Source organism: Hoplias malabaricus, chromosome 11 (genome assembly GCF_029633855.1).
Source record: "Hoplias malabaricus isolate fHopMal1 chromosome 11, fHopMal1.hap1, whole genome shotgun sequence".
Lineage (NCBI taxonomy): Eukaryota > Metazoa > Chordata > Actinopteri > Characiformes > Erythrinidae > Hoplias > Hoplias malabaricus.
Window position 1 is genome coordinate 15,853,541 of NC_089810.1, and position 72,089 is coordinate 15,925,629.

At 39.0% G+C, this 72,089-nt stretch overlaps 1 protein-coding gene across 1 annotated transcript; it reads right to left on the reverse strand.

Annotated features, from left to right (window-relative positions):
• Nucleotides 1-19,691: 19,691 nt before the first annotated feature.
• Nucleotides 19,692-55,293, reverse strand: syt9a (synaptotagmin IXa). Its single transcript, XM_066684340.1, has 7 exons — nt 53,880-55,293; nt 42,292-42,751; nt 40,494-41,046; nt 25,398-25,518; nt 24,395-24,566; nt 24,126-24,255; nt 19,692-21,939 (listed from the first exon to the last, which is right to left on the reverse strand). Exons 1-7 carry the CDS (start codon nt 54,025-54,027, stop codon nt 21,871-21,873), a joined length of 1,653 nt encoding a protein of 550 aa, XP_066540437.1. The 5' UTR covers nt 54,028-55,293; the 3' UTR covers nt 19,692-21,870.
• Between the last annotated feature and the right edge of the window lie 16,796 nt (nt 55,294-72,089).

Below are 72,089 nucleotides of genomic sequence, written 5' to 3' on the forward strand. Positions count from 1 at the left end.
TTTCCTGAACAGAAAATAAGCAGTTCAAACATTATTCGTTTTGAGGAATAATGGCCCATATATTTGATCTAAAACTGTCTTTGATATACAGTATATTAATGTATAAAAATAATGTTCTTTTAGCAGTTTTTTAGTAAAGACACCTCACAAAGGACTTTTGCTTTTTTCCATCGCTAACAACCGGAACCTTGTTTGACTGCTGCTCACTGCTTGGCACACTTGGGCTGGTGGGATACCTTTTCCTTTTTTCTTTTTATTTGTTTATTTCCTGCAAAAACTTATCACTCGCTAAAATTAAAATGTGGTTGATTGATTCTGAGTCACTCATTCCTCATGTTGACGTATAAGGCCTTCAGTTCAGCTCCTGAAGTACTGCAGTGCTTGAAGAATTGCATGCATAATCACATTCAATAAAAAAATAAGTATAATAAAAATAAGTATAAATATCCCCTTTTGGGATCCTAAAATCATTAGGCCTTCAGTCTAGGCATGACGTTATTTTGAGAAGTGATGGCCTATTTCAATGACAAAAAGCACTTGTAGTTCTAAACACATTTAGGGTGTTTTTAACTCACTTTTTGTCTCCATCCCATGGCATTATTCCTCTTCTATAGCATCAATTCCAAATGGACTGTTATGCAGATTAGGTCATGACCTCATTTAGTAACTTTTAAGACAGCCTGTAGCTACTTTCCTTACTGAGGAGATGGCAACACTGCTTCTGTTTCAAAGTAATAGCTCCTTTAGCTTCTTTAACTCTCCTTAGTTCAATAAAGTAAATTAATGACTCTGGAAGTGCCTCTATAAAAGTATGAAGTGTTCTGTCAGGAGAGGTATCGCTGTGACCTTTGTGAAAGGTGAAAGGCCATTTTCATTTGCGTGGTAATTAGACACTATCAAAGGACAGTGTGTCTGGTTCAGTCACCCATTCAAACAAAATACAGACAATCTGGTTGCTACTGGCCTATTTATTTATTTATCTACTTATTTATTTATTTATTTATTTACAGAATTTTAATTGGACATCACTCTTCACAGAGTAATTTAACTAGGTTTAATCAGTGTCTGGACAGCTGGCCCAAAATGAGTCATACACTAAGTACGTTTGGTATTTTCACAAGCCAAAGATGCAGTCTCTGTCTGTACACTGTCTGCAGTTTTTAATGGCAGTTTTAATTAAGATTAATATGATAAATATAGACATTTTTGTTGATTATGTCCATGAATAATGGAGATGAGTCCTATAATTTTACAAGGGTGATGATAATTCTAATTATAACTAGGACATTGTAATAGCACAAACTCTTCAAATGTAGTCATTCCTAGGCTGAAAAGAGTTTACACACTCACATACACGTTGTTTTTAAGCCTTATCTAGACTTGGTAATTCAAACACGTTATATCCAGAAGTAATTGAAGACACATTCTAATCAGTAACTTTGTCTTTTTCAGCCCTACCTATTTCGAACAAGTGCATAAAATCAAGTGTATGTGCAATCAGCATGGAGGAAAACTGCCATTAGAATGCGTCACTGTCTTTAAACATTCTTCTTATAGGTTTCTACCTTTCCTACATATTCATGTCCTTATAGAGCTGTCCCATTCAGCCATAAATGCTATAATAACAATGTGCACTTTTTTGGCTTGGACAGAATTGCACCTGTTTAGAGTTGAGGAAGAATAATGGGCTATTTTTCATGACTTGGATTTGAAGCGAAATTAAGAAAATCTTGTTGTATATGATCACATTTTAGGAAACTGTATGCTTCTAATTTTGTGGCACCAGTTAAGGCCTTTACTGGTTTAAGCCTGTCACTGCCACTGCAAAATGTGAGTTCAATTTAACAAAAAAATTGCTGAGTTTGGAATGGAAGAACATGTAGCCTGTGTAGAATCCTGCCCCCAATCCCATCTAACACCTCTGGGAGACTTTTGGAATCCTCACTGCCTTATCGGTGAACATCAGAGTCCAGCGTAATGCCATGTTGGCTGAATGAACTGTTCCAAAATCCAATGGAAAATCTTCTCAGAATAGTGAATTTTTTACTGCAGTACAAGTTTGACTTTCTATTAATGTTTGCCATTATTAAATGCCATTATTAAATCAAGCATATATGGATTGGATGTTTTGCTTGGATGTTTATGCATCTCATGTAATATTAGTATTATTATAATGTACATTTGTATATAATAAGACCCACATGTTATATAGAACAGAACCAATGTCTTAGCCACATTTTTATCTATGCAATTATTTTGCTTTTGCTTTAAAAAGTACCATATGTCTTTAATATAAATGCTAATAAACATTTGTGCAGTAAACAGGAGAATTTCTTGGCTAATAAATGTAGTGCATTCCTCATGAGCAAGTGTAAACCATGTTCCTTACTGCTTCTCATCAGCAAACATAAGCCAACTTAATAAAGCATTAATGAGCCAAACCAGTCTTCACAATCTGTTCATTCTTATGAATGGAGTGTTCATCTGAACGTAGACCTCAGGAGGCTCCTTCCTATAGCTCCTGTGGGTCCATGCATTTCATCCCTTTATTGGGGTCAGATGAATATTTTACAGTGTTCGGGCATAGCAGAAGTGCTCAGTGGCATATTTATATCTCTCATTATTCCCTCATTGCTCTCATTTTAGCTTTAGTATGGGCTGAGCTCACAGCCTGGCATCCTGAGCATTCACTTGGGCTTTGGTCCTGTGCAAATAATAATGCTTCTCTGATAATAGTAGGACAGGGTGGGTGAGGTCGGGAGGAGTTTGCGGGTTAGTGAAGGCCATGAGATTATCCCTACAGAGGTAATAATGATATTACATGGTAAATATACTTAATATTAAATAGTATTCTTTAAAGACAATGAAATTAGGATTTTTATGATGATCATTTTTGATGCAGAGCAGCTTTTTGATGTAAATATGTCTGAATATTTTGGTGTATTGGAAAGGAAATCTCATTTATGAGGAGATAAAAATACTTTTCTCATCCTCCCCTTATAGTAAGGCTAGGCAGGGACCAATTGATAGCAGAGCGTGAGCAGAAAAAAAGATGATGAAATTAAATTCCCTTTATCATGCAAATTGGGCAGAATTAAGAAGCATTGCCTTGGTGAAGACAGGGTGACCCAGGCATATTAAATATAAATTTAATCTCTACTCATCCCTAGCATTCTGAGTTATGGGGAATTAAGCCCAATGTAACCACACAATCAAACTGATAAGGGAGAAAGTATCTCTGTGGGTCTCTAACTGAGTAATTCTGTTTGTCTCATTCTGTATATTTCACAAGTCTGTCATGTATGGTGGGCATATTACAACTTTTCAATTTAATAGCTGTATATATATGTGTGTGTGTGTGTGTGTGTGTGTGTGGGTACACACATCAATGTTCAGTCCTCATGTTTTATTCATGCTGAAACATCAGCTAGCATCTATGCAGCGGGCTGATACATGGTCTAAACACCAGTTTATTTCATAACTTTTGGATGTATACTGCTCAATAAAGTATTGATATTATCTTGGTTTTCATGCTTTAGTCATGTATGGTGCACAGCAGGTCGCTGTCAAGCCCCACTCCAGGTGACTGTCTGTGAGGGGTTTAGTGTGTTCTCCCCGTGTCCGCATGGGTTTCCTCTGGGTGCTCTTTTTCTTTTTTCCGGGTGCTCCAGTTTCCTCCCATGATCCAAAAACTCACGTTTCTACATGAATTGGCTACTCAAGTGTACATAGGGGTGTGTGTGTGTGTGTGTGTGTTGTCACCCTTTGAAGGACTGGCACCCCCTCCAGGGTATGTTCCAGACTTGCACCCAATGATTCAAGCTAGGCTTCGGACCCACAGCAATCCTGAATTGGATAAGCAGTTACAGATAATGAATGAATGAATTAATAGTCTCATGTTTTATTTTATTTTGAGTCCACATGCAGACTTATTATTCACTGAGTATGTAAACGATATAGTTGTGACAAACAAGCAGTTGACGTTAAGGGCCATAAACTAGTATCTGTAGTTAAAGGGGTTAAATTATGTACTGATTCAGAGCAGTTGTAATGTAGTTGTAATGTGTAATGCAGTTCTCTAGAGTGATGAAACCTCATCTAATACATTAGGGATGAGTTGGTGTTGTTAGACAGAGCTAAACATTCAGAATCAGTATTTGATTTTATGCTCGAATATTTTCTTTAGCTAACACTATATAATTGGATTTGCTATACATTGTATTTGCATCGCATATAAAAATGTAACATGTTTGTTAACTTGTCATTTTGGATAAGGAATACCATTTAAAAAATGTGGACTCTAGATGTTACAAATATGGTACAAGATTCTTAACAATTTATTATTTTGCATCAGAACATGACATTTTCTTCATATATCAACAACTGAACTGTGTGATCTGTCAGGATTGTGTTCAGCATGAAGGAGAGTTCAGTACTGGCCTAGGAGAGCTTCCTCTGCAACTCTAGCAATAATTATACTGGGGTAATCCATTACACATAATTAAGATAAGCATCTATTCATGTGGCAGTGCTTGTGAATTGTAACTTTTTACACAAATAAATCAAACTAAAATGTTAAATTCATTCAAATTAGTTCATTTCTGAATATAATTCAGAAGTGTGATCTGTTGAATTATGCGTGTATTAATTGTAGACCTAATTACATGTTTGCAATTGATTGAGCTAACCACAGTGATTTGCACAAACCACGATCATATTATATTTTATTTCAAACTCAAAAAACAGAATATCAAATAACAGAATTTTAAACTAATGGTGAGACAAATGAATAAGGAGATTTATGCTGTGCATATCTCCTTATACCTCCGTCAGCTGCATTTTTTAATACACTACATCTATCAGTATATGTGTTTTATTTAAGAAACTGTAAGTAGAAAAGTACAATATGTGGCACATTTTAACAAAGTAGCACATCTCGTCAGAACAGTCGGATTTGCGATTAAACGGTGGCTGTAAAAGATGCCAATATAAAAAACCTGAGAAATCATCTGCGGATCCACCACCGCAGCTGGCTATTCAAGAGGCTCGCTGGTGAGTATCTTAGGCTACATTCACACAGCAGGTAAAAGTGTATTAAATTAGATATCTTTGTTCTGCTGTTCATACCGTCTGTATAATATGACCAATATCTGATATCAGTCTGAACAGATCACGCTCCTAAACTGACAAAGAACGATGCTTCAGGCACTGACCAGAGGGAAATGTCCATCTGTTTCATACAAATCACTTTCGTTGTTTAAATGAAGGAATGGGACTGGTGTTTTACTGAGGCACTATATCACAAAACCTCCCTTTTCTTTATTCCAAATGAGTTGGAATAAAGTGTTAAAAAGAGAGTATTAATTAAAGACTGTGTAGAATATTAAAAAGTCCACTGATTTTTTTTTTTTTTTTTTCACTCTAAGCGCAAATTTCCCAGGTCTCTCATGAAAACAAGTCCTCCAAAGAGAATTAGACGAGCACAGACATAATGAGTTTAATATTTCCATGAGCCAGATTTATACAGCTCCATACCGATATGAACAATGTATAACTGATATAGAAGTACTAAAAAAGATGCTATTGTTTGTTTAAAAAACAAATTTATACAAATTTCCATGTTTTTTTCTCATAAATGAGAGATAGGAACCTGGTTTCAGGAGATTCACAGGTTTTTTGTTTCCCCAATATGTTTTACAAAACGGAAATTCTTTGACCTGGCCGTTTCCACGTCCTAAACACCTCAAATTAAAATGAAAAAAAAAATGCTTTGTACCATAAGAATAATTATTCTTAGCAACCAGAGTGACATAAAAGTCACATGAATTCCGACCTGGCCTTTCAGACAGAGGTGAATTTCAACAGATTGGACATGGATTGGAATTCAGTACCACATATGAAAGTGGCCCAAATCTGATATGAAAAAGTCAGATTCAGTGTGATTTGTGCTGTTCACACAGTCATATGAACGACAAATTTGTGTCACATATCAGATCGGATTTGGGCCTCTTTACCTGCTGTGTGTGTGTAGCCTATTCCTTGCCCAGAATATGCCAAGCCAGTAAATAACAGATGTTTAAGCCATGGTACATTTGATTTGATCTTTTGCTTATTTTGAGAATTAGAAAATGTATTTTTCAAGCATACACTTTTAATTTAAAGACAGGACAAGGGACAAATATATTTACATATCTTTATGAGTAAATGGTTCAATAAAATGATGTTTTTTGTCGTAATAGTGTGTGTACATTATTACACAGAATTAACAGAATTAAATCGTTAATCGCAATTACTTGTATGACAGTCGTCAGTTAAAATTTCATGATTGTGACAGCCCTAGTTGATTGTTACTAGTGTATTTTCAGTGTTTGTTAGTGTTTATATTTTATTTATCATTTACTTAGAATATTACAGTGACACCTTTGCAATAAGGCTCAAATCTATCCAATGTTTTGCTATACTCTGATAAAATCTTGAAAACAATGTACAAGATCCTGAGATTTTGACCTTCACTTAATGCACATATGTATAAATTATGGAGGGGGGACAGGTGAAAGGATGCTAACATATGCAGAGTAACAGCTAGACTGTTCTGTCATTGTAGAACTACAAAGTGGTGCTATATGATTAGTGGATATAATAAAATGGAAAATGTAGAAACAGGGATGTCAAAATGTTGTGTTGGCTGATCTGTGAATAGCCTGTGTTTCTGGTTGCATTGTAATATGCTTCAGTAGTTCCTCAGCTTCTACAGCACACAGCTTCACTGCTGCCTCACATTTAATTCCTACTGCACATGTTGTAAAGTTATATGATTAAACCATTTATCAATGCAAGTACTTCTGCTCGCTCATAAAGCGTTATTAAAGGATGCCTATCACAGAAAATCTAAAAAGCAATTTATGATACAAATATAAGTTGGAGCAAAATTAGCAACCGTTTTTTTTTCTCTTTCTCTTTTTATTTTTTCTTCTTCCAGGAATATCTTCAGCATTCCCATGGTCCTCTGTAACAGGAAAAACTAGTCATTTTGTTCTAGGGTCACTACAGAAGAAAGTTCAGGTTTAGAATTTGAATGATTCCAAGCTGACTTTAATGGGATTGAATTTGGCATGCACTGGATAAAGTCGTATATGTAACATTTATCCGTCATAGAAGTTGGATACTCTGTATTAAACTCTGGAGGTAGATACAGGCAAGCACATTCTCTTATTGATGAGGACTTTTAGAACAGAACTAAAAGCTGGATGGGTCTGGTTTAACTACCAATATAGTATATGAAAAAATACAGGAGGTCCTCGGGTTACGTCAGTCCCGATTTACGATGTTTTGTGGTTACGACACATCTCCCATTTACTGTATAAAGCCTTGTTTCGACTTAAGTGGTTTTGCGTCGTAAACGTCGTAATGCGAACTTCGTGTTTGGTGTGCGCGGCGGAAGAATACACGGTTACGCGGCTCGGAACCGAGGTGTTTTTGATAATTATTGTGTTAGGATAAGTGCTTACAGTATGTTATTTACGTACAGTATGTACGTATGTTCCGACTTACACTGAAAATCGGTTTACGACGCGACGTAGGAACGGATCAACGTCGTAAGTCGAGGACCCCCTGTATAATGGAATATACCTGGAATTATTCTTTTAATTTACAAATATCAAAAAGAAATTTTGTTATTTTAGAACAATATAAAATCTAAAATATTGCATGCTTCAGTTATTTTTATATATTCCGTAAAAAAAAATGTTTTTGTGTGTTGCTTACTTTTTTCCTCATTGTTTTTGACTTAAGACCTAATATTAACCTTGGGCATTGCATCTGAATCTTCACACGGTTTTACCCTTTTGACTTAAAGGTATGTTTCTCTTTTAATAGTAAAAAATTAACTTTGAGCTCCGGTTTCCTCCCACAGTCCAAAAACACACGTTGCAGGTGGATTGGCGACTCCAAAGTGTCCGTAGGTGTGAGTGTGTGAGTGAGTGAGTGTGTGTGTCTGTGTTGCCCTGTGAAGGACTGGCGTCCCCTCCAGGGTGTATTCCCGCCTTGCGCCAGATGATTCCAGGTAGGCTCTGGACCCCCCGCGACCCTAAAATTGGATAAGCGGTTACAGATAATGGATGGATGGATGGAAATTAACTTTGATCAACACAATAATTGTTCCTTGTCTCGGCTCTAGGCCTACAATGGAAGAAATAATAAACACTGCTCTTTTCAGATTTTTAGTATTCAAAGCATTTTCTGAGTCTTATTTTACCAAGAGCTACTTCACAGTACAAGAGTGTGAGGTTCATAACTGAGCCACTTAGCCTCTATAGCCCCTCCTTCACCACTATTTCTGCCAGAATTCAGGTTCCCCAGCAACCAAAAGGCAGAGTGCATGCAGAAACACATCAAAGATTATAACGATGAGAGACTGCAGGGAAGATAATGGATGTACAGTAGGTTCAGCAAGATTGTGTCAAAAGCTAGGCTCTACAGCCTGCAGCTTTGCATGTAGCTTACGTTCTACAAAATACATACAGAATGAGATCTTTCAGTGATTGCGGTATATTGCAGTATACTGCTCAGACTCAGTAACAGTTCAGTTTTTTTAACAACCATTCATATTTTGTAAAGAATATTGTAGAAATAACTCATAATCAACATACCTCATAAAACACTTCTTGATTGTCTTTCGTTGCTGCTCCTCTGCTTTGTGCTCCTCTTTTTCAAGCTTAGTTTACATTCTAAATTATATGATGTTATTAAAACTGATATTGATCCATCCATCCATCCATTATCTGTAACCGCTTATCCAATTTAGGGTTGCAGGGGGTCCAGAGCCTACCTGGAATCATCGGGGGCAAGGCGGGAATACACCCTGGAGGGGACGCCAGTCCTTCACAGGGCAACACAGACAAATTCACTCAGACCTACGGACACTTTCGAGTCGCCAATCCACCTGCAACGTGTGTTTTTGGACTGTGGGAGGAAACCGGAGCACCCGGAGGAAACCCACGCGGACAACACACCAACTCCTCACAGACAGTCACCCGGAGCGGGAATCGAACCCACATCCTCCAGGCCCCTGGAACTGTGTGACTGCGACACTACCTGCTGCGCCACCGTGCCACCCCACTGATATTGATAATTCAAAAAAAAATAGAACTAATCTGCTGAATCATTTTCTAACCGTTTTTGTGTTTATCTTGTCAGAGGAAATCTTGTACAAACTAACTGCAAAAAACCCATCTTTACATGGGTGTATGGTTAAAAAAAAAAAAACCAGATAAAAAAAAATCTTTTAATATAGTTGCCAAGATATGAACTCCTATTATTCATAACATCTTGCATGTATCATTATATTGTTTATTATTTTATTTCTGACTGTTGTCCTGAGGCAACCTCAGCTTATTATTATTTTATTTCTGCTTTCCTTCACATCCCACTTCACTAGACCACTGTTTAGTGGATTTTTCCCTTAATCTCTCACTTATCAAAATGGAGGCACATGCTGTGCAGCTGCCTCCTCTACAGATAAGCCTTCTCATATTGAGGGATTAGAAATGCTCAATATTGATTTGTGAACTTTAATTATGCATATTCTGCCTCTGTGGTCAGTTGTGCGTGTACAACTCGGTATGGAACCACAGCAGGATAATAGACAGCTTTTCTCATGAACTCTCGCCAGTGAAGGAACAGCAGTCTATTTATGACTGACTGTAACTGGACTGTCTTTATTAACAATTTAGTGTTGTTTGATATAGCATTCCATTAAGTTCACTTTTGATTGGACAGGAAAAGCACACGTATATGTTTCACAGACCGTGGCCTACCACTGTGACTCTTATATGCTCTTCGTTCTTTAATGAGTTCCTAATGAGCCCTTCATGCCCCTGCCTTCAGACCCTCACAGCTTTAAATGGCACTGTCACAATATTGTAATACCATGCTATTGACCAGCCAAACTGGTGCTGCCTCCACCAGCAAGTCATGGAGCAGCCTTAAAAGGAATGTCTCAGGCTGGTTCTGTAACACTGTGATATGCAATTTTACCCCTGTGTTACACCCTGTGAAATTGTTGCACAAGAATATATTTCACTTTGACAGACCTAGCTGTAAGTGTAAAGAGCTGGTGTAATTCTTGAGTAGAGCCAGTTCTGTTTCTCCAACCAGGTGTCAGCCATTCCTAATGACTAACCAAAACACTGGCTCTTAACAAAGCTTTTATAATGTTCTAACAACTTCAGAGATCATCGTGATATTTTAACTGTCAGCAGGATATGAAGAAAAATGCCAGAAAGAATTGTAAAAAAAAAACCACATATTAATACATGGTCTATCTGTATTAGTATAGCTGCTTACAGTGAACTTTAAACATTTTTGAATCTACCTGTTGAATTTTGTGGTGTTCCCTTAATGAATGACTGACCTTTAGGAACAGGTACACAAGAAGTAGTGCATTACATTTACTTAATTTAAATGTGCTTCATTTGCATATGAATAAAGTACATTACAACAGTTTTTTTTTTCTTTCAGTTCCCTTTAGAAAATGTATTGTTGACCCAACGTATCTTATTCAAATGGAAATGCTTTATCCATTTGAATTTAGCAAGGCTTGTGCCCTATGATAGTTAGAATGTTACCATGGTAACATCCCTCATGATTGTAAATCCTCATTTACCAATGAATGAAAAACATTAATAGTATAATATTAACTTAATTCAAGATACAGAAGGATGGTAGTATTTTCAAATGTGAACATAACATTTTCTATAAAAAATATTTATTATAAAATAAAGTTCAATATTAACATCAAATGTGCTGTACCTAACTCAAACTGATTGTTGAGCTGCTCTTGTTGAACTCATTCAGGGGAGATTTAGCAGGAATTTGTATGTTGTTGTTGCAGGCAGATACCTACAGAAGCCCCGAAGGGCACAATGGAAAAAATAAGAGTTTAAAATATGTTTCTGGGAGTAGGTTATATTATATTTTTTTGCTTTTTATTTACACATCAAAAGCAGTTGTAAAAAATACTTCTAGCACCATTTGTAAAATTCAAGGGCTTTTTTGTCCTCAATGTATTTTTCTGATAGGTAAGTGAGCCGGGCGACACGGTGGCGCAACAGGTAGTGTCGCAGTCACAAAGCTCCAGGGGCCTGGAGGTTGTGGGTTCGATTCCCGCTCCGGGTGACTGTCTGTGAGGAGTTGATGTGTTCTCCCCGTGTCCGCGTGGGTTTCCTCCGGGTGCTCCGGTTTCCTCCCACAGTCCAAAAACACACGTTGCAACTCGAAAGTGTCCGTGAGTGAATGTGTCTGTGTTGCCCTGTGAAGGACTGGCGTCCCCTCCAGGGTGTATTCCCGCCTTGCGCCCGATGATTCCAGGTAGGCTCTGGACCCCCCGCGACCCTAAATTGGATAAGCAGTTACAGATAATGGATGGATGGTAAGTGAGCCTGAGGGATATATATATATTTAATAACACTTGGCATGTTATACCTGTACTAATTTTGACCAGTAGATGGAGGCAGATATTTAATTAACCCCTTAGGGATTAATTTTAATGTGAGAAAAAAAATATATTAAAACAATGGGGGAGGGAAAGTCAGGGGTGCAAGGGTTACATAGTGCTGTTTCTGTGGTGTGGAGCAGAGAGTAACAACAACAGAGGCTTTGTTCTCCGTTACAAGTCTATGACCCATTACAATAAAGCTGTAAATTTCATGTAAAAAATATTATCTAGTGTTCCTATTAAATTGTATTGCAAGGTGATGGTAATATCAGTGCAATGCATGTTTACAGACAGCTTCATGGAATATTATGCTTTATTAAACACCCACATATTCTTGCAACTGCTCACAGGACGCAAGACTTACTGGTCACCAGTGTATGGCAGGCACTCAGTTGAGCAGCTGAGACATGAACATTGGCATATAAAATCAGAAGCTGTATTTCACCATGTTTTGGTAATTCATTTTATTGTATGCATTGCATTATTAGAGCGTTATTTTATCTTGTGGTGAATCTGTTTGGCCTTTGGGACTGCGTAGGGCAAATATGAATTTTATCCAGTATTACTCTGAGCTATGTAGCTGCTCTGATTTCCCTGGGCACCATTTTATCAGTGCTTACAATCAATGCCTGGTGAAACTCAGCCGATGTGCATGGGCAGAGATGTGATAGCTGAGGCAGAGGATAACTGTCTCTGCAGACAGAGCTGTCTCTCTGCGTAGAAACCAAGATAGGTCTCTAGCACTGTGTTCAGCAGCATTAGGAGAGCAGTTCATGTCTCATTTGTGGCCAGTAGGCAGATAATGGCCTTCTGCATCTGCTGGTTTAGAATGAAAAGCAAAAACGGAGCCGTCCTTGTCAAACAGAGCAGATTGATTTATCTTTGTCATTTAGCAGTTACGGGCAGACAACCGTGATCGCTGTGCAAACAGCAAGCATTGCATCATTTTGACCTGAGAGCTTACAAGAATAAATGGGATTACTGTCTGAACAAGTATTAAAAAGACAGGATTTCTTTGAGTTTTACAGCCATTCTTATGCTTTTCTGATGTCACGGTGTCATACTTGAGGCTAATAATTTTGGGTTTTTCATTATAATCATTCCTTGCGTGGACATGAAGTCGTTGCACTCTTGTGAGAATACATAACTAATACATTCAGCTTGATTGAATAATGTACACTCAGTTGCCAGTATAGCCCATCAGTTTGCAAGTCACCTCTGTCTAGAGGTCCGGAGACCAAATAATATTAGAGTATAGTATTGGAAGAAGTATGTCAGTGTGTGCTGTGCTTGGAGTAAAGCAAGATCTTTGTGGTTTTTAAACACCCCGGTGACACTTCTAGGTTGTAAACAGTCCATTATTCAGAAATTACCCAGTAATTGTTTCTTATGATCTGTGTGAACCACAGAGTAAGGGCAAGCTCAGGGATGTCCATTATCCGCTGAGGTCAGATGTAGCTGCAGGTTTCCATTCGAGTCACAGGCAGGATCACATTCTACTTAGACTCGGTTTTCAAGCAATTGATTATGTCTCTTCCTGCTTTGTTAGATTGAAAACCTGCAACCACGCTGGTCCTTTGTGGATAAAATTGGACACGTACTGGCAGGAAATGAGTATGTACTCAAAAGTGTTCACAAAATGTGTAGAAAAAACAAAGACCATCCACTGAGCAACTGTTCTTTGGGATGGAAATGCCTTGTTGATTTGAGAGGCCAGTGGATGTCCAGATGTCTTCAAGCTGACAGGAAAGGTACAAGCTAGAATAACCACCTTTTACCCCAGCAATGAGCAGAAAGCATCTCTGAACATGTCAAACCTTGAGGCAGATAGGCTGCAGTAGCAGAAGGAACATCAGGTTCTGCTCCTGTCAGCCCAGAATAGGAATCTGGACTTACAGTGGACACACTCATAGAAACTGGACAGTTGATAAATATGGCTAGAAATTAATATCGTAGGGCCAGTCAAGCATCACTGAAATGCCACAGCATATGAGTACTCCTGCTGACATTGTATAGCCATGATATATCTATCTTCTAATGCCGAAATTCAACATGGTATGTCTTGCCACAAAGCACAAGTCATCTCAAATATTTCCTGGGAGCCTGACACTGAGTTTAGTGTAATAGTCTCCTCTGTCACTAGATCTGAATCCAACAGGGCTCCACTGGGATTTGATGGAACAGGAGATTGACAACATGAATGTATGACTGAAAAATCTGCAGCAATTATGTGATGTAATCATTTCAGCATGGACTGGAAATATTCGGATTCTGGTTACTTTTGAATGTCAGTAATATGAAGAGTTCAGGCTGTCCAGAATAGTTTGTGCATCATTTTGGAAAAATGAGATTGAGTTCCATTTTGCAGCTTTCTGTGGTAACTTTTCATAAAGCAAAAGCATTCTTAAATTTTAATGTTTTTAATTTCTACTTACCTGAATCTTCTCAGTTCATCCATGCACTTAGATATCTGCACACAATGTAACAAGGTGCACTACACAGCACAAATGGCATTGTGAACATTAGTTTTGTATATTATATTTGTCAAATGCATTAATATAGATAAAGATGGTACATGCCCTTTATTGTTAGTGAATTCTTTATTGTGCAGTCATTGTGGACACATTCCAATTTGCATACACGCATCATGTTCTGTCATATCTCCATTTTCACAGTTCACTGGGTGTTTAATACAACATCTGTGACATATTTGGGGTCAAAATACCACAAGGTTTGAAAAACACTGCATTTTTCTTCATTTGTTTATACAGCCTATTTAGCGCGTGTCGACAATGAGCCTCTGTTTCTCTTCATTCTCAATACTCATTTTTACTCTAATTAATGAGTATAATTTTCACTTATTTTCTGTGCTCATTGTTTGTTTTGCTATGTTTACCCCCTTTCAGATAAACAAAGGTCCAGCATTGTGATTGAAGAGACCTCAGACAAAGAGGTGGGACAATTGGCAAGTGCCGGCTGTCTGCACAATTGACAATTGTCAGCACAAAATCAGGATAACTCATATATCTTATATATTTTAACATAAAAATATAGAAAAAATAGAGTTGTTGTCTTTCAGGGTTTGTGAGTTGGTAGAAGCTGCAGATGCCTAAATTAATGAGTTTATGCACTCAAGACTGAAATGTTTTAAAATAGATGGGACACTGGAGTAGCTGTACATGATCTTCAGATCACCATGCTCAGTGCTAAGTGTGTGCTGAAGGAGTACAAATCTTGTCAATATTGGGCTGTGGAGTTGTGAAACCACTGTGCGATGTTCTCCTAGATATTTTTTTTCTTTTTTTTTTTAATTCCTTTCTTCAGTATGACACTCTGATCAGAAATCTCATGAGTTAATAAGCAATGGGTGAAGTTAAGTGGTGTCAATTTGTTATTTGCGCAGTTACTCTGTGATGACTCTAAGTAAATCCTTGCTTTAATTGCAATGTAAGCTGTAATTGAAAACAAGCCCTGACAAAGGTTAATTTGAAAATGTTTTAATGAGGCAGGTTAATTGGCTTGTTCTCAAATCAATCTGCAGTAGTTCAAAAATATTTGCAGACAACCAATGCTTAAGACATGCTGGATATTTTGAAGAGATCATAATTGAACTCATCTTTCCATGTTTATTCTCTTCTCTTAAAAGGCAAAATGAATGATTATATATAAAAAAAACACTTTTTATAAAATTCCATCTGCTTTCATGCTCAAAACCGGTCTAATGGGTTTTTAGGACGCCTCAGTGTCTGCAAATGAATTAAAAAAAAATTGCTTGTACAGACAAGTTATATATCTTCCACCTATAAACACCTGTAATTTTTCCTAAAAAATACTCACTTGCTCACTGCCCAAGTGTGGTGATAAGGACTGTGTGAAATGTCTGTTGTGTGTTTCTTATGAACCGACCCTGCGAGATGTTAAGACGACTGCAGCTGTAGGAGGTGTCAAATTTGTTGTGGTGGTTGTTTGCACTGAGGGCACCAGCAGTGGCAGCTGGGTCTTTGTCAGTAGCTCAGAAGACATATGCAGGAGATTGGTTAATCTCCTTATTGGGTGTGTTTGGTTGTGGGCCAGTATGGGCAAGGGAAGATGTGGTTGCAGTTATCAGCTCTCCAAAATCATTAAGCCTTTCCTGCTTTCTATATTTCTCTGACATTTCTAAATAGGGTATTTGCAATCCCTACACCTAGCTTTCATTTTCTGTAGCCTAAAGGTATGTAATATTTCTTTACATACTTGAAGATTGCTGAGCCATAATGTGAACATAACACCAATATATCAGCTACAAAATGTTATGAGACACATTCCTCATTTGTAAAACAGCATTTTCATTGACCCATCCTGTGTTTACTGTAGTGTAGGAACCAATATTGTTTTTGGTTTACATGTGTCTCTTATTTTCCCTTATTTTCCCAGAGCAGGATGAGTTATTGTCGGCAAAACAGGATGCACTGGTTACACTGTGTGCCATTGTGATCCTCACAATAGATTCAATGTTCCTATTTTGCCTGTTCGTGGACCTGATTGCTCTTGGTGTTTTGTACTACAGACTAGTTAAATGTGCTGTATACCGTTTGGTCAAACCTGGTCTCCATTTTGGCCTTGAGTTCCCCCAGATGCAGGTTAGTTCACTGTTGATCTGGCCATCTTTATGGGTTAAAATTGTACTTGGGCTGTTCTTCTATTTTGTGTGTGTAATTCCCCCACCCCCAAAACTTGGGGCATATTGTTCAACCAGAACATACCACGTTCGTTTCATATATGAATACTGTAGTGTTAATGAGAATCTTACCTAGCTGGTTCTGTTTTTTACACAACATATTGTGTAAGCTGAGAAAATAAATCTGCATGTTTTTCTTAGACAGATACTGACCTCATCCTGTTTCTGTTTCTTGATCACTGTTTAGCATCAACCTGACAGTGGATCTGTTCATATGTGGTTTGTTATTTCAGTTTTATTCTTTTTAGCTTTTGTCTGCCTAAAGGGGACATATCATGCAAAACTCTCTTGTTGTGTGCTTTGGTATCTCTACTTGGGTCTCTACTGCTCCTATAAACACTCCAAGCATGAAAAAAACAACATTATCCATCCGTTTTCTAAGTCAGTTGAAAGATTTTGGTGTCAAGAATCATATGCTTCTACGGGCCGTTTGGATTTTCTTTTCGTCCTTGGGGTGTTTATTGCCTGATTGTCTATTGACTGGTCTTCTCTGGGTTGGATTGTTAATAAATAATAGTCTATGTACATAGCCACAGGAATATATTTAGATGTGGAATGCACTGTGCAGCTGCTCTCCACAACTTTTTGTCAGAATCTGACAAATGCTGACTTGGATGCTGAAGGGCTGATCACAAAGTTAATTTTGTTAAAACAGTTTATTCATATATTGTTTTTTTAAATGTGGTTTGTTTACACCTCATTTTGTTCTGTATATGGCTGGATATTTATTCTTAAACCAAAAAGGGAGAGTACAAGTGGAGAGCCAGGTGCAACTGTCAAAAAATGGTCTCATTTTGGCTCAGAGTTCAAAATTTTGCTTAGGGCCCCAGGGAAGTCAGGACCAGCTCTGTGTGCAGGTGGCTCCTCTTCTTCTAGCTCTGGGTCTGACTCAGGGTCGAAAATATGGGGTTGGATAGTGCCTCTGTTTTCTGTCATTTTCATGTGTGGTAAACGCTCAGCGCAAACATAGGATGGGTGGGGCATGGCCAGCAACAGCTTGTTTGCAAAAACATGACAGAGCCCTTAAACTGTTCGTTCTGAAAGGGACTGAAACTGGCAAGAATAGAGCAGGTGATATCTCTTTATGTGAGAGTGATTTTGTGCAAAGAACTTCATGAACATGTTTGTATAGCCCATAGACCTATTCTAACCTGTTTAAAAAGAGTTATAATATGTCCCCTTTAACCGTTACTCTACCTGATTGTCTGTTGTTAGTCTGTTGTTGTCTGTTGTTGTTTGGAACCATTCAGCGTTGACCAGAATTCCTCTTTTCCCTGGACAAGTACTCTTTTTGGGACATAAAAAATGCATGCTCAAGGGGTCAGAGAGTTGAGAGCTGAATTGGGACACACTCGTGCCACCTCAGTGCTGTAGGTCCACCCTCCACCACAGTGCAGCTCAGTGTTTTACTGGAGCCTCAAACAGAAATGTGTTGAACGTTGTTGAGGTAATATTTATCCATAGCCACTTCTTTATGTTTGGAGAATGTTTCTGTGACCCAGCCTTTTCTTTTCTTCTCTATATTTAACATACAAAGAGTAAATTACATCTGCACAGCTTTTTGTTTAACATTACATGAAAACAGACAAAATCTCAGGATTATTAAAACCAGAACACCAGAGAAAGGTGTTACTCAAAATAAACGAGTTGCTTTAATGTCATCTTGAGCACCAAAGCTTCCCCAGACCTTATAATGACAAGGGTATGTATTTTGGGCATTTCCTGTTTCTGAAATGCCAGAGACAGTTTTGTGACAATGGCTATATGGCTAATGGCAGTCCAGCTAACGAGACTTGCCTAGTTTCTCTTTGCTCTTGTTATTATGATATTGGAATACTAGCTGTTTACAGCCTACTAGTTGCAGGCTAAGCTAACACATATGGTCCACTGATTATTAACTTACAGGAACCTCTTTTCCTTCCTACACCTGTTTACATTTTTAAGTGTCAGCTCCATACTAACAACTCCAACCTGACTAGTTTGGCAGTGTGCTAAAGAGTAGTGCAGCCAAGCTGGTGGCCTTGGTGCCTAATTTTGGATTTTTTCCGTGTTTCTTGTAGTGTCATATGGTTTGTCAGTGATGTTTTTATCTTGCAAACCTGTGCAGATTATCATGACAGGCTAACATGAAGGTGTTTTGTCACAAAGACCCTCATGATTGTGTTCGTGGCTTGGGAGAGTATGGCATGACGACTGTTGTGCAGTTGCCCCAGCAAGTCCATTGCCATGATGAAGAAACACCTTTTTTTGATACCTTTTTTTAAACTCCTTCTTAGGTGTCATGTAGACCAAATAGCTAAATGGAACATTTAGTGGATAGTTCATACACATTTTTTTCCATATTTCAAACAATGGCAAACATTTTCTTGAGCATATTGGACATATGAGGATCGTGGAACCTGCTGCTATTTTGGATGATTGGAACTCCATATATTGCTGTAGATCTACATTTGATCAACAGGGAGCTTAATTGTCTGCTAGGACAACATAAGTGTCAGGATCTTGTTAGCTTTTACATTTACAAGATGTTTTTGTGTTGGATTTATGTTTCATTATTTTATCTTTGTACTCTATGAAGGTTACAGAACAAATGGTGACTGGGTGCTTGAGTTACCATACCCTGAGTTTTTCAGCAATCCTTCGTGTGATCAGTTTGATCAAAAGGAAACCATGTGAGAGGGTTGTCAAAGCTTCTGACTCCAATTTTCCTTTTTATTCTCTTTTCTTTATATGGATTGCTCTTTTAAGCAAAACATTTCCATGAGTCAGCCATAAGAAGAGTGTTGTTCTGATGTTAAAAATTTAGTTCTGACTCACAATAATGACTCCAAGTTGTAAATGTATTAAATGTATTAGATGGAACTTCTTCATCAGTGCAAAGAATGCAGTCCCACTGCTCTACAGTCCAGTCCTCAGGGAATAGACACCTCTAGCTTGCAGTAGCATTGAGTGTAGTCACCTTCAGCTCATGTAATACTCTAGAGTCTCCTAATGCTTTTCTATGACATTTGAACAGTGTTTGTATATTTGAATATTTGTGTCAGCATAGTAGCTGACACAAACAGAAATTTCCCCACAAACTATTTGGAGATTAGATGCAAATTCTGTTGCAGAAAATTTGCATTAATAGCACATCATTCATCCCATTTTGGTGAATTTAGCCAGATCCTAGGCAGTTTGTTATAAACACAAATATATCTCAGTGAACAACTGTCTCACACACTGCTTAATGTATCTCATTTTGTCTTTGTAGCTTCAAAGTAATTAGCTTCAATTATCATTTTAAGCTCCTGTAAGCTCCTTGGCATGAGGGAGGGTTTGAAATTTGATTAAGAATCATTGCTTACTGAAAGGCAAATATTGATAGTGCTTTGCACACATGGTATCTGAAATAAACATTTTAAAGACTTTTTCTAAATCAAATTTCACATCCATATTTTTTAAGAAACATGTTTAATAACATGAAATCACATTTTTACTTGCAAATCTCTTAATAAATCGTCAGCAAATGGCAGCAACAGTTTCATGACTGAATTCACACATTGTTTCTTGACAAAACTGCTTCAGACTTTACCCCACCAAAAACACATTCATGCACTTTTAAATGAAGGAAAAAAGGGAAAGATGTAATGGCGTCATATGACCTCAAGATCTACAGATGACACAATAACATACATTACAATATCCAGTCATAAACAGGAACCAAGACGCTTTAAAAAAAAAAAATTAAAAAGGGAGACGTTAAATCAAAGAAAGCCGATAGACACCCATATAAATGCTCTTGGTGACCCTTTTTTGTTTAGATGCTCATACTCTAAAAGCAGTAATTCCAATGCAGAAGTGAGCCAGTGGTTGGAGGCTGCATGAGTCTGTGTGAGATGTTATCCTTCACTTAACCTTAACAGTAGTTGTTTGTGTGATAGGTAATGGGCTAATTACCTTTGGGGATGGCTACTGCAGTGCCAGGAAAAAATATTTGCATCCTTTCAGATTTTTACACTTTAACCTTATCTCTATGTGAATGCGTTTACATCTTCATATATAATGAATATTAACGTGATGTATAATATATTAAATATGGGGAATCTTATTAAACAAGTGTTAAAAAGTGGAATAAAATAAAAATTCACCTGTGTAAAAACAGTTTTGCCATTTTAAAAGAATCACTTCATGACCTTTAGCAGCAATAATGGCAACCAACCTTTCCTGTAATTTAACATCTGGTGTGGAATCTATCCACACTTCTCAATTTCAAGCAGAACTAGTTGTTTAAGCCTCAGTTACAACATCCTCATGGTGTTCACAGTGAAGACTTTGACACCACTCAAACATAAATTGTTTCTAGCCACTTAAACGTGGATTGGCTTATTCAGTTTTGGAACAATGTCTTGGTACATAAACCAATTTATGTTTCTTCAGTCATGCACATGTAAACAGACAATTCCCTTAAAATTACTCTGATAAAAAAATCTGTACAAGTTGTCCAGATTCCAAGGCAGCAGACAAAACATCCCCACATCATCCTACAAATTTTTGCATGTTTTTGGTACGTTTTTTTTTTTATTATTAAATGCCAAAACTGTTTTTAGATATCATTCTGCTACTGTGTTTGCCACTTTTTTCTTGTCTCATTCTTAGGATTCATGAACACTGATCTTAGGAGAGGCAGAAATATACCTACAGCTCCACGGTAACTTGAGTTTTTAGGTAATTTGGCTCTAAGCCCTCTAAGACATTTTGGTAGACTGATCACTCCTGGAATGACTCAACATTGTTCATATGGTTCACAATTTGGAGATGATAGCTTTTGTTGTAGTTATCATGGGTGTTATCATGCGTAATGCACTTTTCAGACTTCAAAGGTTTTCTGATATTAACTATACTAGGATTAAAAATTCCATTCAGCGTGGTTGGCTGCATTCAAGTCTGACTGTGTTCAGTCAGCTACATCTTATTATCAGTTCATTTTTGCTTAATTTGTTGCTTGAGTGTCTAAGGGTCAATTATGTTTTTACATGGGTAGAAATATTAGGTAAATCTGCTCTTAATAGAAACAATAATTGGGAAATTTGTTTGTGGTTGTTAATATTTTCTGTTTAATATTAGGCTATTTTGTAGATATTAAATAATTTGCTTACAAAACATGAAATTATACAGAAAATCTGAGAGGAATTAATAATTTGTCATGTCACTGCACATAGAAAAATTCACATTTTAAGTACTACATTTTTCTGTAACAGTTTTTTTCCCCAAAAAGTGAAGAGTTATAAAGAGTCTGAGCTTGACTGCAACATTAAATCATTTTAGTCACATTTTTGGTCCAATTTGTTGTGAAATAGAGTAACAACTTAACTAAACACATTTATTTTAAAGTATTTGGGACACATTCAAAAAAGAAACCCTTGTACTCTTTTCTTTTCACCATATTTTGTGTTAAAACAACCATACAGTATGTGACCACTCAACATGCAGCTGAAACAATCAGTGTTCCCATGCAAGGAAGGGCTTCCAGAGGCACAGGTTGAAGAAAACGGTTTTCCAAGCCTTTTTCTTAGAAGTAAAACTTCTCTGGAGGTCAGCAACTCCCTGCTTGACCTGTCAGCTTACAGGGAGGAGCTGCTGCTCACTCAGACGTGGAGACTGAGGACGGTTCTCACTATGGAGAAGGAGGGGTCTTTAGGGAGTTGCAGGACCCTGTCTGACTTCCCCCACCAGAACCTTGGTACTGCAGGGGAAAAGAGGACAACACAAGTCAATATTTACAAATAAGATTAAGACCACTAGGTATGAATTCCTTTAGACATAGCTTTGTTTAAGGTAAATGTTGAACTGTATTTAAATGAATAACTTTCTGTTCAGTTCAATTTACCTAGTGTTTTTATTCTTTCTTTCCAAATGACAGTCATAAACAGTCCTTCTTTATAGACAGCCCTGAAAATACTATGGTGTACAATAACACACTGAACCAAGATGCTTGGATGCTCGAGGTGACACTTCTCATTCAACCTATTCTATTGGCAGTTCTCTTCTATGGGGATTTTACAAGGAAAGTGTGTACAGTGGAGTCAGCTGCAGCTGATTTAAAGAAGCTAGATTTGCGGATATCCAGAAGGAATGTCTGGATATTTTTGGAGCACAAGTGGCTCAAGCTATCAAGTCTGAGGTTGAAAGTGGGTTTTGAGCTGAGAGTGCATAACCGCGTCTGTGTTTAGAAGAAGCCAAAGCAGTGCTTGAATCACACAATGCACTTTTTGCCACCCCAGCCTGGAAAACCATCTGTTGTGAGAGAAACAATTTGTTCTTTCCCCGTGCAATGCAACATAAGAGCCCAGAATAGATTTATTAATATATAATGCTCCAGACATGTCCATTACTCAAACAGAAATGTTCACTGCCTCTGTGCTTGGGGTCAGCGAGGGTTGTTGCTATTGTTTTTTTTTCACCTCTCCCCCAAATGACTCTATCTGTTCTCAATAGTTCCCAGTTGTTTCCTGTGAGCCTAAAAGTGTGAGGGGTAATACTTGTACTTCAGTGGCACAGAGAGACAGAAAGAAAGGGGAAATGAATGCATGCAATGCAAACTGATGGCATTTTGAATATGAGTTTAGCAGGAGATGAATGGGGCCTGTGGAGGCATTATAACCTTGACTCAAATGGCATGGGCTGAAATCTCCTAAATAATAAATGTGCCCGCTTTACAGTTCAGATCGCGATTTGAAAACACATGAGCAATGAGCAACAAAGACACACACATCGCTGGTTCTTTTTTTTTCTGCACAAAGTTTTAACTACAGTAATATTTTTGGTGCTATTATTTTTAGTCCATATGCTTTCTCCACAAATACTACAAGCTGTTACTCTTGGCTAAGTGCAGAGGTCAGCCATATGTTTGTGCTTTTTATTTTAATGAATAGATGTACACAGCCTTGTGGGCAAATTGCCACAGTCTGATTTCTTGAAGCAGTAATTGGTGTGGCTGTGTTTGACATTCTTGTGCTGTTTTCAAATGGCTATGGTTGAATAAAAATAAAGGGGAAAAGGATAAAAAAAAAAAAAAACTCATCATTTTTGTCAGAAACTTAGAGGTCATGTATATATTTAGTCTGGATGGACATAATAGGTTTTCGAGTCTCAGACTCAAATGAATAAGTAGCTGCTTGTGTCACTACAAAGCCTATATTAACAGACTGGTACATCTCCATTTAAAGAACTTGAATGAATGAATGAATGATTGAAATTGGGTGAAAGGATATGCGAATCATATGAATCAAATACTACCCTGAAATTACTTTACTTTACTGTGGTGTTAGGTGCCAGAGAAAAAGGTATTGTCACTGTTTATAGAAGAAACACCAAATATTTGTTTTAAGTAATTTTAGAGCATTTCAACTGGCCAATGTATCTTAAAGTTTTCAAACAGTGTGAAGGGTTCAAATGTAAAAAATAAATAAATAAAAGAATCAAAAGCCTTTGTTCCAATGACAATACCCACAAGAAACTCTCCATCATACACTCTTAAAATGATTATGCTATAGAAGGTTCTTTGAATGATGCCATAAAAGAACCACTTTTGTTTCTATAAAGAACGGTACCAAAAGTGGTTCCTCTGTGGCACTGCTCAAAGAACTCTTTGTAGCACCTTGCTTTCTATGAGGGTAAAGGAAAACCATTGTAACACACTCTGACCCATTTAGATATTCAGATGGTTCTTTCAGTGCTCATGATTGCATGTAGAACAATCTTCACTATGGATATTAAATCTTTATTGCAGATAATGAATTAATGAACAAATTAATACAATTTTATATTAAAAGTCCTGATGATATTGGTGACTTTAGAATGAAGCAAGTTTCATTCATTTCAGGGTAAATGATAAATTGTTATTCTGACTTTGATTTCCCACATTCTTACCTCCATAAGTGGGTGCCAACGAGCGATAGGTTTGCGAGGGTATGTTAGCATCTCGTTCCAGTGATCTCTACCCAGACTCTCTGCGTCATTACCCACCCGACACACTCCTATAACCTCATTGTGACCTACACTGTGAAAGAAGCCACTCTTTACTGCACATGAACGAGTTTTTAAAATCACTCAAAAGCAATCAAACAAACCCACAATTTAAGAAAGAAATCTATAACTTTAAATTATTAGTGAGGAAGTGTTAAGGGAGCTTGACTCACCGATCATAATCCATCACAGCTATCAAAAGACTAATTTGATCAATGTTCTCGGGTGGCACGTCAAACACTATAGCCTCGTTATAGACTGGGTTTAGAGTGTTCCTCTTGGTGGAGGTTTTCCTTTTCTTTAATCTCCGCCCTTCACACATTAGAGAAACTTTCACATATGGGTCTGAAAAACAAGAAAAAGACAAGAACTGTTATTTTAATACAATATTAATAGAATGGTTGAAAGTGAATTTCACTGATTTGTTTTTACATATCTGTATAATTATATGGTTTAGGTACGAACAAAGTGACTCAATGTTTTGGTGTGAATTGCTCCTTTATGAAGAAATGCAAGTCAGAACTGTTGACATTGGTGATAATAAGAACATTTTATATTCATTTTTTAACAACTGTTTTATCATAATTAGCATTGTGTAGGTTCCCAAAAGGTGGTTTTGGAGTTGGTTTTCAAAAGTGAAACACCGTAGGACCTTGCAATTTAGTTAAATACTTGTCTTCATATAGGTTCACTTTACATATCGGATATTTAATAAAATGACCTGGTTTGCATTGTAGTAATCTTGAAACCCAGTTTGCTATCATAGGTGCTGTAAATAAATTTAAATCTCTAATTATCCAAGAATAATTGAATAAGAATAATGCTGAAATAATTAATTTCAACACAACTTGTTTACATCTTAACTATTTGTAATGTAATGTTAACTTATGTAAATGAAGTGCAGAAAGATGGTTTGGATGTTATAAAAATATTTTGGTCAGAGGAAAGCCCAGTCCAATTAATAAGACAATAAATATGTCAGAAAAGGAGATGGTGCCAGAAAAATAAAGGGTTGGTATCACATTAAACCATCATCAAATCTAAGTCTGCACATTGGCCTTTATAAATACACTTTAATTTATATCAACATATTGCATGTTCTAAAGTCAAAATCTAGATTTTCAATAAATATTTTCATTCTGATTTCTGCAAAATTAAAATTAATTGTGCATTTACCTGATGCTCCAGTGATGTCCATAGCTTTCAGATTGCGTGCTTTTATAACTGTTATGGTCAGTCGACCGGCAGTGGGCAAGTAACAGAGAGAAAACATCAAATCCCCCAGATCCACGTTGTCCTGAGAAGAGAGACAGAAATTGTACTGAGCATTTTGCTTAACTGATGCTGTTCTGGGACAGCTTTAGTATACAGCAAATAAAAAACACATTTTATTCATTTCTATCTTTTTTATGCTACATGAACATAAATCTTCAAATCATCCTGTCACTGAAACAAGAAATAAGTAGAGAACAAATGGAACTGAAGCCACCTTCTTTTTCAGGGTAGATTCCTATATCTCACTCCACCACCAGCGTCACATTCCATTTTAGAAATTAACAGCCACTTTAACACTTGCTCTCAAAATACCGTGTGTGAATCTAGGCGAGGTATTTTTCTAGCACCTATTCATCCACTTTTTACAATGAAAGCCATTTCATAAGGTACTTGGTATGCAGGTTTTAATTAAGCATTTGTAAGTTCTGTTCGTGTAAAAACATGGACATGCTTTAAAACAAGAACAGGACCAGCCATGGTAACAAACATGTATTAGTTATACTTTTTTTTTTAAAAGACGATGTAATTACCTATGTTTCACTCTCCAGTGTGCAATTTTAATCTTTGCTACACAATATTTTCAGTTTAAAACCTTGCTCTGTTGAGCTCTACTATTCTGTTTCTAAACAAAGCTCAAAGATTTATTTGACAATGGTTTAGCTACAATGCTGATGTTGGCTCAGTTACACAAAAACAACACCACCTATCATTGGGTGATTGCAAGTGCAATCACTGGTTATTCAGCAGCTTCAATTGGCCAGTAGTCAAAGAGGATTTAACTGTCTTGGCTGTCTGGGGGTGGACAGGACGCCTCTTCCTCTTCGTAAAATACTTATGTTGAATGATTAGTTTTGCATCACAAATCCCACTCCAGCTCATTGGTATTGGCTAGAGCTCAGTGCTGTGGGCTTTCTACCCCCTCAAACCCATGTTTGGCACTGTTCACAATGACTTTAGGCTCATGTACAGCTGCTTCGGAGCATCTGACTTTATTCTAATCTATAGTATGTGCTTTAAAATGAAAAGAATAACATGCATAGATTTGTGTTTTGAAACTAAATGAGATGTGTGCAACCAACTCTCAAGCCTCAACAGCTGTACAGCTGTTCCTATGAAAATAAAAATTCCTAGGTAATAACAGATTAGCTGGGATCAATTTGAGAACAGTATTATTTATGCAGTCTTACCCCAGCCTTCTGCTGTCTTTTGAATACAAGTTGGGAGGCTCCCCTCCTGATTTGTTTTCAAGGACATTAGGAGACAGACCAGAAAAGAGTGTGGGAGACCGAGAAAAGAATCCAAAAGTTTAAAGCGAATATTTGCATGCCTTGGCAACACTTCTTTCAGCCTGAGGGAACAAGATGATCCTCTGTCCCTGCTTGCATGTGTAAGCCAGACAGTCCATTCTCTTCTGACATTTACCGATCATATCCTAATGCTCCCACCCCTGGGGTGAAGGCAGACCCTGGGAGGTAATGGCTGGAAAAATAGGTGAGATTAGAAACCTGCACCCTGCTGTTCATTTGAGGTCAGACTCTGTAGGAAATGACACTTCTTCCATCGTTCGTGAGAAGAAAAAGGTCACCCCGGCCGTGTGCTAAGATCGGTACAGCACTGAAAGCAGCCTGTTTCAAAGTTTTAAAAGTGCTGAACAACTGTGAATGGGCATCTGCTACATGCAGTCTGACTTTGCTTGCCAGTGTACTGTTCTGAGCAAAAGTTTAACACCTCTCATCTTTTGGCTACTGCATTTAAAGTTAGTTCAAGTTAACATATGACATTTATGCATGTTTCAGCTCCCAGTGTATACAGGTGCTGGTTATAAAATTAGAATATCATAAAAAAAAGTTAATTTATTTTAGTTATTATTTTTATTATATAGTTTTATTTTAAAAAGTTTATTTATTTATTTTTATTGAAGACACCTGGTGCCACACTCTAATCAGCTAATTAACTCAAAACACCTGCCAAGGCCTTTAAATAGTCTCTCAGTCTAGTTCTGTAGGCTACACAACCGTCGGGAAGACTGTTGAGGGAGGAGATTCACAAAGACTGGACTGCAGCTGGAGTCAGTGCTTCACCAACCACTACGGACAGACATATGAAAGACATGGGTTTCAGCTGTTGCATTCCTTGTGTGAAGCCACTCTTCGCGTCAGAAGCATCTCGCTTCCAAAAAGGACTGGACTGCTGCTGAGTGTCCAAAGTTATGTTCTCTGATGAAAGTAAATTTTGCATTTCCTTTGGAAATCAAGGTCCCAGAGTCTGGAGGAAGAGAGGAGAGGCATAGAATTCACATTGCTTGAGGTCCAGTGTAAAGTTTCCACAGTCAGTGATGGTTTGGGGTGCCATGTCATCTGCTGGTGTTGGTCCACTGTGTTTTCTGAGGTCCAAGGTCAACACAGCCATCTACCAGGAAGTTTTAGAGCACATGCTTCCTGCTGCTGACCAACTTTATTTCATTTTCCAACAGGACTTGGCACCTGCACACAGTGCCAAAGCTATCAGTACCTGCTTTAAGGACAATGGAATCCCTGTTCTTAATCGGCCAGCAAACTCCCCTGACCTTAACCCCATAGATTTATTGTGAAGAGGAAGACGCTAGACCCAACAATGCAGAAGAGCTGAAGGCCAATTTCAGAGCAACCTGGGCTCTCATAACACCTGAGCAGTGCCACAGACTGATAAACTCCATGCCATGCCGCATTGCTGCAGTAATTCAGGCAAAAGGAGCCCCAACTAAGTATTGAGTGATGTACATGCTCATACTTTTCATGTTCATACTTTTCAGCTGGCCAGGATTTCTAAACAAAATCTTGTTTTGTATTGGTCTTAAGTAATAATCTAATTTTCTGAGATACTGAATTTGGGGTTTTCATTAGTTGTCAGTTATAATCATCAAATTAAAAGAAAAAAAACTTGAAAATATATCAGTATCAATATATAAATATAACTGAGGAACACTCGCTTCAGGACCATTTTAAGTCTTATTCCTGCCTCTGCTCGTGCAATTTGACCAAGTGTGCCCATACTTTTACATAACATTTGTGAAAGGATTTAAAGGAAATGCACTGCACCTGATTATTTTCCTCCTTCTTTGCATTTTGCTATGATGGTTTGCATGAAATCATCACTGTCGAGTGAAGCTTCTAATAGCTGGACCTCAGTGACAGTGTTGTGTGGCTAGAGGCTACAGGGGCCTCTCTAATGATGTCCTCCTAAGGATAGTGCGCTCCAGGAAAAATCGATATTTTCCCTGCCTCAAACAATCTGCATGTGAAGGTGGATAAAAATAGGTGTTGGCTTGTCTGCGAGCCCAGGCCCCTCTGCAACCATGCAATCTCATGGCAGCATTAGGCTTTGATTTGTTTTGATATGCTGGAAGCAAGGGCACAGATTGGCATTTAAGCTTCTATTTTACTTGGGGCGGGGTAGGGGGTGTTTGGAATGGAAACATACAAAAAGAAAGAGCTGAACAGTCAAGGCCACTTCGGTTACCTAACTTATGTGACTGGCATCAAGGTGAGCTCTGATCATACTGCCATGACAGAGTTTCAGAGTGTAGCTCCCAATTAAAGTTAGTTAAGATCAGTCACAATGGTAATTTTTGTCAAATGTATTATGTTTCAGTCATGTGCATATATTTGAGCACCCCTTGGTCATAATACATTAGTACAGATTAGTTAATGGATACTCTGTGGAAAAGTAAACATGATTTTTTTTATATATTGAGACCTTTTGATATTAAATACTGATATACAAAATATGATTTAATGTTTAATTATATTATTCCACCCAACCTGCCCAGCTTTGGAGAAGAGTATAGAGAATGTTCACCAATATTCCACTTTAAAATTAAACAAAACGTTATTTGAGCAAGAGCTTACAAATTTTAAAAAGTGGTTTTCTTTATCCTTCAGTGTATCTGCTTCATGCTCCACCTTGTATTAGCAGGTGTACTGTTCCTTTAGGAGGCTCTCATGTAGTGTGTGCATGTGGGCAGCTGTTTTGCTAAAGAGAGAAAAGTGATGTTCTCTCCAGTAGGTAGTAAGGGTATTTTAACACTTGGGGCATTTCAGCTTTTCACATGAACCCTTTCAAGTGGTCTGCTGAGTCATGGTTTCTTTTGTACATTTGAACACTAAATAATCTCTGACAACTATAAATGGAACAAAACTGAAACAAACTAAAACCCTCTCCTGAGGTGAGCTTAGCTGGTTACTTCATGGTTCTTATTATGGTTCACTTGATATGTGCATTGTAAACATAACGTTTTTATGTTTTGGTTTATGACCTCGAGGCTTGCCATATATGCAGAAGAAACCTTTGTGTCAAAACACCTAAATCTCCCCATGGAAGATACTGCAGAACAATGGCTGCAAATTGGATCGTGTTGTCTCAGTAAGATACTATATAACGTACAGCAGGGATGCACAACTCCAGTCCTGGAGGGCTAAAACCTAATTCAATTAATCTGTTAATTGTGATGTTTAGTGGGTGTGTTGAAGCAAGGGAAACTGGAGATGTACACATTTGATTTACAGCATAGCCAACAGCATGAAAAATATAAATCCTGATTTTGCTGCACATAATAAAATGTTACACAGCTGTGAGTTCTCAAGGAGCTGTGGTGTGAGTCCATTTTAAAGGTTTACAATGTGAGCACAGAACTGAGGCAGGTTGCAGTGAGTTGCTTTTCTGGTTCACTTTAACAAAATATTGGTGTATTATAAAAGAACTGTACATACTAACACCCTAAAATAGATTAATTTGTGCAGAAAAAATGTGCTGGCACTCCGGTTTACAGTTTTTAAACCATTAACCTAAAAAACTCTCTTTAAAGGACCTCTAAGTCATATATTTATTTATTGTTGCTTCTGTGGATCCCTCAAGTGTGATTCATTTTTACAGCACTGTACTTAAATCATTACAGAGGGGGTGGTTTCCTAACCTCCTCTAAAATATACATAGTGAAGTTTCTTCAGTGCTGAGTCCAGAGTAGAAATAACAGAGGACCTATTCTCCTTATTGCAGTTCAGTGGAGCAGCACAATGATTGTGAAACTGTAAATTTAAGTTTCTGACATAAAAAGTTGCTCAAGTTAAAATATAGCCTCATCTCCCAACATCCTCTCCTGATCCAAAAAAGCTCCAAAATGGACTATTCACTTTTTTTCATACATTTTCCTTTAAAAGTTATCATTTTGCAGATATGAGGTTTTGTTCTGACACCATCAATATGTAAAAGCAAAACCAATGCGTTATGATGTGGTCAGTACCTTAAAGCTTTTACCTGCTTTTTCAGGCGTGGGAATGTGCATGTTCTGCCTCTTGTGATTCTGAAGAGGCAGAGGGCTTCAGATATTTCAGAAGTAATACGCTTCAAATTCTGCTCATGTCAATCATTTTCTTCTGCAGAACTAAATAACTGTGGCCGAAGGGCCTGCGGCTGTCAGAGAAACCTTTTTCCAGACTTTTATAGTGAATACACTATGGGTCCAATATGAGCACATATACACTCTGTGAAAAAGGCAGCGTTCAGCCTGCTTTAAAAGAAAAGCAATGACATTTATTGTTTTGCATTAATTTAACTCCTTAAACACACTGACATTTTACATCCCAAGGCTTTATTACTTGATAATTTGAATTGGGAAAAAAAGGCAGACTGGCTGTAGTATAAAAAGATTCCTACAGGTCCCTATTAATTTATTGAACTTAATTTGTTAACAAAACAATTATAAATATGTCACTGGGTTAATGTATTAAACCTGGTTAAATTACTGTTTTTAGTTTAAAAATTAGTTTGGCATGTTACAAAAATGAGAGTTTCGTGCTCACATGCCTTAGCTGTTAATGGATTAATTATATGTTAATAAATAGCCTGAAAAAACAAACTCTCACTTTAAATACAATTAAAATGCTGTAGAGGAACCAGAAAAATGGTATGCAGTCAATTAGATCTAGTCATTTACAGAGCTCTCTTGTAAAAAATAAATAAATAAAAAGAGACGGTTTGACAGCACGGTGTGTTTGGGGTAGAAGAGCACATCTCCCTGAGAACAATAAAATTTTGTTATATTAGAAAACATCAGAATTAGGAATTGGCTGTCACATTGCATGTGAAGATGAAAAACACGTCCCAAGTTATTAGATTCCCTATATAATATGTATTTAGCTGCTATATGTTGCACCCATTGTGAATGCATATGTTTAATACCCTCAGAAAAACAAAATCAGTTTAGAAAATGTATATCAAATTAAGTTCACCATGCGCCATGCCAAGTGTTAGCTAGAATCTGAACATTTGCCTTTACATTTAAAATGAATTAATTAATGTTCTGGAAAGCCATTATATTTTAACTAAGAAGACTCTACTATCTCTTGGAAAGGCTGCTGAAGCACAATTAAAACCCCACCCTGAATTGTGCACTTGTCTTGATCCATATTATTGACTGACACAGACAATGGATTTGTTAGGATGTCATTAGGGGGTGGTTTGTTTATGGTGGTCTGGCTGTTTATCTGTGCTCCTTAATTGAGTCACTTGATGAATAATGTACTCAGAGTGCTAATTAGAGAAAGGTCATCAGTGGCAGATAAATCATGAATGCTTACTGCATATATCATCATCAGCATCATCATCTTAGACTGTGGAGGCACTGATTGCTTACAGGTTTAGGTCAGCATTCGCTTATATTACATGCATGATTAAACTTCCGCTTCCTCCACTTTGAAAGAAGGAGACAGAAGTGGGCTGCAGTGCAGTGAGAGAGTTTATTCATCCCTTGACACACACACACACACAGAGAGCAGTGTTGCCACCCTCATTCACAGTTCAGTGTGTTTGAGACTGTAGCCATATACCAGTATGAGGCCAACTGCAAAATCGTTCACTGTTTTATACCATATGAATCTTTATTTGTTGATGGTTATTGGAAATCATTTTGCATTTTTATCATGGGGTTGTCATTTGTTTCCTGCCATTACAGTAAAATTCAACATTCAATTCTCTTTGCCTTAGCTCACAATATACACAACTTAATTTAGCCTCTTTACTGAATCCTCTGTCCTCTGTCTCTTTCATGTGCAGTGTTTTCCCTGAGTTGTGAGGACTGTTGTCATGGGCAGTGTCTTTGGGGTTTTAAAAATAACTAAGTTTAAAGTGGTACTGGTGGTTGTAGTAGTAGTAGTGTTAGGCTCCCAGGTCCAGATGACATGGGAAAGAAAAAGTAAACGTTTTTGCCAATTTCAGTGCTTAATTTGTGTTTATGGGTCTAGTTTAGTATGTATGTATATATAATGTTTAGGTTCAATAGGTAAGGGGTGGGTGCCACCTGTGTATTTATGTTAGGTTTAGTTTTGGGCCAGGTAGATTACTTGTTTTGTTATTTTATTTTCCCTATTGTAAATATTCTGCAAATATTCATTTGGTGAAGAAGAGTGGATGTGTATTTATCATTACTCTTACACTTTCAAATCAAAACGACATAGTTTGACCAGGGATTCCAAACATTTGAATATGATTGTAAAGGCTAATCAAGCAATAACCTTGAATCCACATGAAAGGCAGCAGTTTGTGTTAGAGTGTGTGATTGAGTGTGTTTATGTGTGTGATTGGCCTCTTTTGAGATTTCTGTGATCTGTGCAGAAATTTGTATTACTCTGTGAATTGTTCTCAGAATCTGGAGGGGAAAGGTGACCTTTAAGCAATTTAGTTTTACAGATTAAAATGAATCTTTCTGATTAATAAAATTATGTAATATTTATATGTAAATATTTATGCAATAAAAAAAGCTTGATAAATATGTTTGATTAACCCTGTGTAGCCAATAGTGGCCAAATAGAAGCCTTGTCTGTAGGACGGAGTCTGCTGGGGAGTAGTTAGAAAAAGCAACAATTCAGTCTTTTCCACACCTGCAACCATCCCCCATTAACAACCCCCCCCCTTCCCACCCCACACACACCACCGCCACCACCAAAACTACCTCCCAGAACAGCTCACATTCAGCACGCTCCCTAAGCCATTCAGCACAGCAGATAGAGAACTCCTACTGGTGTAGGAGAAAAATGAGAGGGGGAGAGTGATAAGGATGGGTGAGAAATTGATGAGGTGATGCACATAAAGGCTCAGAGAATGAGAAACTGGTATGGGAAAGAGAGCATTTCATTTAAAAACATGAAAAGAGAGGGCAGGAAAAAGAGAAAGAATAAAACAAAATGTGTTGGGTTTATGCAAATTTTAAAAAAGAAACAAATGCAATTTGATTCATATATAATCTGTAGGAAAACCGAACGCTGTGAGGCCTGAACCATGAATCTGAAAAAATAAATATTTTTTATGTTTTATAACAAACAGATGTTTGCAGATGCCTGATCATTTTTGAAATCAAAAGAATTAGTGAGGTACTACTCTTCTGGGAAGGCTTTGTGCTAGATGTTGCAAAAAAAGCAATTGTCTTCAGCCACACAAACACTACTGAATTCAGGTACTGATGGTGGATATAGAAGTCTGGATCCTGAACACATTAACATATCCAAAAGGATAGTTCTCTGTTACTCCAGAATACACAGTACCATTACTCCATTGCCCAATGATAGGGGCTTTATTTTCTTCCAGTTAATGATTGGCTTTTCCATGTCCACCTACAAAGACGTTAATCTTTTAACTGCCAGGCAATAATTAGTTACTTTGTAATGATGTTAGTGTGGCAATGTCCATCTCAGCCAACAACAAATAAAATGATTAAAAGAATTAATTCAATTTCTTACTTTCGACATTCAGGCAAACTGATTTCCAAACAGTCAAAACAATTGATGAAACTCTCCCAGACTCATGTGCCATTGTAATAAGTATAATTTACATAGCAACTGTAACACTCATGGTCGCTTTACATCAATGCAGGGGGAGGGGCCAAAAAAAAATAATAATAATATTCAGTTGTATACTGGAGGAGTTGATGAAAATGTAGAGAAAAAGGCATGTTTTCAGTTGAGGCTTAAAAGAGAGAGAGGAGCAACGTCAGAATTATTAAAATAATGTGTTCCATAGTCTCGGGGCTATGATACTGAAGGATCTGCCAATAATATTAACCAATAAATGTCATTTTATAATTGAGAAAACTCTCATTAATAAAAACAGGTTGGTAAACAGAAAATTTCTGTATTTAATCGACTACTTTAAGTTTAATGTTCGTGAAGAATCCGTTTTCGCTTTCATTCTGCCTTTTCTCACTTCTGCTTCTCTCAGTCTCGCTTTTGCCTCCAGAAGTTTCTCACTTTTGAATTTTGATGAGGGGGCAGGATCTAGAATGTCATTGGCTGCTGAAGTTAAGCCCCACCCACCCAGCCGATTCTGCACACCCCGCTACGTCAGCGAGAGCGCACCAATCTTACCCTGATTGGAAAATGACCGACCGGCAAACACAGGTAAGCCATGTCAATTATGTCTTTTAGTAATGCACAGTTCGTCATAGAGGCTTAGATTCATTTTACAGGTTAGGATGTGCAAAATGGGCTGCGTGGGCAGAAATTCCTGAAGCGAATGCGAGACTGAGAGAAGCGCAAGTGAGAAAAGGTGAAATGAAAGCGAAAACGTATTCTTCAAGAATATTAAACTCAAATTAGACTATTAGTTATATACAGAAATATTCTCATTACAAACCTGTTTTTATAACTTTGAATATTAATGAGAGTTTTCTCAATTGCAATATGTGATTAATTGGTTATGGATTCCGTTTTTTGGTTCTCAGAACTTTAGAACCTATTTTGACGCCATACACTGATACCACTTTTTCCCTACCGAAACTGATATTTCATGATCAAGTATGTGTCGATACAGAGTACTGATACCAACTCATCTATCTTAACTACTAGACAGATGCCTATAAATCCAGATATTTATATTGCTGTACATACAGATTTTATTTTGTTAAAGCAGTCAGGTTTCCTCCCACAGTCCAAAACCATGGAGGGTAGGTGAATTGGCTTCTCTAATAAAAATGTCCTGGTGTGTGAGTGAATGAGTGTGTATGTGAATGAATGTCTGTATGTGTGAGTGAATGTGTGTGTGCCCAGATATGTATTGGCGCTCTGTCCTGGGTGAAACCCTAGTGCCCGATGCAGTCCTCCAGATGGACGGTCGTTCCTGGTCGAGAATACGCTGTGCGCGTTTGGCTTCTCGCCAGTGTGTGTGTGGATTGAGCGTTCTGAGCAGTGTGGATTGTAAAAGCGTCCTTGGGTGTCTAGAAAGGCGCTATATAAGTGTAAAGATAGATAGATTACCTGTAGGGGAACATTGGGCGCCACATAACACACTGTTACAGCCTTTAATCCAACTGTATTCTAATTTTCGATTCCACATTAAAGGAACAATATGTAATATTGACAGCAAGCGTTTAAATCAGAACTATAATATAGTTTCAAATCAGTGGAGAGAGCTGTCTGCCTCCTAGCCCTCTCCACCTCAGAAGTGAAGCTCGAGCATCATTTCACTAAAACATTTACCTACACAAAAAAAGTGAACATGCGGCCACCATTTACCTGAAATATTTAGACTAGAAAAGGCTGGTGTTATTTATCAACTTTCTTTTCCATCATAAATGTCATTTAAGAGGCAGATCTTATCCACAATTTTCGTGTCGGTTTATGAGTCCTAATGGCATTACTTGCCAGGTTCTTGAATTCTCTGTTTCACTTAAAGAGCCAAAGCTAGCGCTAGGTTTATGGACAACCCACACCATGGACACACACATGAATCTGCATCAATTTCTTTAAAACAAACAATGGTATTTACACTTTTCAATCATGTTGTAAGTCACCTTCTTTGTATAAAACACACAAAACACAGGCCTGAGACCTTTCACACGTCGCTATGCCTCACTTTCTTTGTACAAACAAAACCTATGGTCTTTACTTCTTTTAATCTCTACATAGGTGTCTGTACTTCTGTATTTTCTTCAGAAAGTATTTGCTGTTACCGGTTCAGGAGAAAATTAACCAGCTCTGGCTCTGTTCTGTAGCTTTGCTGCTTGTAAACTGCCTCCACTCTGGTCATGGAGATTTTTAGAAGGGCAATAGGGCTATTTGGGTCTGGTAAAATATAACATGAGCTCTGTCCACTTTGTCATTTCATGGCTGCAAGACACTGTTTGTTGACCTGGCCACGCGGTAGACTGTAAAATTATTGGACAGAGGGTGGGATCATAGGCAGGACCTGGGAAAGCGGGATCATAGGAGTTCCGCACCAGACCGGCCACTTCTCTAACAGAATATACTGCTTTAGCAATGCTGTGAGAGGCTGCAGTGTTTTAGCTTTGACTGTTTCCTTTCCTATGATCACACACAATTCAGGAAGCTTTATTGTCATGATCACACACCCTGGACATTTTATGACTAAGTACAGTAAATATCCTACAGATTGCTCCTTTAAATGATGCAACACTGGCACGTGATGCGGTGATGTTTCTGAACCATGCAAGGTGGAACATAGCCACAACTATGTGCTTTTCTACTAATCTCCAGCTTCCGCTGCAGTGTGTAGAGACCTCACTGACTATGATTTTCCATCCATGACCCAAAAACATTTATACATTTTTTTCTTTGTGGATTTAAACAAATAGCAGCACAACAATAACTGCAGCAAGTTGTATGTCCATATTTATCTGTGTCTCTAAGGAAACGCAATTTGCATGTTTGATTGGGGAGTTTGGAGTTTTGTAGTGTGTTATCCCCAGTCATGTAGTGTGTGTGATATATTTCCAGTCTCCGTAACAATCGACAAAAACAGTGGTGTAGTGTGAAATGCCCAGTCTGTTTATAATCTGCTCCAACTTTAAATAGAGCTGCATCTAGCAGCGTGCATGCACGTCTGTATTTTCTTCATGGGGTGTGTGCCAAAAATGAACGAAATTTCCTAACTACAGATGATCTACTGCAGTTTCAGCATTTAAAATAAATGGCTCAGTTTTTGATTTCTGAAGGAAATACCCGTGGGATACATTACTTAAGTAGTTGCTTCAAATCATGCATTCATTTACTGATTCACTATTCCCTGTGTCATTATTGATCAAGGAACTGCGAAACAGAAGAGAGAAATAAATGAAAATTTGAGGAAAGTTTTATTCCATTGTATTGCACAATTCATCTTTTGATATTCCATTGTACACATGGGCAAGAGCTGAATTTTAAAGGAAAGTATACTTGAATACCTAACACCCTTGAGCACCATTGTAACATAATAATTTTCCAGTTAGTATTTGCATCACAGTATTATCTATTGTGTGCACTCACTAATTTTCAGAGGCCCGTGGATATTATGTATATGGGGAAATCAAAGCATCAAATAACAATTCAATTGATGCTGAAAACTGCTATTTTAGACAAAGGGAAACATACACAATTAAAACAAAGATGCTAGAATTAATATTTTGGAGCGGTGCCAATGCAGACTCATAAAGGATTTCTGGGTGGATGGTATGGTTGGGCGGATAATGATAATACCTTATATCACGGTATTTTAAAATGTGGACTATATCCTAAAATTAGGGCAGAACTCATGACGTGTGTGTAGTGTGTCAAATTTCGGTTCTGTGTCTTGAAAAAATGATCATGGCTAAAATGATCATGTGCATTTAAGAGAGCCACAGGGAGGGAGCGCTGTGGGAGCTCAATGACTGCTGGTGTCACGGTCTGAAGACGGGTGGAGAAAAACACAAGCCCATTAGCCCACTGCAGTTGTAAGTTTAGCGCTGAGTTTGTGTTAAAAGAGAAAGGAATTAAGCTGTAAATAGACAAAAGTCTCAGAAAATCCTTCACTCGACTTCATGCTCACATGTATATGGCTTTATCCTCTAAATATGTGTGTTTTGAGCCTCAATCCGCTGAAAAATCTGCTGTGGTGTGCTAAACCACAAGTGGCTGTTAGCACCAGCTGTGCTTCCAAACAGTGTGCACGTCTTATTTCACTTATTTTCAGTTCCTTCAGCACAAGTTGCTGAAATTTGCTCTCCCAGAAAAGGGTTTTTATCGTCAACACATGTGTCTGTGTGCACTATTGGGCTGTGTTAAGCTAAATTCACTCAACTTTGTGCTCAAAGATATAAGGCTCAGCACAACCTGACAGAGCACCCCCTCCCCATGTATACCGAGATAATATTTTGAGACGGTATGAAAAATGTGGACAGCGCCCATCCCTAGTGGATGGTTCTATAAATAACTGTTGTTATAAGTGAGATGTGAAAGTGTTAGTAACTTTAAAGAATCTCCACAGATGTTCATTTGTAAACTTTTGTAAGTCTCGAACTAGAGGTCTGTATGGAACCAATTTTTTTAAAATCCCGCTTCTCCTGCTCCCTCTAGAGTTTGTCCCGCTCTCACCAAAAATCAGCAACATTTGTCCTGATAATTAATAGTTAACACCTGTAACTGCCTGTGCACTCCCACATATATCGCAAACGAATATCTCAAAATATGTAGAACAGTATTGATTGTGCATGGTAAATATAATTTTTAGACAATAATCAATAATGGTGAGTTTATTCATTTGCAGGATTCTTCTACATGTCCACCTCCCATGGTCACTCCACTGGTTAACCGCCCTCTCCCTCAAATGACAATTAAATTTAGTCCCAAGCAGCAAGATATTGTGATGGGACCCATGAGTGCAGACCTCTGTCTTGAACATCCATGGCAGGAATATGAATTCAGTCTACAGTCTATTAGATTGTTTTAGCCAAGTCATGCTATTAGCTGCAGGCATTGCTTTGCACAAAAGTAAAATTCCTATTAAAAACCTGTCAGATTCCACCCAGCTTTGAATAATGAGTTTTTATTATAGAGAAAACTTTATTCAGAAGCATAGTACTGAGTCAGTGTATGCAGTAAATGGTGTTTATGGGTAAGAAGTCTTCCACAACTTGAATTGGATGGTTTGTCTTGGGTTTGCATGTTACCAAACTACACTATGTCCAGATGTTTTGTGGAAAGCTCCTAGTAAGGAATTGATTTACCTTGTGGACACAAGTATTCAATCTGGCAAACTGTGATTATATAATCTCCAAAAGCACAAAACAAAATATGACGTTATGGACCAGCTGCATATGAGAAAGTTTCCATGCCCAATACCCAGTGTTCAACAGACGTATAAAAGCAGACAGCACTGGGCTATGGATTAGTGGAACTGCATTCTCTGCTGTAAAAAAAAAAAATGTTCCAGTACCCTTGAGATGTGCTGCACTGCTGTTTGATATGAAATTAGTATCTGTCCTCACTAATGTTCTTGTGGCTGTGTGCCAACAAATTCTCACCGAAGTGTTAGAACATGTGGTCTAAAGTCTTCCTACAAGAGTGCAGAAAAGGGAGCATTAATAGACTTGCAAAATTAGTTTTTTTTTAGCATTAGTGTGTGTACACAAGCGTAGCAAAACTGTCTGAAACATATGTTTTTAATTCATAACTTGTGTTGTCCAATTTTGTTTATGTCTTTTTTTTTAATTCATGAGTCATAAGGTTGAGTCATGTGCCACCATGTAAATGGAGTCTGTCTCCAAAATATTCTAATACAGTCCCAGGCAAAGGTTTATTGTTTTGTTGACTTTCTAAGTGAAAAGCATTTCCATATGAAGGTCAGATTTTAATCATTTCTGATTTCAATCACTGTATTTTCTGAATTTCACATTTTAGAAAAGAAAAATCCAATGTGGTTTTTGATTTGTACACTTTCCGTTTGTTTTTCAGCATGTTTCAGCCTATGAATAAAAACTGCACTAAAATTTACAGAGCAATACCATATTTAAATTTATTCTCTGATTTGAGTTAGAAAATCACTGCACCAACTGTGCAATTGAACCAAACAATTTTTCCCCAGAACCTCATGTGCATAAGCCATTTAGGAAGCTTTGAGTGGAAGCCAGAATTTGTAATTTACTCATTCTCTCACATACTTTACCAAAAATTGAAAGACGTGATAGGAATGTGATGCTGTAAATAAAGCTCTACTCACAGAGGACACATATTGAATGTCTCGGCACAGCTTGGTCTCCCGAGGAAAGTCCACCAGGTCAAGGAAGTTGTCCACCACCACTTGTCCAATGATGTCATGGCGTGAAAAACGGTCAAAATCATAAATAGTGAAGTGGAGCTTTCGATTGGGAAGTTCAGCGTATGCCACAGGGAAGAGGAAGACCTCATCAAACACAGGGTTTAGAGTCTTGCGATGCACCTTGGTCTGGTGCTTGGTCTTGCGATCAGGCAGGAGATAGATCTTGACATAGGGGTCTGAGGTGCCGGAAAAGTCCTTGGCTGGAAGGTCTTGAGCTCTGTGGATCTTGACGATGAGCTGCTCCAAATCGCAGTCATATTTGAGGATGAAATGGAGACGACCACACGTGCCACCTCGTCCACCACGGTTCTCTTCACCATCCAGAGAGCGCTGCTTATACAACTCTGGTTTGAGCCTGCCGAGACTCATTCCAGTCAAAGAGTCTTGCCTCTGGAATTGTGCTACCATGAAGTCGGGGTTGGATTGGTTCATCTGACGCCGAATAGAGCTCTGCCTGTAAAAAAAAAAGAAAAAGGACACAAAGGAGAACATTTTATGACCAGCTACAGGAGAATCTTATGCAGTCTTATGCATATATTATTATTAATACATTTTGATTAGTTAACACATCTACTACAGAAACAATTTGGACGAACCCTTTTGTTTGCCCCCCATTTACAGTTCACCGCTGGTGTTTGGGACTGGAGCCATATGCCAGTATGAGGCCTACTGTGTGAGTTTACTATTTATTCTGTGCCATCTGAGCATTTGCTTGCTGATTTTTGTTATGGAAATTTAGGTTTTAGATCATATCATGAGGTTGTCCTCTGTATACTACCATTACAGAAAGCGGAATTCTAATTGGTAATAAGTTAACACTGGGAAGTTTTTAGTATATATATTTTATAATATATTTTATTATATTATATATTATTATTACTATTATTTTTTAGTTAAGCATATCTGAAAGAAATATAAAAAATGCCATACATTTTGTACAAAGTGTTTTATATTTTTCTAGAAAATATTTTATTAAATAGTAAATAAGCCGTAATCATGGATTAAAAAGTGCATGGAATGTAAACTAATATTATTATATATTTTTTTAATATAGCTTGTGGATGCTTCATACAACATGATAATTTAAGTTAAACATTCTGCCATTTATCCTTCACTTTAAAAACAAGTCTAGACACTCCAACGAACAAATCCTACATCAAAAATATTAAAAGAAGTTTGGCCCTGTAGAAAGACTGAGTGAAGGACAAATCTGTCTGGCATGTGTGACTGTATTTAAACAAGCTTAAACATGTGCCTAAACATATAGTAGCTCTTGGAGCAAACCTTGTATCTCCTAACACCATCCAGTAGCACCAGCTGTCCTTTACACCATGGGAAAATTTAATGATGGAATGATTCAGAGAAACCTAGAATAAATACATTCAACTACCATTTTACGCTTGAGTGAAATTTATAAGAAATGGACCAAAATGATACCGTCCAAAACGACCTTCACACTTAAAGTTAGGTATTCAGGTGCAGCTAAAACAACAGCTTTAGTGCTTTAAAGAACCATTTTTCAATTTTCCCATTGTAAACACAACTCTGTTGTACTTTAAAATAGTGTGAATTTTAATATAACAGCTGCCTTTATAACATCACCTACAAAAGGTGAATGAACCAACCCCACATGTGTAAGGCCTAACTACTGATGCGTCTGCGCTCTGCTGACCACCCCACAGCAGCTAACCTCACTGACCGGACACAAGTTGAAGACGGATCAGTGATCTGCCTCTGGATGCGGCTGTTGCCATAGACACCATTCTCGCGGGCCTTGGACTCAGCCTCCAGGGGGATGTCAGGTGAAGTGTGGCTGATCTTGAGGGCTGCCTCAGGCACAGGGACGGGCGGAGGAGACGCAGGAGCAGAAGGAGAGACGGGTGTGGGAAGCACAGTGGTCTCCTTAACCACAGAGCCTCGTGGCTGGTTCCGACGCTCCAGTGTGGCATCTACCTCTGTGTAAATAGGCTGTGGCTGCAGTGGGGGAGGGGGAGGGGGAGGGTTGGGGTGAGGGTCTGGCTGGCTTTCTTTTGTGCCAGGAGAGAGGCCTCGCTCGCGCCATGGTATCCAGCATAGCTTCCATGAGACAAAAAGAGAGACGCCGAACAAGGCTAGGCCACAGGCAGTCACCACCAGGGACAGCAGGCTCACGGACACATCTGTAGAGCATGACAAGCAGAGAGGGGAGTGAAGGAACAGTCTCTTCGTCACATCTCATTCCCACATTTTAACAACATGCAGTTATTTTTTCAAGGTATAAAGAGTAGGTTATTGCATTTTCATTTAATAAGCACAACTATATATATATATATTTGTGCAAGGAAAATGGCACAATCATCAGTCAGGAAAATAAGAAAGAATATTGGGACAGTGTATCACAGGACATCGTCATTCATGTAATATTCAGAGAAATTAAGGCTAATATCTTATTTAGATTAAGAACTGCCTTACCATTTCCATTGATTAATGGTAGCAAATATACACAATGTACTCAGATATTCATCTCTAAATCTGAAATGGTAAAAGCACTCTCTTCCCTCAGCTACCTTCTGAAAAGTGGATCCTATTAGTATGGGAACATCATCGCAGCCTGTTTCTCCTGGTGTGTGCCTATGGGGCTTTTTTTCAGTTGGTGCCATTTGAAAGCCCTGTCACTGCACTGATGGGTCTTAACCAGCAGTGACTCTAATGAAATCTCTGTGCGTTAATTGAATGCAGGAGCTTCAGTTAATTAGGTCCGAATCACACACCACAACCCTTTTTCCTTAACTTTAAAGAAATGGTGACATGCTTTAATTAAGATTAGCAAAACTGCTTTAACTGTGCACTGTCTCTTATCATGCCCTGGATCATAACAGTGTGCCTTATTGTATCGTTGCAAAAAAGTTAAGGAAAACCATATGTTCAAAAGTAGAAAGCAGCTCACCCAACAGTGGTCTTTAAACTCATTCACTTAGTGAAGTGTGAAATTTTTAAGTCATTAGGAACTAATAGACCTTTCAGCAACTGAATGATTCTAATGTGTTTTTGTTCTAAGTGTTTGTTCAGTTATCTGTATTCAAAACAATATAAATAGTATCTGAAAGTTAAGAAGCTTTTGCATGAAAAGAGGCTCCTACATTTCAGAGCATGTACATGAATAATCAAGACCTTGCTCTCTCTCACTCACATACATGCATACACACACACACACACATACAGTCACGGAGGGAGTGCTGAAGAGACGCGAGAAGTCACGACAAGCACTGTGAATAATCTCTCCCCGTCACCTCTGAAATGCTTCACAAAAAGAAACTCCAAAATCCTGGGCTAATACGCCAACATAGTGAGGAGATTTTAAAAAGCACTAAGAGCCTTAATACTCTCTAAAATCCAATTATGTTTTCACAGTTTTGAAACTTTATTCATACTTTTCATTTTGGGTTTTGGCCAGTGGTGAACCCTCGGGCTTTCGTCACAGGAATTTTTATTTAAATGTTGTAGTAATATTCTGGTTGAGAACCAAAGTGAGAATATTACACAGCGGAAAATATCCAGTGAAGAATAGCTTTAATATATATTCACATGGCCCATCTACAGGTGAGTCTCAGTGAGTACAGGTAAATATATGCAATGTTCTCAGTTGATGTGTAACAGGTAATGTACATCACAGTGTCACTAACAGAAATGAGTAGGAACATTCTTGTTGGTTTAATATTTTCGTACATGCTTAGACTTTTAAAGATTATGGTTATTGGATTATTTATTTATTTTTTATGTTTATGAGGTCAAATGAAGTACTGGCTAGCGTCGTCACTGTTCAGTAGACACTGATCGACCCTACCTGTACCATCATTGTGATGCTCCTCTGACCTGTAATAGGGAGAATAGCATCTCTTTCATGGCTCTCCTGGGCTGTTTCTCTAAAAACTAAGCTCTGCAGTCTTAGAATCACAGACCACACTCTTGTGGGAACTGTGTAGCACCCTCACTGGTGTTTAGCTCACTATGAGTAGCTCCATCTTACTGGTACGGACATTATGGCAGAACCTGTGACAAGACTGAGTTGTCAGAGGCAAGAATTCGTACAAGAGTTAATATTGGAGTGACACTATTCAGTAGAGAACTGAGACATGACAGGCACCTTCTTCTTGTTGCACTAGTTAGTAATAACGGGTCCTTGCACTTTCTTGATGTGTTGCTGACCAGTTTTCTTTATAAAAGTGTTATATTCATGTTTTTGAAATGTAGTGATTAGTGAGCCAGAGATTACAACTGCTAAATTTTACCAGATTAGTAAAGTTCTTAAAGTTATCAACATTGATTCTGGTAATAAGTGCTTTTCTGTAGTTGCTGTGTGGTTGTAATGCTGTTAGACTTTGTTTCGGTACAACCAAGGTTTTCTTGATGAGTGTTATAATCATAGTTTTGAGATTTATTATGAACATTGACCAGTGGTAGCACTATACTAACTTCAGCCGGATAAGCTCACTGTTTAGCATTGGTCATTGATTATTCTGGGCAATAAGTGCTTTTCTGTAGTTGCTGTAAGGTTGCAATGGCTAGAGTATCACCAAAGTCACGATTTATGCATGTAATAACATGGTCTAGTGTATTATGATCTTGTTTTTCATCATGTAGTCAACATAATTTCATTTAAATACCCACATTTCCCAGGTCCAGAATACAAATGATTGGCAAACACTGCCATCTAAACAGGTTAGAAACAATAGAAGTATTTCACATTGTTATATTCTTTAATTTCTTTACTCTCTGTGTGTGTGTGTGTGTGTGTGTGTGTGTGAGAGAGAGAGAGAGAGAGAGAGAGAGAGAGAGAATGACAATGAGAAACCAGAAAACTTCCCATTCGCATGCCTAATTTGGAAACTTTTGTTGCGTTTTCCCCAGCATAATTTGGTTTATGAACCAGAAAAGTTAGTTCCCAGTAGGACTATGGAAGAGTTGTTGGATTTCTTTCCCCAGAGACACCTTCCAGTATAGGTTTGTTTTACAATAATAGTTCACTGGACCCCATCTGTTGCTGCACAGTGTGTCACCCTAAACCACATTGTACTCACTCCAAGCAGTGTGACACACACTAATATGTCATGATCACTGCTCTCAAATGAAATCACACTAAGAGTGGTCCAATGCTAACCTTTTTCCAATGACAGAAACAGTACAGAGTGGGTGATAAATTGTGCAGCAGCAGATGGCCCACAGTAAATAACTGTAAATTAACAGAGTGCATATACAGAGAGTAAGGTTGGTGGTTCTGATAAAATTGATGCCTCTCTGTGTGTGTTTTATTAAATCAAGTGCATCTGGCATACCCTAACTCTTGGAAGATGTACTGAGGATTTAGTCAAATTCACATCACAATGTTTGGGAGATTTATGCCCCTCTGGCCAGCACTTGGCATTTAAAATTGTGACCATAGCTTCATGTGCAGCTGCTCTGAAGGAATCCAGTCTGTGTCCTATGTCAGTGAGCACATTACAGTAACTGAATTCACTCAGTAGATGACAAAGTTTACATATGCTTCATTATATTTTATTGTAAATTACACATAAAAGCAAATTAAATTAGAAATCATATACTTTCTGTGAATTGCGTATTATTAATGCCCTGTCTAGGTCGTGTTCCTGCCTTGATCCCAATCATTCCAAGGTTTCAGACCCACCACAACCCTGATCAGGATGAGGTGGATCAGGTGAATTAGGTTAGGACTGCAGCTAAATTTTGCAGTGTGTCGCCATGATCTGAAGCTAGAAACCTTTGTGTCGCACTGTCATCTTTATGAGAGAGAATGTTAAGCCTTTCATTTACACTGTATCTTACTGGTGAATGCCATAAACAGAGCAGCCGTAGAGTAGAAGGTCAAGAACATTACAATCCGCAGCCATCTGGCATTTTTGAAGTTATATTTGTGTGAGGACACTTTTAAATCTGCCAGCATGGGCTTGGAAAGAACAACACTTAAGTATCACTCTGTTTCAATCTTATCTGAATAATCCACAGGAATTCCTGAGGTGCTCTTTTTTCATCACGTAATGCAGTAAATGGTGCTACACTGATTAGTTTACTTAGCCCTGGCTCCACAAGACCACAAATAATGCGTTTTTATTTAGTAGCTTTCTTAATTCATTCTCCTCTATACAGACATACTTCTGAAATAAGCAATAAGAATCTCCCATACGGTTCCCTGCTGGGGATAAAAAAAAATACTCTTCTGAATTTTAAGATATTATTGACAGAGCAACGGGTCCAAATATTTGTGGACATTTTTAATAAGGTTAACTTGTAAGATCCCCATTGAATTGGCATGGAATGATAGAATGGGATGCTGGAGCAGCTGCACATGAGCCTGCGGTCACCTAATCGTGGCTAGATGTCTGCCTCCTCCCCCTTGCATTAGGCTGTCAAGCAGTGGAACTGCATTCTTTGTGTGAGCAATGGAGCTCCATTCAGTACACACATTTGATAAGTTTGAGTGATGTTCCTTATCCAGATCTAATCATGTAACATCAGTACCTGACCTCATCAATTTACGTGAACCCAAAAGCAGTCGGAACCTCTTAGCAACGTTCCAGGATTCTGTCTGCAGCCTTCCCTGAAAACTACCAGCAAAAGACTCTCTGTTCCTCATTTCAAAATGATGTTGTGTGAGATTTTATTGAAGTTCTTAATAAAGTGTCTTTTTAATAATATTAGTACAGTCTGTACTGTTATGGAAAATGAAATGCATATTAGTTGTTCAAACCATAATCTAAGAGCTTGTTGTTTTAGGCGTATACGCTTAGAAGACCAGGCTTTTAAAAATCAAACTAGAGCAAGTTGGCAAAGAACTGTCTTTGTGTGGAGTCCAGGAAGTAGGATGTCTGTTACCATGGCACTAATATAAATGTACTAATTTAAACTGTTGAGCAGGGTGCAAATTATAGTTTTGCCCTCTGACTGGTCTTTATTACACTGATTATTTAATTGCAGTGTGCACTGCGATGGTGTTCTATACCAAGCTCTCCTGGAGTGAGGGGTCATAGTGTTATGACTCCCTTCTGACACCTATCAAATTTTGTATTTTTTTTTCTTGCTGCTTGCTGTCATAAGTGCATGAGTCTGTCTTTCCATTTTACAGGCAAAGTGTACATTGGCTCAGGTTTGTAAAGAAAGTGTTCTAATTTTTGGTTATGTTCTAAATATTTATTGTGGTCTGAATAAATCTTGGCATTTCAAGTTAATGTAAAAAATGTATAATATGGGTGATTTCTATTGGCACTTATGCATATACAGTGTGTGTGTGTGTGTGTGTGGTCATTGGTAGAATAGGGCTATTCTCACTGTATATAACTGTGTACCAACCCCTATCTCTGCAGAACCTCAAGGTCTCAAACACATTAAGAAGGCGAGCACTTCTACAAATTAACTCTTGACGAGGCCACAGCTGTTCACTGAAAACCATTCCAGGTGACGACCTCATGAAGCTGACTGAGAGAACGCCAAGAGTGTGCAAAGCTGTCATCAAAGCAAAAGGTGGCTACTTTGAAAAATCTAATGTATGAAACATATTCTGGTTTGGTTTAACACTTTGTTGTTTAGTACATAATTCCATATGTGTTCCTTCATAGTTTTAATGACTTCCACATTCATGTAGAATGTAGAAAATAATAATAAATGGGAAAAAAAGACAAAGAAAAACCATTGAACGAGAAGATGTCCAAATTGTTAGTGTTACTGTACATTCACAATATGTGGAACATGGTCCAATTTATTATTATTTTTTTTTTTTGCTAAATTATAGTAAAGCTAGTAAACCTCCAAAGTTACAGACACTGAAATGAATAAACAAATTACCTTTAGACAGGTACTTGCACAATCTTTGTCTGTGTCACAATGATCTTAGTAATGCCAATTTATTACTATTCTCCACCTCTCGCTGCTGTGATTATCTGGAATCCACTTTAAAAGAGATGACACGCCTCAGCTGTGAGACTTTATTAAAGCAAGGCTCTGGGACTCCTCAGGAGAAAATAGTCTATTGTATTTCATTGAACTGACACTGCCTGCCATGAACAGCTGTCAATACAACCTGAGTGTGTGTGAGTGAGGGGGGGGGGGGGGCAAGAAAGGAGGAGAAAAAGTTGAGCGCATACGAAGAGAGAGATGTGAGACAAGGACAGAAATATGGAATGAAAAAAGATGAGTGTCACAGAAAGTAAAGGAAAAAAGGGGCATGATTGAGCAAGATATTATGGGAAGAAATGTGAAAAAAGGCAAGTGAGGGAAAGTGGAAAAATGAGAAGAGGATTTGAGGCAGAAAGAAAAGAAACTGAAAGAATTTGCATAGAGAAAAAAAGAGTAAAGGAAAAATGGAGATGAGAGAAGGGAAATTTAGTGTGACAGATGAAAGCGAAAAAAAAAAAATGGAACAAATGATTAGAGAGGTGTGAGAAAAAATTGGAAGGAGAGAGTGAAGAGGGATAAAAAGATTAAAAAGACAGATGTAAAGAGAGATTGAAATAAAAGAAAGGATGAGGACGCTAATTTAATTAACAAATACTAACCCGAAATATAAGGACTCTTATTCAGATTTTTAAAAAGTGACACCTGGTTTGAAGTAATTGAATTAATGAATTAGCACGTACGGACACACTTTGAACGTCCAGTCCATCTACCGTTGTGTTTTTTGGACAGAAATCCAGCACAGAACAACATGCCTCTCACAGATAGTGACTGAGGAGGGGTTTAAACCCACAACCCCAGGAATCTGAAGCTGTGTGACAGTGATACTCCCACCGTGCCAGTACCCAGCAAGTGACTATAACAAAGGCATCCATCAAAAGCACAGTATTTGCAGGCATAATTGGTCATAGCTCTCCACTTTAGGTCTTTTAACATCCACAACCCACTAAAAAGATTCAGTAATTTTATTTTATTTTTTCTGGGACAAACAATGACTTTTGTGAAAGGCAACCTGAAACTGTATTGCACGAGGAGAAAGCCTTACAACAATTATGTTCAGAAATGCTGCCAACTTCTCTGGGCTCGAGTTCATCTCAGATGGTCTGTGAGATGGTGGAAATGTGTGCTGTGGTCAGATGAGTTCATGTTTCAGTTTGTTTTTGGGATGAACGTTGAGTTCTCTGTGCCAAAGAAAGAAAGAACTGTCCAGACTGTTATCAGTGTTATCAAGGCACAAATGCCAACATCTGTCAAGTCATAAGGAAGGGGTGCATCTCTGACCTTGGCGTGGGTGCATTGCATATATGTAAACGTACCAATGATATGGAACGTGTGGATGAGTGTACGTTGGGATTTTAGATTGAGATTTGTCAATAAAATAATTTTTCTGTAAAGTCCATGTTTATTTCAGTTATTCAGTTTATTTCAGACTCAGGCAGGACTCATTCTACATATTATCACTGTCCAAGAAAAACACTTTTTTATTTATTTATTTTTTTGTTGTTGTTGTTAATTTGAGTGCCTTCCTGCTACACTTCAAATTTACACTTGCCCTCGCACACTTCCATTGACCACTTGGAAGTGCCTAGCCCCTACATCACACAAGTGCCCACTCACAGTGCAAGGGGGAGTAGGAACAACCAGGAGCAGGTTTTTCAGTCTGAACAACAACAAAAACAAACGTGCATCCCGCTGAACTGATTTCTACGGTGATTTGTACATGTACAAATGGGTTGCATAGAAAAAAGTTGTGATAGTTGAATATTTTAATTTTGACAGGAGCATAAACAAAAAAAGGGGTGGCACGGTGGTACAGAAGGTAGTGTCGCAGTCACACAGCTCCAGGGGCCTGGAGGTTGTGGGTTCGATTCCCGCTCCGGGTGACTGTCTGTGAGGAGTTGGTGTGTTCTCCCCGTGTCCGCGTGGGTTTCCTCCGGGTGCTCCGGTTTCCTCCCACAGTCCAAAAACACACGTTGGTAGGTGGATGGGCGACTCAAAATTGTCCGTAGGTGTGAATGTGTGTGTGTGTTGCCCTGTGAAGGACTGGCGCCCCCTCCAGGGTGTGTTCCTGCCTTGCGCCCAATGATTCCAGGTAGGCTCTGGACCCACCGCGACCCTGAACTGGATAAGCCGTTACAGATAATGAATCAATGAATAAACAAAAAAGAAAAATGATCATGTACGTGAATGCCCTCTTGTGCAAGCTGAACCTATGTATGCTTTTAGGTCCTTTACACCTATATTTGCTACACAAAACATGGGAATTTCTTTTTTAATTGATCCGAGAACTTACATTTACGTTTCGGCATAGCTGCTCGAGATGAGGGTAGGTACATGAGCTTTGCCTGACGTAAACAAGGACTACTGACGTGAAGACTGACCAATTAAATGTTTACAGACAATGTTATCGACCAATAACAGTAGCTCTACAGTCAGACCGTCCAATCAGAAAAGTTTAGGCTACTTCACCACGCCCCCTTCTCACTCAAGTGAACCAATTGGAGTAGGGGAGGGCGGGACTAGTTTGTGAACGAAACGTTTCTCCAAGTTCTATGTAAGCTCTAGAAAAACAAACGTTTGTGAAATTCTACCTGGACATTTTTTTAAGTCTAAAAAAGTGGACATGTCCGGGTAAAAGAGGACATCTGGTCACCCTATTTTATCCCTTGTTTTTGATTTTCAACCTTGGAATGGAGTTACATGGTTTAGTGCATAAAATCTTCCCCTAGGGATAATCCTTCAAAAGCCTGATACGTCATCAGAACACAAATTTGAAAAAGTACAGCGCTTAATTTTCAGGCTGCTAGTGGGTCTCTGTAGGCAGCTCGGCACCAGTCTGCTGCGATAGGAGCAGTACTGGACTTTAGGTAAATGTAAGGCATCATCTGCCATTTAGAAGTGTTCAACAACACTATTTTATCACCCACTCCTAACTCTCTTCCTTAAATTTTGCTTTAATGTCAGGCACTAAAATGAGATTCACCTGGATAATTAGCTACCTACCGAGGCATCAGCCTACTACTGGTGATGCTTTACGCTGGTTATGAAGAAAAAAGATGGCATTGGGGTTCCCCCGAGGTAAAGTGGTGAGGCAAAGTGAACAGGGCAAGTTGAAACAAGAACTGAAATATAGGGCAGATTCCTCTCCTACGGTGCATCATAAAAAAAGAGGAACATAACAACAGCGACAAACTGTTGAGCAGCAGAAGTTTTGTATCAAGTCATTCCACAAATTCCAGTTGCAAATCTGCAACGATTGTTTCCTCAGTTCCCAAACGATTAAAAATGTTTTTAAAAGGAAAATTGATGTAACACAGCAGTAAATGCCTCTGTCCCTTTGTCTACTGCATTTATAAAGGGTCCCATCTTTTTCAGAAGTCGAGTTTTAAGATATTTTGTCACCATTACCCTAATAACAAGACTGAAAATTATCACACATGTCCTGAGTGCTCACACCATTCAGGAGGAATACGAATGTCTGTTAAAGCTGCAGCTGAATAATGTGTTATTCGTGGGTGGTAGATATCTCTGCTTTTGCTTTTCTGTATAGCTGTCTGTCTCTTATAAAAGGAGCTTGTGGACCATTGTGCAGCACTGTGCATGACCAGTTTCCATAAGACTCTGCACACCATCCAGCCAATCACTGTAGTGTATCCTGACATCCAGTGATGGGACGTCAAATGCTTGCTCTAGGTTTCCGATTGCTAGGCAGTATGTTAATATTCGTACATCCCATCGCTTTCACGCTGTATGGCAACAGTTTTAAAATGCTGCTCTTTGAGGATTTTCTAAAGCAAACGCATGTGATCTCATGCCGGCATTAAATGGGTCATGTAGTCTTCAGGGAGCAGAGGAGGGAGAGCGTGAGCGAGAGAGAAGGAGTTGGAGGAAGAGGGAGTAGTTACAGTAGAAAACTTGACACAGATAGTTTCATGTCACGTCTGCTTTGATTGCAGTATGTTTGCTGTGTTTTTGCAATGTCTTTGCAATCCTTTTGCCTCAGGTGCCTTTAAACGTGGTTCTTCAAGCCTTTCTTAGGCGAATACCATTGTTCTATTTGGAGCTTTGAACACTGACATAAATGCTACTTCTCTGTAGAGAATCTGTTGTAAATTGCTTCTAAAGAACTGTTTTTGAAATCATTCCACAGCACCAAAGGCAGTGGTCCTATTTAGCTGACCTAAAAAATGGTGAAATCGTTCTTAAGATTGATGACATGCACTGCTATTGTTAAAAGCTGGACACTAATAAAAGGAGAACACCGTTTGGTGCTTGATATAATCAGTTTCTAAAAGGTTTCATACAAATCAATGCAAGGCATACGTTACAAGACTGAAGAAACAAATGCAGATGTTTACTTATGGTTTCATATACAACAATTACCTGTATCCCTTGGGGGCATCTTTTTCAGTGTACAGTATATAACCATTTTCACTTAAGTGTGCAGATTACAGAAGGAAGAATGTGAGCTCACATGGATGTGATCTGTGGTTGGAAATCGTGTTTCTCAAATGTTCTTGACTTGGACATTGGCTCTAGGTGTAATCTATAACTGGTAGAAGACGTTTGCGTGAAAAAGGGGTCATGGGAACAAGGGAATATCCATCTTGCTCGTCTCATTTACTATAAACTAGAACTGGATTTCAGTTAGTTTCAGAAACGATTGTAAACACAGACTCCTTTAAAAGTCTAGTTGAATGTAGTTCCTGAAAAAAGGGGTTGTGTGGAAAAATACTATGAGCATGGTCTTCATTCTAACCTGGTATGGACCAGTTAAAATGCCCTGTATACAGTGTGTCTAAATGTTTGACGCTCTAGCTATTTAACAAAACCGATTTTTATTCTTTTAAGGAAAACGAATAACACCTGGAAGTGATTGAAAGTTAGGGGACCGGTGATTATTATTCTTTAAATGATCACCAAAGGACCACAGAGACGGGTTCACTGGAATGCATATTGTACGTGCCACAGGAGAACAAGTCTTCACCATGCTTCCCACCCGTGGTGGACTACTGGAACGAGTGGGGGGATGCAGTTTATATGTGTAAGGCAGATAGCTCCAGCATTGCTATTTTCTCCGCTGCAGTGCCAAGTGAGTGGGAGGCAGATTTTCACCTCCACTGACAATCAGAAGACATACAGAGCGCTGGACACCAGGCAGCTTTGGGCTACAGGTAGTCTGTGTAAAGGTAGTGCAAGCTTTACTACTTTTAACAGAGAGATAAAGCTGGGAAAATAAATGACACGTTTTCTAGCAACAGGTCACAGAAATGTTGACATGTTCAAGACTCTAAACAGCTCATGGAAAGATGTGAAAAGCCAGGACTCCAGCTCGGGGGCTCTTACCTGATTCGGAATACCTCGGTCTGGCAAGGTCTCGGAAATAGTAAATGAAATCCAAACAGTTCTCGTTCTGCACCTCCCCCTTAGAACAGAGATCCGTCAAGAGCTCCAGTGCTTTTTGGCAAATCCCGGCCTCTTTGTCGACAGGCATTGCCCACCAGCATGCTTGTGAATGGAGGCGCTCCTCGGCAGCACCGCGCCACCACTCCTCCTCCTACCTACTCCTCCTCTTCCTCCTGTGCTTCCTCCTCGCGCTGCAGTCCGCCTTCTTATCGCCTCAGTTCAGCGCGAGCATCGCCGGTTATTCTCCTCCACCTGCTCCCGGGTCTACGTTTGAAGTTCCTCGCGATGCCGTAAGGAGAGGAGAGAGGAAAAAAAACCTCAGCGCATTTCGTCGCGCGCTCCGGATCAGCTGCGGTGTGTGCGCACGTGTGCGCGTGCGCGTGCCTGAGCGTGTGTATTGGCGTGTGTGAAAAGTGGAAGAAGGCGCGGCTGAGTTGTATCTGCCACCGGTTGAATCGTGGCGAGCGAGCGCGCGCAGGGCTTGGGCGCGTACCCGCGTGGATGCCAAGAGCCCCGTGCGCATTCAAAGGTGCGCCAAAAAGCAGTTGGGAGTAGGGAGCTGAGACTGGGAACGGCGCTGTCCAAAAGGAGCACGGTGTACGCGATAAAAAGCCCGGACTTTGAAGTAGCTGTGCACTCGTGGTGCTGACAGAGGCGCGCGCTCGTGTCGTCCGCGCGCCCCGCGTGCGCTACGAGGAGATGCAAGCCTTGAGCGTTTGGTGCAGAGTGAAAGAGAGAAGACTTAAACGAGGAGCGCCAATGATCAGCGGTGAAGACAACTTCTCGAGTGGGGCTCCACTAAGAAAAAAAAAAGAAAACCCACCTGACTTGTGTCATGCATTTTACATGAAGTGACGACAGAAACGAGGCATGCTGTCAGTGATCTAATGGAGAAATTCCCCATTTTTAAGACCTGCCATGAGTCATCCACTTTCTTCAGTGAACTAATAAATGGATAGCGTCACATGGTCTACCTGCATTAATAACATGTCAGTTTAATTATTCACTCTGTTTGAATGGCTGTTAATGGATAATATCTTGCCGATAAAGAGCTCAAAAAGTGATATTCAAAGGGTCGGCTGCAAAGGCCTGAACTTAGAATTGCTTTGTGTAAATGTATATAATCTGTGCTTTTTTATGAGGCAGTTGAGCCCTTCCCAGTAAACAATTAGCCGTTGAATCAACGTTGAAATAACCCAATGACTGCCGTCTAATCAACGTTCTCTTAAGGTTGAAAATGAAAGTTGAAAATACGTCCAAACACAGACATTGAAAAGACGACTATTAGCCGTATTTTGGACGTCCACTGACGTTATCGATTGGTCACCACTTAACTAAATTATTAAGATGGATTTTGGACGTCCATTGACATTTAAAATATGTCCTTGACAGACAGACTACTTCTAGACCTGTTTTGAACGTCCAGGGACGTTCCTTGTTTACAGGGTTGGATCTTGACGTATATTTTAAACATATGGTTTTAAAGTACAGCATTAAGAGATGTTCACTGCTCTGTGAGTTTATACGTATGTTCTGTGTCTGTGCTCCAAAGAGGGAAATGTTTTAAGCTGCCAGTAAGGATAGGAGACTATACATTTATTTCCTCTCTCTCAGTCCCTTGAATGTGGAAATATAAACCAAACTCTATATTCCTATATTTGGAAAGGTAAAGAATCATATATAAAGGAGTACTAGCCAAGAGTGGGGGAGAGAGAACAGAGTGCTGAATCGGACGCCTCTCTCACGGGATCCTTAAGAACCCGTAAGACACTGTTTCTGTAAATAAAGATAAATTTACCATTTTTTTCCATCACCTGTCTTCACAATACAGTAAATAAACAACAATCTCTGCCTAACTTTTACCTAGAAACTGCCAATCAGGGTGTCTGTATGTGGTAGAGTATAATTTTGTATCATAACACAACAACTAAATTCTTTACAGTGGTGGTGATAGTCTGCAATGCAAAAACATCTAATCAGATTACCATTCAAAGCCATCAGTAAGCTGACCCAGTCTTCTGAGAGTTAATATTGATACACTGATGTAATGTTGATTTAATCATAGCATACTGATGGAACAATTCTATAATTCCATTTCGGTAGTAGCCGCTTATCTAATTCAGTGTCGCGGTGGGTCTGGAGCCTATCCGGAGTCACTGGACGCAAGGAGGGGAGGAACAGTTCTGTGGTGACTTTAAGTCCATTCATTTCTGAATTTAGACCACAGTGAAATCCTTTCTAAGGCATCAGGCTGCACATTTCTAAACATGAGGAGGAAGGACATTGTGGCACATGTGGACACATGCAGTGCTTCAAACACATTCTCATTAATTGTGAACAGTTCTACAGAGTTGTCTAGTTTATCAGAATAAGAGATGGGTCTGAAAATTATATCATTCACTTATCTGATTTCGGATGGCATGGCTGATCCACTTACACATCCATATTCCCATCCACAGCTTGTCCTGGGTCATGAGCCGACCATAAAAACACACTGATCCACATTCCATTTTACATCGTACCATAAACCAACGACAATTTCAGTCTGTAAGGCCACATCAACGTAGCTGTCTGTGTGTTGGCCTCCTGTTCATATTAAACGGTGTTGTAGGTCACACATGGTTTTTTAAAAAACTGTTTTCTGAAAACCCTTTGTCAGTATGGCTGTGTTTACAGGCAAAACAGAGCTTTTGGAAAATGCTGCCATTGCACTGTATGCCACACAGCTCTGTTTACACTGGCAGACTCTGCTCAGAATCTTACGCTGTTCTCCGGATCTTGACAGAAACATTTTTACCGTTCTTGTGTAGATGTGCGTATATTTGAAAATGTTTATGTGTTAACCTCAAAGTTGCATTGTTATTAACCTTACTTTATAATATTTATAACCTTTTCAATAGTTAAATGAGTTGATGTGTAGGAGAATGAAACAGAAGTAATAGAATAACATAAATTCCTTTGTAATTTTTTTTTTATGTAAAGCAACACTGGGTATTTGGTGTGTTCTCCCCGTGTCCGTGTGGGTTTCCTCCAGGTGCTCCGGTTTCCTCCCACAGTCCAAAAACACACGTTGGTAGGTGGATTGGCGACTCAAAAGTGTTCATAGGTGTGTGTGTGTGTGTGTGTGTGTGTGTGTTGCCCTTTTGTTATGAAGGACTGGCGCCCCCTCCAGGGTGTATTCCCGCCTTGTGCCCAATGATTCCAGGTAGGCTCTGGACCCACCGCATCCTGAACTGGATAAGTGCTTACAGATAATGAATGAATGAATGAATTAAATAATTAATTAATGAACATTGGGTATTTGAAAAGCATTATATACATGCAACTTGTTGTTGTTATTATTCTTATTACATTTAAATTATGTGCATTACATTTATATATTTTTTCTAATGAGTGCTGTGTTGTCCATTTCAGCTCCTTTATGTACTCTAATGTACAAAACCAGCAAGAGTAATGTCATCTGTATCTGCAGTTGTGCATTGGAATCAGATTGAAAAAAATGTGGTTTGGCCAATCGCTAGTTAGAATGAAACCACTCTTAATGTATTTGCTCCCATCTTAGCATGATGCTAAACATTTGAAATGGAAAAATATATATGTGGAGGTTACCTTTAACTAGCCCTAGGGTGTAGCTGTTTGTTTGACAGTAATGGATTTTCAGCTCAGTGTTTTGGTGCTGTATTGCCCAGGTGGGGACACAGTGTTCTCACAGGGGAGAAATGCCCACACACCCACATACACACTCAGTCCAACACTCAAGCTTACACACACACACACACACACACACACACACACAGCCTTAGCCTTACACAATAATGTCTGAAATATCTGTCAAATACATTTTACAAACATTTAATCTCCAGTTTCATTTTCGCCCTCAGTGATGTGTGCATAGCGTAAAGCCTGCACACTCCCAACTTTTCTGACCTATTGCATTTGACAAGCCATTGCAGTGTGAAAGTGAAAGTTCTCAGTGTGGTTTTTCTCCTCTCTTCTCCTCTCCTTTCCTCTCAGTCAGGGATGGTGGCACTGCGACAGCGAGGAGGGTTCTAGGTGAGAACAGAACCAGACAGGCCTTGAAAGTTGGCACTAATGAAGATGCATGTGCTCTTATCAGCAGGCCCCATGGTCCCTGACACCTGTTTGGCTCTCTGAGGAGAATGTGCTGCCTCTGATCCAGAGGAGGTCGTATTTGCCCAGTAATCATCTTCACTAAAAAAGAGAATGCCCCAAAGAAAATAAGCAGAAATTGGAGATTGTGGACAATCTACAGTACGAGCAACAGGCAGATATTTGTCACTGTGTGTGTGCTCATGAATGAATGATTCGTGAGATTTCTCACCACCAGCCTTGTATTGCAGAAAGCCTGCTTCATAAATCATCAGATAACCTTTGACCACCCATTTAGCAGAGGTGTATACAAAGCACTGACAGACAGTAAAAGCTATTTGCTGAACAGAAAAAGGAAGCAGAGGCACTTTAAACCCGACAATCCCCAATTACAAAGGTTGAGCTTCCAGTTAGAGCTGAATAATGCATGCAATTTCCATGCCACAGGGTCTTACGTTTAAAGAAACATGCAAACAAGTGTCTCTGTGGGATGTTATGTTCTTTTTGGCACTAGAATAAACAAAAAAGCCCAGCGTAGGTAGATGAAATGCATGAAAATTCACTGAAATTAACCCCTTTAGTTTCCTGCCAGTAACAGTTGTGGTCAGTTTCTAAAGACTTAAAAGGGGACATATGACAAAATCGCTTTTTCAGTGTGTTAGCTCTGTTGGAGCATATCAACAGAAATAAGACCACCACGTTTTTAAAAATATAATTAATGTATTTATTTCATAAGTGTCTGAAGACATGGAATAAACAAAAAAAAGGGATACAAAAGATATTCTTAATTTGTGCTGTTTCTTAGGTAGAGTGTAGACACTTTAGTATTGTCCAGGCTCCTCCTGTGAATATCTCCAATCATAGCATTGGACTTACGTTTATGTTTGAGTTTAAGGTCAAGGTAAAACAGAGCAAATGAAAAACACAATTGGCATGGAGAACTATGTGAACTGAACCATGCAAAATTAGTTAAAATGCATAGCTTCCTTACTCATTGGTAGTGAACTGTGGCTCATTCTTGCTTAAAGGAACAGGTACTGAAACTGATCATTCTAAACAGGTAAGCAGGTAGTGTCGCAGTCATATAGCTCCAGGGACCTGGAGGTTGTGGGTTCAATTCCCACTCCGGGTGACCGTCTGTGTGGAGTTTGGTGTGTTCTCCCTGTGTACACGTGGGTTTCCTCCGGGTGCTCTGGTTTCCTAACACATTCTAGAAACACACGTTGGTAGGTGGATTGGCGACTCAAATGTCGTGTGTCACCCTGTAAAGGACTAGCGCCCCCTCCAGGGTGTGTTCCCACATTGCGGTCAGTGATTCCGGCGACCCTGAACTGGATAAGTGGTTACAGACAGTGAATGAAAGAACAAAAGCCATGTTGCTGCACTGTAGCCATAAGGAAACTTGTAACTTACAGAACTTAATGAGGTTTCTATGAAATTGGAAAACCTACTTGTATTTTTATAACTTTCTATGTGCTCCCGTCTGGTCAAAACATTATTTCACCAGATGATGGCTCTGATCAAAAAGAAAAGTGTAGAATTTCTCACAATAGCAGCAGGCCATTTCCCTGGGAGAAAGGCTGGAACTGTAAATGTCACTTTCCCTTTGTGGAGTGACGTACTGATTCAGTCAGACATCTGCATAGTCACATGGTTAGTTTTCACACATCTATATGTTTAATCTAGTGTGAACATCTGCTCATCTAACGTTCCTCCTAAAATCAAGGGTATAAAGAGGGATGTTATCCCTTATTTGATGGAGTAACCATTTCTACTCTTTTGGGAAGTCTGTACATTGTGTCGCAACAGTTCTCTGAGGATTTAATGGCATTCAGCCTCAGGAACGTAAGTGAGTTCATGTACTAATGCTGGATGTAGTTCTTCTTCACAAAAGTTTCCTCAACTCATTCGAAAGGCATTGAAAGCTGCTTCTCTCACTGCAGAGAGAACATTTCCACTGCCTGACAGCAGAATGCTAAGGTTATCTGATACCCCTCCAGCTGACACTTGGCATGGAGTATGATGACTTTCCTCTCACAAACTACTGCTTCATTTCCTGCTGATCTATGAAGATTGTACCAGTTGGGTATACGTTTCCAAAATATGTGCACCTTAAAGTAGCTTACCTCACTATTATATTATAAGAGGTGCCTTTAAACATTTACACATAAAGTGAATACATGATCTAGAAACAAGATTATTTTAAAATAATACAATTATTGCACCAGCGATGTGGAAGAACCACTTCTGTTTGATGGCTCTTTAAACCAAGAACCATTCAGTAAGCTGCATTTGTAAGAATGTGTGGTCAAATTGTGTACATTTAAATTTAGTTTTAATGAACTGAATATAAAAATGCATTTTCCTATTTATTTACATTACGCACTGTGTACCCAAACAATCAGCAACCTGTCCTTTATGCAGCTGTTTATTGCATTTGTTCCTTGTCCATCGAATGCATAAAAATACAATATGTCTATGCCATCTATCATAATCTCTTCTGCACACTGGCCTATCAGAGCTTGGCACCAGCAGCTTATTAACCACTGCACCTGCACCTCATTCCCACTCAGCTGTCCATCATCCACACTCATCTGAACAAACCTGAGCCATTTACAGCCAGCCTCCTGTTTTGCCTTAGCCACATAGTTATTAGCTGGCATATTGTCACTTTCTAAAAATAAATATAAAAAAAAAACATATAAAAAAATATATAAAACCCTGATTTTCCACAAGGCTTCTAGTTTTCACATCTCTACAGCATTCGAACGCACTGACAGCTCTTTACATTATGTGAAATAGAAATGCTTGTTAAATAATGACCAATTATAAGATCTTCATAAATCTTGCATGATATTTTGCAAATAAAAGCTCCTAAATCATTCTTGGTGTTATATTTCCCCAGCCAAGCTCCACCCCATAATTTCCTTCACCATGTTCATATCAGCCTTTGATCATACACAGTTCTAAAGCTAATTTTTGTAGGCCTAATTTATCTGCTTCTGCTCCTTATGTACTCTATATATTCAAAAGGTTAGAGCCACCCATATAATTAGTGAGTTCACCTACTTTAAGGTGCACATACTACAGTCACAAACATTCAAATATTCATACAGCTCATATGGAATAGTGGAAGAATATTCCAGATTGAAGTAAAATGTAGTGTTCTGAAACAGATGCAAATGTACCTATGGTCACTTAGCTGAGTGCAAAGCATACAGAAGAGGGGTATAAAGTCCCCCAGCACTGGGCTGTGGGGAATTGTAACTGCAGTCTCTGGAGTGAAGGAGTTGGAGTGGTGTTTGTGATCCTGAACTAATCATCTAATACCAGCACATGAACTCACTGATGTTTATGCAGCTAAATGCGTACTGAAATGTTCCAACATCAGTTGCAATGACTTGAGCAGGATCTGTCACTTCACACGTACATTCTGCCTCAACACCTCCTTTGTTTACACTTGGCTTGGATGTACAGTTCTAGAAAATCAATATAGAAACAGCACAAAAAGGTGGTTATTTATTCCACACCCAACCACCCCCACCCACCCCCCAAACGCTTGATCTTTTAAGAAAATTATTGTTTAAAATATCCACTGTTAAGAGGCTCATTTTTAGAACAAAATGTGGTTCTCAAAGAACACTGATTTTTTAAAATTATTTTTAGCATCTGATTCTGTTAAGGGCGGCACTGCTCTGGGTGACTGTCTGTGAGGAGTTTGGTGTGTTCTCCCTGTGTCTGCATGGGTTTCCTCTGGGTGCTCTGGTTTCCTCTTATGGTCCAAAAAAAAAGGTGTGTGTTGCCCTGTGAAGGACTAGCGCCCCCTCCAGGGTGTGTTCCTGCCTTGTGCCCAATGATTGCGGGTAGGCTCCGGACTCAACGCGACCCTGAACTGGATAAGCGGTTACAGATAATGAATGAATGAATGATTCTGCTGATCATAAGCTGAGCATGAGGCTCAACATCCAATTTCATAAGATAGAAATCCATAACATTGTGATCCCAGTGTCTTCTCTGTTGTGGTATTTGAGGAGGCGTGGCTAGGATCTACTTCCTCTGACATGGCCTAAGAGCAAAGTCTTGCTCTATTGGTTGAAATGCTCAGCAGTGCGGCTGATGGCACAAAAAGATGCCTGTAAGCATGTGGTGCTTCTCCCTCCCACGCTGCCGGCACTTTCCTATGACACAGTGAGAGACTTACAGTACAAGGACTGGGAGTTGGAGGTGACAAAACTAGGCAACAAGGCAGAAAATAACTTACAAATCATATACACATGCATGCCCCTGTGAAAGCGTTTGTACTATATGCTTCTGGGGCCACTCATCACACGTGACTGACTCGTAAGTGAGAAAATAAAGAAGAAATCAGACAGAGCTCAAAAGATGCTGCCAGTAGCCTCCAGCTATCTTACTTTGGTGTCCATGGCAACTGACAGGCAGAGGTGCCTCTGGCTGCAATTCTCTTTCTCACATAGCATTACATAAACAGCTACAGTATCTTCCATAGGCAGAGCAATGGGTAGAAAGTGTTAGTGGGGGGTTCACAGTGCAGTTCCATTAAACAGTCTCTCAGCAGTCTACTCAGACTGGTTTCTTTATGTTAACTCTAATTAGACGTAATCTGCTCCCAGAGTCCCTTCAGCACTTGCATGTCCATGTTGGCCTTAGGACATTCTATCAGAATGTGTAACTGCAACTTTCTTTACTGATAGTTTTCTATCAGTATACTAAATAAGCCAGATGTCTTCATAGTGGGATGCACTGTGATATTATCTGAGTGCATGGGCCCACACGAGAGTCATAACATTTTATTATTGAATATTGAAGCATGCTCCTATCCATATATTTGCGTGCTCAGACAGCTGGAGTACATGCAGTTAAAAAGCAAATTAGCGTTCCTGTCCACTAGGGTTGATAGGTAAAATGGTAATACCATATTTAAAAATGAGCACGGCATCTCAAAATGAGTATGGTATTTAAAAGTGATGACATATCTGGTGTTTTCTGTTCTGGGTCTAGGTATTCATGTGCATTTTAGAGAGCCAAAGAGAGGATGTGCTGGGCAGCCCATTAACTGGTGAAGTCATGCTCTGAAAACAGGTGGGGGAAAACAAATCAAGCCCAGAAATCCACCGCAGGTGTGAGTTTGGATCCAGGATTTATTATTTAAATGTATGTGATTTGAGCCACAGTTAACAGTCTTTGCTGCTGTGTTTGGCCTGTTAGCCCACTTATATAAGCCGAGCTGACCAGCTACGTTTCTACGGTTCTGTTTTTCCAGCACCAATTGCTGGACTTTGCTTTGTCAGACTTTACTTAACTTTGTGCTGACAAATATTAACATCTTGAGTGGATTTTTATCTTTAAATTGCAGCTTCAATATCATAGTGATGGGCAGCACGGTGGTGCAGCAGGTAGTGTCGCAGTCACACAGCTCTGGAGGTTGTGGGTTCGATTCCCGCTCCGGGTGACTGTCTGTGAGGAGTTGGTGTGTTCTCCCCGTGTCCGCGTGGGTTTCCTCCGGGTGCGCCGGTTTCCTCCCACAGTCCAAAAACACACGTTGGTAGGTGGACTGGTGACTCAAAAGTGTCCGTAGTTGTAGGTGTGTGTTTGTGTGTGTGTGTGTCTGCGTTGCCCTGTGAAGGACTGGCGCCCCCTCCAGGGTGTATTCCTGCCTTGCGCCCAATGATTCCAGGTAGGCTCTGGACCCACCGCAACCCTGAACTGGATAAGCGCTTACAGATAATGAATGAATGAATATCATAGTGATGCTTCACTGACCTGTAATAGGGAGAATAGAGGACCTGTCATTGCTTCTCAGCAGATATTGTTCTAACTTTTGGAGGAGGGGAGGAATTACTTTTAATAGGTGTTAATAATTTTAATTAAATTTGTATCAGAGAAAAATACTGAGTTTCACTTTTAACATGTGTTAGTGTGTCTTGTGCTGATACGAATGGAACAGCCACTGCTGTGCTGCTGGAAGCTTTAAACACTGCTGTCATTGGCTGCTCTATTAGACACACTTATCGTATTGATCCACCTTGTAGATGTAAATTCAAAGAGAGTAGATTGTCCGTTACTGCAGAGTTTGTGTTAGCCATCCTTTTGTCCTACATCCGTGGTTACATGACACTGCTGTTTATTTTTGTTTTGTTTTTTTGGGGGGGTTGCTGGACTATTCTCAGTCCAGCAGTGACACGGAGGTGTTTAAGAACCACTGCTGTGACTGTTCCACTGATGTAATACAGTTTGTAATTGTAGAACTACAAACTGTACCAATATGGTGAGTGACGCTGATGAAATGTACAATGAGTGTTGAAACAAGGTGGTGTCTTTGTTATAGTTGACTGGTGTAATTTGTACAAAAAAAAAGATAAAAAAATATGTATACATCAATAACACTGTGAATTTACATTGGCACAACACCAAATCTTAATTGTGGCAATGTCAAGCTCCTCACAGGGAAGTGTAAGAGTGATATACGATACTCCATCACAGAAACACACATAGGGATTCAAGGGTTGGGTTGGCTCCATGGGGCAATATGCACAAGCAAAGGTGATAAAAGACAGACAGTCACCATATACAGGGATCCGAGCTGTGAGCAATGGGCCAGAGAGCCCTCGGCAGTGTCAACATGCCACCTCTGCTATAACACAATAAAAAATTGACAGGAGACATGAGGGAAGACAGCCTGCTCTGTGTATGCTCCTTCAGCCATGAGCTGAACAAGCTAAGCAGTGGTGTCAAAAAGTAGGTTTTGGAGAGAATGTCTCTTTACTGCCATAGTAAACTTAACCATACGTTCTTATCAGTAAGGTTATGCTAATAACTAGTTTGTGTCACCTATCACTGAAATTAGCTCCTCATCCAACATTCATTATCTGTAACCACTTATTCAGTTCAGGGTCGCAGTGGGTCCAGAGCCTACCTGGGGTGCCAGTCCTTCACAGGGCAACACACACACGGACACTTTTGAGTTACCAATCCACCTACCAACGTGTGTTTTTGGACTGTGGGAGGAAACAGGAGCACCCGGAGGAAACCCACGCCGACACAGGGAGAACACACCAACTCCTCACAGACAGTCTCCCGGAGCGGGAATCAAACCCACAACCTCCAGGTCCCTGGAGCTGTGTGACTGTGACACTACCTGCTGCACCACCGTGCCCCCCAGCTTGTGTTCTTACCCAGTAACATCCTCTAATATTCAGGCTTTACATTAGATGCAACATTGCTGTGTGTATCCGATTGCAATCAGTCATGAGAGCATTAGTGAGCTCAGATTCTGATATAAGTGGTTAGTTTCTGATCCCCAATTCATCTGAAAGTTATAGTATAGATGGTGAAACCAAGGAACGCAGTTGCTATTGGGCACAATTATCTTGGACTCATGTGCATCTGCTCCAAAGCACATCATTCTGTTCATAGTGCTTTTGTGTGGAGATTATATAAGCTCTTTTTGTGCTTTTTAATGCTTGTGTGAACAACAGGTGCACCTTCAAGTAGTTGCGTACAAGTTTATTGACATTCAGTCCTCTTCTCCCATCACTCAGGTGCACCCAGCATGGTGCTAGCCAAGCTGGGTGTCTTTGAGATAATATTACAGAGCTGAAGATTTAGCTTTGTCCTCCAGGCATGTTGAGCTGTCAACTGGCACAACTTTAGAAGTAGTTTTAAAAAAAAAGACATGGCTGAAACGTGTACTAGCCTTCACCCTCCCATTTTGGTAATATATGCCAAAGGTGCTGGTCATAAAATTAGAATATCATGAAAAAGTTGATTTATTTCAGTAATTCCATTCAAAAAGTAAAAGAAAAAGTATCCAGCAAAGTTTGGTGATTGCTCTGCTAAAACACACCCCTTAAACCTTAAACAAAAAAGGATTTTTAAAAATGCTGTCCAACTGAAAAGTATGAACATGAAAAGTATGAGCATGTACAGCACTCAATACTTAGTCAGGGCTCTTTTTGCCAGAATTACTGCAGCAATGCGGCGTGGCATGGAGTTGATCAGCCTGTGGCACTGCTCAGGTGTTATGAGAGCCCAGGTTGCTCTGATAGTGGCCTTCAGCTCTTCTGCATCGTTGGGTCTGGCATATTGCATGCTCCTCTTCACAATACCCAATAGATTTTCTATGGGGTTAAGGTCAGGCAAGTTTGCTGGCCATTTGAAATATATCAGTATGTGTGTAATAAATTAGTATAATATACAGGTTGGGTGGCACAATGGCACAGCAGGTCGTGTCGCAGTCACACAGCTCCAGGGGCCTGGAGGTTGTGGGTTTGATTCCCACTCCGGGTGACTGTCTGTGAGGAGTTGGTGTGTTCTCCCCGTGTCCGCGTGGGTTTCCTCCAGGTGCTCCGGTTTCCTCCCACAGTCCAAAAACACACATTGGTAGGTGGATTGGTGACTTAAAAGTGTCCGTATGTATGTATGTGTGTGTGTGTCTGTGTTGCCCTGTGAGGGACTGGCGCCCCCTCTAGGGTGTATTCCTGCCTTGCGCCCAATGATTCCAGGTAGGCTCTGGACCCTGAATTGGATAAACAGTTACAGATAATGAATGAATGAATGAATATACAGGCTTCACTTTTTAAATGGAATTACTGAAATAAATAATTTAATAAACTTTTTCATGATATTCTAATTTTATGACCAACACCTGTACATGTACAGGTTACATTTAGCGCTAGAATCAATAAACACATCTACAATGATTCAGAACTAAAGACCAAAATCATATACTGCTTCATTAAATACGAGTCACTGTGAAAAATAATGTTCAGTTTTTTATTTTTATGTCATTTGCTAATTTATTTATTTAGCACTACCAGTTTAATATCACACCCCACTCCAAAAACAGAGCGCAATAACACACTGAGATGCTCTGAGCCATGTTAAAAGGTTTATCATGAATCATAAATGCATTTGTCTGGCAGGGCCTAAATAAACACTCAGCACAAAATGAAAGAGGTGACAGTACAGACAGAAGCCTGATGATTGGTTAAATCATGTGGAGGATAATAGCAGGAGAGGATGCCTCTCCTATTCCTACACATAATTTAGCAGAAGTCATTTTCAGTGCACAATATTCACTCTCCAGTTTTTTCCTCTGTGGTGGGAGTGGGGCATAAACACTAAACCCTAAAGCACTGAATCTTTCGTGGCATCTCTTGTGGGTTCCATTCTGAGGAGCTGCCTAAGGCAAGCCATCGAGTTATAAAGGCATCTAATGTGGTTTTACTGGCTCATAACTGTTCTCAAAAGGTGCTAGGGGGAAAAGGGGTTTTATCAGGTCGAACGGTGGCTTTGTCCTTGGACCCTGTGGCTTATTCCAAGTTATAAATGCTGGAATTTGTTACAAGACCAATCTCTGTTGTATAAAGGATGTAGGAGGTCAAAATCTAGGAAACAGCAGAAAAATCTAACCAGATCTACTTGTTCAGTACCTCCGCACAAAAGCATCAAAAGATCATAAGCTGTCCAATGTTATTAGTTTCACAAAGGAAAGGAGCAGGTCCCCCCTGCCCCCCAAAGGCAGACATCAGCCAACGTAGGCTCTCTATATTCTTCATCAGTCTTTTCCACAGGGAACAGCACAAGCAAGTCTAGAGAACTTCAGTAACACTTCCTGCGGAGGACACAGCAGGAATCTTTTGCTTCTCAGCTGTCTTTTCAGTGGAAACAACCTTATTATTCTACAAATGCCATCATTCTTCAGTTTGAAAGGACTGTTTCTAGGTCAATCGATACACAAGTAGAGACCAGCTGAGACATTCTCTAATTCTGTGGCCACACTGTTTGTCTCCTTGTAAGGTCAGTTAAAAGACTTTGAATCAAACTCTAATTATCCAACACAAGTCTTTATAGTACTAGAATAAGACTCTTTAATAGCTCATTAATCTCTTTTACACAGTGTCCAAAGCCTCTTTAGCAGAATTTGAATTATGTATTGAGTGTTTTGGAACTAGTCTAGGTGCATTGGTACACTCCTGTCACAGTAACCATGTCTGCTTTGGACCTGTTTGTTTGACCTTCTTAAGTGCAAGCATGGCATTCAAGGTCATAAAGAAACATAAAATTTCTCCCTCTTTAAATAAAAACGGTATGAACATGTGGGTGGCCCTCTCCTATATGATTTCTTTCTGCTGTTTAAAAGCACTTTCAGGGTGTTGCACAAAAGTGGAACTCTAAGCACTCAGATGAAACCCCATTTGATCTGATGGCTTAGAGGATGCAGGGCGATTAAGCCACAGGAACCGAGCACAAACAGCCCTGCTCCTGATAATTAAATATGAACATATCCACAACACATAAAACTCTGAACCTTTCTCGAATTACGTGCACTCAAATCTTTATATCTTCACCAACAGTCTACTGGTACTTTGGGCTCAGCTTTATGCTGTAACACATCAATGCCTTAGCACCCCATTAAATGCTAACAGAATTTTATTGACCAAGTAGATTCCAGATTGCATTGTGCTCTCAGAATTAGTGAATTGTTTTATTGCATGTGAGCTAATTAGTGTGATAATTTATTGTCCTCCAATCTCAAGGATTATCTGCTGGTATGCAATGTGGCTGAGATTCCTATGTTAGCTCTGTGCTGTTTACTTTGGCCTTAGTGCATTCAATTCACCCAGGATTGGGTAGGAAAACTGATGCTGCCTCTGAAGAGAGTTTGTTTGCTTGTAATACAGAGTGTTCATTAGAGTAGCATCCACATGTATAATCACAATGAATTAAGGTATGGCATGTTCATGAATAAGGCAGTACGTACTGGCATTTCATTTCATGCAGGTGCAAAGTAATTTGTGTTGTGCTGCTTTTAGTCCACGGTTCCTCTATAATCCTTCATTACCATTAATGTTAGTCTTTTTCACAATTTGCAATTTTAGTAAATCACTGCCTATTACTAACAGGAAAACAGCCTGTTTTTACCACCGTCAGTGCAGTAACAGCTTTTTCTCTACTCTGAACATATGAACATTGCTATGAGTATCTGATGTCTTTTAAGATTAGCCAGATACAGACCTTAGGTGATTAGTTCTGGATCAGAAACACCACTTCACAGCTCCTCCATATGGATCTTCAAGACGCCAGAATTGTTGGGATATATACTATACCTGTCTAGCTGATGTGAGGTATTGAGCATGTTGACCTTAGGCCAGTGTGCTTTGAGAGCAGCCCATTCTTTACTAATTATTTTCTGTTATTATTATTTAGTGTTAATAAAAGAATGTGTCCACAAACTATAGGTTTGGTGTATTATGTAACAGTAATGCTACTTACTGTTAATGCTTAGTAATCTACAAACCCAATTCCAGTGAAGTTGGGACATTGTGTAAAACATAAATAAAAACAGAATAAAGGGATCTGCAAATCATTTTCAACTATATTCTATTGAATATACTACAAAGACAAGATATTTAATGTTCAAATGGATAAACTTTATTGTTTTTTTGCAAATATTCACAGTTTGTCGCTCCTACAAGTTAAAAATCTACCATGCAAAGTGAAAACTATATATCAACAACACCCAGAAACATCACCGGCTTCTCTGGGCCCGAGCTCGTCTGAGATGGACTGACGCAAAGTGGAAAAGTGCCCTGTGGTCTGACGAGTCCACATTTCAAATTGTTATTGGAAATCATGGACGTTGTGCACTCCGGGCCAAAGAGGAAAAGGACTGTCCGCATTGTTATCAGGGCAAAGTTCAAAAGCCAGCATCTCTGATGGTATGGGAGTGTGTTAGTGCCCATGGCATTGGTAACTTGCACATCTGTGAAGGCACCATTAATGCTGAACGGTACATACAGGGTAGGAGCAACATATGCTGCCATCCAAGCAACATCTTTTTCAAGGACGTCCTGCTTATTTAAGAAAGACAAAGCCAAGTCACGTAAAAGAGTGTGGGTACTAGACTGGCCTGCCTGTAGTCCAGACCTGTCTCCCATTGAAAATGCGTGGTGCATTATGAAGTGCAAAATATGACAACAGAGACCCTGGACTGTTGAGCAACTGAAGTTGTACATCCAGCTTCAACAATTAGTGTGGTTAAAAGGAAAGGTGATGTAACACAGTGGTAAACAGGCTCTTTTGGAATGTGTTGCAGGGCCTCAAATTCAAAATGAGTGAATATTTGCAAAAAAAAACAACAATAAAGTTTATCTGTTTGAACATTAAATGTCTTGTCTTTGTAGTATATTCAATTGAATATAGGTTGAAAAGGATTTGCAAATCATTGTATTCTGTTTTTATTTATGTTTTACACAATGTCCCAACTTCATTGGAATTGGGGTTGTACTCTATTTGTACAGTATACAAATCGTTTAGTCATAGTACTTTAATCCTATGTATCATACATCATTGAGTCTTGTGAATTTCAATGATTTTGCTGTCTTATGAAAGATACACTGACTGTCCTACACTGATTTCATAATGAAATTCTCAATTCAGTACGTTCCTATGAAGAATTGCATCCAAATATGAAATATTGTGTTCTGTTAGGTGTAAACTCTTCAACACGCCTTGCCAATGGTGAATTAGCATTTTGACATTTCAACCTTGCAAGTTGTTGATACAACCCTACATTTCCATCATAGCCCTCCTCTCCCAGGGTCTCCATGGACGGCTGACAGAATGAGAGCTGTTAGCCCAAGCAGCGTGGAGTTGCCTCGAGAGAGCTGCAGGTAGCTAGACTTGCTGTCCTCACTGCTGCTCTTCAAGGAAAATATTCATGTGCTGCCACTATGTGTGATCAGCCTCACTGTTGACATTTTTGTCCCAGAACCACAGTATCTGATGGAATTTTGGCTGTAAGTATTAATTTAAGAGACCCTTTTATGAATTTCCTCCATTATTCCTGTGCAGTCCAGGAAGAGACTCGGACTCCAATGGGCATTACTGTTATTTTACCAGGAACAACTAAATATTTAAAGGTTATATAAACCATAACCATAACCATGTGCTACACGTGATTACAGCCGAACCAAACTTTACAGAAGCATAACTCAACACTTTCATTACAGATGGAAGAAGACTGAGGATAGAGCTGAATAAACAGTGGATTTGGGACACAGGGAGCTGGAGTTAATAGTAGAGTTAAAAAGACAGACCTGTTTTATAAGGTCAGTGCAAGCATATCTAATGGGCATATAGCTTCATGAGACTTTTTACTGCTTACAAATTAATGAATAATGTATTAATGACTCAGCATTTATTCAGAAAAGATAAAAAAGATACTTTCTGTTGCACAAATCACTGTGCTGATGTAGTCAGTACTCGATTAAACTGGGGGCTAGATGAGGTTTCTGAATTAAACCCCTGTTATAAAACATAAAAGACAAGAATAAATAAATTGTAATAAAATGTGCAGGAAATGTCATGTTTAGGTTTGTTTACAGTAAAGGAAACTGACAGATCCCATCTTTAGAAGACAGAGATTTATTATATTTATTTATTTAAAATGCAATACAGTAATCCCTCGCTACTTCGCAGGTTTTTTCAAGGGGGCTTTTTTATTATTTACATGTATTAGACTAGGCTTGTAGGTGACAAAATATATATATATCATTTACAAGTATTTCTTTTGTGCAGTACATGTATTGTTCATGTCCACATCCGAGTGAAATTTACTTAGGCTAAATCACAGCTTAGGAATCACACTATTAAAGAAACTGGTAGGATATCACGTAGTTCCAGCTGAAAAACATTATAGAATGACTGTTTAATGCAAAGGGTGGGTTGTTAACAGTAACAGGGAGGGTTTTAAAAGTCCAAATACTCGTTACATACATTAAAAAAATCTTTCCTCTACTTCGCGGAAATTCGTTTTTTGCGGGTGGTCTTGGAACGCACCCCCTGCGTAAAACAAGGGATTACTGTAAATGAAGAATCCTTGATTTCTTAATTTTTAAGAGATTTCTTATATTTTGGAATGTTTATAAAACTGAAAACAGGGCAAATTAAGAGTAAACATAAAAGATAGTATATCAATCACTCTGAAATCTTCCAATCTGGAGTTACACACACAAC

Bases quoted from the DNA above. Each gene is read 5' to 3' on its own strand.
- syt9a (XM_066684340.1), bottom strand. From the start codon at position 54,027: ATGCCTGTCGACAAAGAGGCCGGGATTTGCCAAAAAGCACTGGAGCTC. The intron at 41,047-42,291 runs GTCAGTGAGGTT...TTTTTTTTACAG, and splicing joins CCGTCTTCAACTTGTGTCCG to GCAGAGCTCTATTCGGCGTC. The intron at 21,940-24,125 runs GTAAGAATGTGG...TTTCCCCTGCAG, and splicing joins GTTGGCACCCACTTATGGAG to TACCAAGGTTCTGGTGGGGG.